Source organism: Aphis gossypii, chromosome 2, assembly GCF_020184175.1.
Source record: "Aphis gossypii isolate Hap1 chromosome 2, ASM2018417v2, whole genome shotgun sequence".
In the NCBI taxonomy this organism is placed as follows: Eukaryota; Metazoa; Arthropoda; class Insecta; order Hemiptera; family Aphididae; genus Aphis; species Aphis gossypii.
The window spans coordinates 35187739-35258286 of record NC_065531.1 but is presented as its reverse complement, the minus strand read 5'-3'; the positions used below and the strand labels follow the sequence as shown (position 1 = coordinate 35258286).

Below are 70548 nucleotides of genomic sequence, written 5' to 3'. Positions count from 1 at the left end.
TAACCCGCAATATATATTATCACGAATATTTAGTTATCCCACAATATATATTATCACGAATATTTAGTTATCCCGCAATATATATTATCCCGCAATGTATATTATCCCGCAATATATATTATCACGATAATTTAGTTATCCCGAATATTTAGTTATCCCGCAATATATATTATCACGAATATTTAGTTATCCCGCAATTTATATTATCACGAATATTTAGTTATCCCGCAATATATATTATCACGAATATTTAGTTATCCCGCAATATATATTATCCCACAATATATATTATCACGAATATTTAGTTATCCCGCAATATATATTATCCCGCAATGTATATTATCCCGCAATATATATTATCACGAATATTTAGTTATCCCGCAATATATATTATCCCACAATATATATTATCACGAATATTTAGTTATCCCGCAATGTATATTATCCCGCAATATATATTATCCCGAATATTTAGTTATCCCGCAATATATATATCACGAATATTTAGTTATCCCGCAATGTATATTATCCCGCAATATATATTATCACAATATTTAGTTAACCCGCATATATATTATCACGAATATTTAGTTATCCCGCAATATATGTTATCACGAATATTTAGTTATCCCGCAATATATATTATCACGAATATTTAGTTATCCCGCAATGTATATTATCCCGCAATATATATTATCACGAATATTTAGTTAACCCGCAATATATATTATCACGAATATTGTTATCCCCGCAATATATATTATCCCACAATATATATTATCACGAATATTTAGTTATCCCGCAATATATATTATCCCGCAATGTATATTATCCCGCAATATATTATCACGATAATTTAGTTATCCCGAATATTTAGTTATCCCGCAATATATTATCACACGAATATTTAGTTATCCCGCAATTTATATTATCACGAATATTTAGTTATCCCGCAATATATATTATCACGAATATTTAGTTATCCCGCAATATATATATCCCACAATATATATTATCACGAATATTTAGTTATCCCGCAATATATATTATCCCGCAATGTATATTATCCCGCAATATATTTATCACGAATATTTAGTTATCCCGCAATATATATTATCCCACAATATATATTATCACGAATATTTAGTTATCCCGCAATGTATATTATCCCGCAATATATATTATCCCGATATTTAGTTATCCCGCAATATATATTATCACGAATATTTAGTTATCCCGCAATGTATATTATCCCGCAATATATATTATCACGAATATTTAGTTAACCCGCAATATATATTATCACGAATATTTAGTTATCCCGCAATATATGTTATCACGAATATTTAGTTATCCCGCAATATATATTATCACGAATATTTAGTTATCCCGCAATGTATATTATCCCGCAATATATATTATCACGAATATTTAGTTAACCCGCAATATATATTATCACGAATATTTAGTTATCCCGCAATATATATTATCCCGCAATGTATATTATCCCGCAATATATATTATCACGAATATTTAGTTATCCCGAATATTTAGTTAACCCGCAATATATATTATCACGAATATTTAGTTATCCCGCAATATATATTATCACGAATATTTAGTTATCCCGCAATATATATTATCCCACAATATATATTATCACGAATATTTAGTTATCCCGCAATGTATATTATCCCGCAATATATATTATCCCGAATATTTAGTTATCCCGCAATATATATTATCACGAATATTTAGTTATCCCGCAATGTATATTATCCCGCAATATATATTATCACGAATATTTAGTTAACCCGCAATATATATTATCACGAATATTTAGTTATCCCGCAATATATGTTATCACGAATATTTAGTTATCAAGCAATATATATTATCACGAATATTTAGTTATCCCGCAATGTATATTATCCCGCAATATATATTATCACGAATATTTAGTTAACCCGCAATATATATTATCACGAATATTTAGTTATCCCGCAATATATATTATCCCGCAATGTATATTATCCCGCAATATATATTATCACGAATATTTAGTTATCCCGAATATTTAGTTAACCCGCAATATATATTATCACGAATATTTAGTTATCCCGCAATATATATTATCACGAATATTAGTTATCCCGCAATGTATATTATCCCGCAATATATATTATCACGAATATTTAGTTAACCCGCAATATATATTATCACGAATATTTAGTTATCCCGCAATATATATTATCCCGCAATGTATATTATCCCGCAATATATATTATCACGAGTATTTAGTTATCCCGAATATTAGTTAACCCGCAATATATATTATCACGAATATTTAGTTATCCCGAATATTTAGTTATCCCGCAATATATATTATCACGAATATTTAGTTATCCCGAATATTTAGTTATCCCGCAATGTATATTATATTAAAAAAAAATCATAAAGTTATTTTGAAAATAAAAAAAAAAATCATAAAATTATTTTGAAAATAAAAAAAAAATCATAAAAAAATTTTGAAAATTATTTTGAAAATAAAAAAAAAAATCATAACAATATTTTGAAAATAAAAAAAAAAAAATAATAACAATATTTTGAAATTATTTTGAAAATAAAAAAAAAATCAACAATATTTTGAAAATTATTTGAAAATATTTATAAAATAAAAAAAATTCATAAAAATATTTTGAAAATAAAAAAAAATCATAACAATATTTTGAAAATTATTTTGAAAATATTATAAAATCATAACAATATTTTGAAAATAAAAAAAAAAATCATAAAATTATTTTGAAAATTATTTATAAAATAAACAAAAAAAATCAAATATATTTTGAAAATTATTTTGAAAATAAAAAAAAAATCATAAAAAATTTTGAAATTATTTTGAAATAATTATAAAATCATAACAATATTTTGAAAATAAAAAAAAAATAAAAAATATTTTGAAAACTATTTTGAAAAAAAAAAAAAATCATAACATATTTTTGAAAAAAAAAAAAAAATCATAAAAAAATTTTGAAAATTATTTTGAAAATAAAAAAAAAAATCATAAAATTATTTTAAAAATAAAAAAAAAAATCATCAAAAATTTTGAAAATTAATTTGAAAATAAAAAAAAAAAATCAACAATATTTTGAAAATTAATTTGAAAATAAAAAAAAAAAATCAACAATATTTTGAAAATTATTTTGAAAATATTTATAAAATCATAACAATATTTTGAAAATAAAAAAAAAAAATCATAAAAAAATTTTGAAAATAAAAAAAAAATCATAACAATATTTTGAAAATTGTTATCAATAAGTAACATTATATAATGACTATTTTAAATATTTTTAGACATTTTATTTTTGTAAATTATGATAAAAAAGGCTATTAGTCAAACCTATTATGTTACATTAATAAAGATTGCACTTCATCATGGACTTGACTTATTGATTATCTAATTATTAACACACATGTCACATATATTATAAAATTGAAACAAAATTACTTGATATATTTAGTTATCCCACAATATATATTATCACGAATATTTAGTTATCCCGCAATGTATATTATCACGAATATTTAGTTATCCCGCAATATATATTATCACGAATATTTAGTTATCCCGCAATATATATTATCACGAATATTTAGTTATCCCGCAATATATATTATCACGAATATTTAGTTATCCCGAATATTTATATTATCACGAATATTTAGTTAACCCGCAATATATATTATCACGAATATTTAGTTATCCCGCAATATATATTATCACGAATATTTAGTTATCCCGCAATATATATTATCACGAATATTATATTATCCCGCAATGTATATTATCCCGCAATATATATTATCACGAATATTTAGTTATCTCGAATATTTAGTTATCCCGCAATATATATTATCACGAATATTTAGTTATCCCGCAATATATATTATCACGAATATTTAGTTATCCCGCAATATATATTATCCCACAATATATATTATCACGAATATTTAGTTATCCCGCAATATATATTATCCCGCAATGTATATTATCCCGCAATATATATTATCACGAATATTTAGTTATCCCGCAATGTATATTATCCCACAATATATATTATCACGAATATTTAGTTATCCCGCAATATATATTATCCCACAATATATATTATCACGAATATTTAGTTATCCCGCAATATATATTATCCCGCAATGTATATTATCCCGCAATATATATTATCACGAATATTTAGTTATCCCGAATATTTAGTTATCCCGCAATATATATTATCACGAATATTTAGTTATCCCGCAATTTATATTATCACGAATATTTAGTTAACCCGCAATTTATATTATCACGAATATTTAGTTATCCCGCAATATATATTATCACGAATATTTAGTTATCCCGCAATATATATTATCCCACAATATATATTATCACGAATATTTAGTTATCCCGCAATATATATTATCCCGCAATGTATATTATCCCGCAATATATATTATCACGAATATTTAGTTATCCCGCAATATATATTATCACGAATATTTAGTTATCCCGCAATATATATTATCACGAATATTTAGTTATCCCGCAATGTATATTATCCCGCAATATATTATCACGAATATTTAGTTAACCCGCAATATATATTATCACGAATATTTAGTTATCCCGCAATATATTTATCCCGCAATGTATATTATCCCGCAATATATATTATCACGAATATTTAGTTATCCCGAATATTTAGTTAACCCGCAATATATATTATCACGAATATTTAGTTATCCCGCAATATATATTATCACGAATATTTAGTTATCCCGCAATGTATATTATCCCGCAATATATATTATCACGAATATTTAGTTAACCCGCAATATATATTATCACGAATATTTAGTTATCCCGCAATATATATTATCCCGCAATGTATATTATCCCGCAATATATATTATCACGAATATTTAGTTATCCCGAATATTTAGTTAACCCGCAATATATATTATCACGAATATTTAGTTATCCCGAATATTTAGTTATCCCGCAATATATATTATCACGAATATTTAGTTATCCCGAATATTTAGTTATCCCGCAATGTATATTATATTAAAAAAAAATCATAAAGTTATTTTGAAAATAAAAAAAAAAATCAACAATATTTGAAAAAAAAAAATCAACAATATTTTGAAAAAAAAAAATCAACAATATTTTGAAAATTATTTGAAAATTATTATAAAATAAAAAAAATCATAACAAGATTTTAAAATTTTTTGAAAATAAAATATCAAAATAAAAAAAAAAATACAATAAAACAAATAATTAAATAAAAATTATTTTGAAAAAATAAAAAAATTTAATTAAAAAATCATATAATTAATAAAAAAAAAAAAAAAAATATTTATTAAATATAACAAATAATATGAAATTATAATAAAAAAATAAAATAAAAAAAAAAATGAAAAAAAAATAAAAACAAACAAAAATTATTTAAATATTAAATAATTATAATAAATAAATTAAAATAAAAAAAAATCATCAAAATTTTGAAATAAAAAAAAAAAATTATAACAATATTTTGAAAATTAATTTGAAAATAAAAAAAATCAACAATATTTTGAAAATTACAAATAAAAAAAATCACAATATTTTGAAAAATATTTTGAAAATATTTCAAAAATCATAACATATTTTGAATAAAAACAAAAAATCATAAAAAAATTTTGAAAATAAAAAAAAATCATAACAATATTTTGAAAATGTTATCAATAAGTAACATTATATATGACTATTTTAATATTTTTAGACATTTTATTTTTGTAAATTATGATAAAAAAGGCTATTAGTCAAACCTATTATGTTACATTAATAAAGATTGCACTTCATCATGGACTTGACTTATTGATTATCTAATTATTAACACACATGTCACATATATTATAAAATTGAAACAAAATTACTTGATATATTTAGTTATCCCACAATATATATTATCACGAATATTTAGTTATCCCGCAATGTATATTATCACGAATATTTAGTTATCCCGCAATATATATTATCACGAATATTTAGTTATCCCGCAATATATATTATCACGAATATTTAGTTATCCCGCAATATGTATTATCACGAATATTTAGTTATCCCGAATATTTTATTATCACGAATATTTAGTTAACCCGCAATATATATTATCACGAATATTTAGTTATCCCGCAATATATATTATCACGAATATTATGTTATCCCGCAATGTATATTACCACGAATATTATATTATCCCGCAATGTATATTATCTCGCAATATATATTATCACGAATATTTAGTTATCTCGAATATTTAGTTATCCCGCAATATATATTATCACGAATATTTAGTTATCCCGCAATATATATTATCACGAATATTTAGTTATCCCGCAATATATATTATCCCACAATATATATTATCACGAATATTTAGTTATCCCGCAATATATATTATCCCGCAATGTATATTATCCCGCAATATATATTATCACGAATATTTAGTTATCCGCAATGTATATTCCCACAATATATATTATCACGAATATTTAGTTCCCGCAATATATATTATCCCACAATATATATTATCACGAATATTTAGTTATCCCGCAATATATATTATCCCGCAATGTATATTATCCCGCAATATATATTATCACGAATATTTAGTTATCCCGAATATTTAGTTATCCCGCAATATATATATCACGAATATTTAGTTATCCCGCAATTTATATTATCACGAATATTTAGTTATCCCGCAAATATATTATCACGAATATTTAGTTTCCCGCAATATTATTATCACGAATATTTAGTTATCTCCCGCAATATATATTATCCCACAATATATATTATCACGAATATTTAGTTATCCCGCAATATATTTATCCCGCAATGTATATTATCCCGCAATATATATTATCACGAATATTTAGTTATCCCGCAATATATGTTATCACGAATATTTAGTTATCCCGCAATATATATATCACGAATATTTAGTTATCCCGCAATGTATATTATCCCGCAATATATATTATCACGAATATTTAGTTAACCCGCAATATATATTATCACGAATATTTAGTTATCCCGCAATATATATTATCCCGCAATGTATATTATCCCGCAATATATATTATCACGAATATTTAGTTATCCCGAATATTTAGTTAACCCGCAATATATATTATCACGAATATTTAGTTATCCCGCAATATATATTATCACGAATATTGTTATCCCGCAATGTATATTATCCCGCAATATATATTATCACGAATATTTAGTTAACCCGCAATATATATTATCACGAATATTTAGTTATCCCGCAATATATATTATCCCGCAATGTATATTATCCCGCAATATATATATCACGAATATTTAGTTATCCCGAATATTTAGTTAACCCGCAATATATATTATCACGAATATTTAGTTATCCCGAATATTTAGTTATCCCGCAATATATATTATCACGAATATTTAGTTATCCCGAATATTTAGTTATCCCGCAATGTATATTATATTAAAAAAAAATCATAAAGTTATTTTGAAATAAAAAAAAAAATCATAAAATTATTTTGAAAATAAAAAAAAAATCATAAAAAATTTTGAAAATTATTTTGAAAATAAAAAAAAAAAATCATAACAATATTTTGAAATAAAAAAAAAATAATAACAATATTTTGAAAATTATTTTGAAAATAAAAAAAAAAATCAACAATATTTTGAAATTATTTTGAAAATATTTATAAAATAAAAAAAATTCATAAAAATTTTGAAAAAAAAAAAAAAAAATCATAACAATATTTGAAAATTATTTTGAAAATATTTATAAAATCATAACAATATTTTGAAAATAAAAAAAAAAAATCATAAATTATTTTGAAAATTATTTAAAAATAAACAAAAAAAAAATCAAATATATTTTGAAAATTATTTTGAAAATAAAAAAAAAAAATCATAAAAATTTTGAAAATTATTTTGAAAATAATTATAAAATCATAACAATATTTTGAAAATAAAAAAAAAAAATAAAATATTTTGAAAACTATTTTGAAAAAAAAAAAATCATAACAATATTTTGAAAATAAAAAAAAAAAATAATAACAATATTTTGAAAATTATTTTGAAAATAAAAAAAAAAATCAACAATATTTTGAAAATTATTTTGAAAATATTTATAAATCATAACAATATTTTGAAAATAAAAAAAAAATCATAAAATTATTTTGAAAATTATTTATAAAATAAAAAAAAATCATAACAAGATTTTAAAAATTATTTTGAAAATAAAAAAAAAAATCATCAAAAATTTTGAAAATAAAAAAAAAAAATTATAACAATATTTTGAAAATTAATTTGAAAATAAAAAAAAAAAATCAACAATATTTTGAAAATTAATTTGAAAATAAAAAAAAAAAATCAACAATATTTTGAAAATTATTTTGAAAATATTTATAAAATCATAACAATATTTTGAAAATAAAAAAAAAAAATCATAAAAAAATTTTGAAAATAAAAAAAAAATCATAACAATATTTTGAAAATTGTTATCAATAAGTAACATTATATAATGACTATTTTAAATATTTTTAGACATTTTATTTTGTAAATTATGATAAAAAAGGCTATTAGTCAAACCTATTATGTTACATTAATAAAGATTGCACTTCATCATGGACTTGACTTATTGATTATCTAATTATTAACACACATGTCACATATATTATAAAATTGAAACAAAATTACTTGATATATTTAGTTATCCCACAATATATATTATCACGAATATTTAGTTATCCCGCAATGTATATTATCACGAATATTTAGTTATCCCGCAATATATATTATCACGAATATTTAGTTATCCCGCAATATATTATCACGAATATTTAGTTATCCCGCAATATGTATTATCACGATATTTAGTTATCCCGAATATTTTTATTATCACGAATATTTAGTTAACCCGCAATATATATTATCACGAATATTTAGTTATCCCGCAATATATATTATCACGAATATTATGTTATCCCGCAATGTATATTATCACGAATATTATATTATCCCGCAATGTATATTATCCCGCAATATATATTATCACGAATATTTAGTTATCTCGAATATTTAGTTATCCCGCAATATATATTATCACGAATATTTAGTTATCCCGCAATATATATTATCACGAATATTTAGTTATCCCGAATATTTATATTATCACGAATATTTAGTTAACCCGCAATATATATTATCACGAATATTTAGTTATCCCGCAATATATATTATCACGAATATTTAGTTATCTCGAATATTTAGTTATCCCGCAATATATATTATCACGAATATTTAGTTATCCCGCAATATATATAATCACGAATATTTAGTTATCCCGAATATTTATATTATCACGAATATTTAGTTAACCCGCAATATATATTATCACGAATATTTAGTTATCCCGCAATATATGTTATCACGAATATTATGTTATCCCGCAATGTATATTATCACGAATATTTAGTTAACCCGCAATATATATTATCACGAATATTTAGTTATCCCGAATATTTAGTTATCCCGCAATATATATTATCACGAATATTTAGTTATCCCGAATATTTAGTTATCCCGCAATGTATATTATATTAAAAAAAAATCATAAAGTTATTTTGAAAATAAAAAAAAAAAATCATAAAATTATTTTGAAAATAAAAAAAAAAATCATAAAAAAATTTTGAAAATTATTTTGAAAATAAAAAAAAAATCATAACATATTTTGAAAATAAAAAAAAAAAATATAACAATATTTTGAAAATTATTTTGAAATAAAAAAAAAAAATCAACAATATTTTGAAAATTATTTTGAAAATATTTATAAAATAAAAAAAATTCATAAAATATTTTGAAAATAAAAAAATCATAACATATTTTGAAAATTATTTTGAAAATATTTATAAAATCATAACAATATTTTGAAAATAAAAAAAAAAAATCATAAAATTATTTTGAAAATTATTTATAAATAAACAAAAAAATCAAATATATTTTGAAATTATTTTGAAAATAAAAAAAAAATCATAAAAAATTTTGAAAATTATTTTGAAATAATTATAAAATCATAACAATATTTTGAAAATAAAAAAAAAAATAAAAAATATTTTGAAAACTATTTTGAAAAAAAAAAAAAATCATAACAATATTTTGAAAATAAAAAAAAAAAATAACAATATTTTGAAAATTATTTTGAAAATAAAAAAAAAATCAACAATATTTTGAAAATTATTTTGAAAATATTTATAAAATAAAAAAATTCATAAAAATATTTTGAAAATAAAAAAAAATCATAACAATATTTTGAAATTATTTTTGAAATATTTATAAAATCATAACAATATTTTGAAAATAAAAAAAAAATCATAAAATTATTTTGAAATTATTTATAAAATAAACAAAAAAAAATCAAATATATTTTGAAAATTATTTTGAAAATAAAAAAAAAAATCATAAAAAAAATTTGAAAATTATTTTGAAATATTTTATAAAATCATAACAATATTTTGAAAATAAAAAAAAAAAATAAAAAATATTTTGAAAACTATTTTGAAAAAAAAAAAAAAATCAACAATATTTTGAAAAAAAAAAAATCAACAATATTTTGAAAATTATTTTGAAAATATTTATAAAATCATAACAATATTTTGAAAATAAAAAAAAAAAATCATAAAAAAATTTTGAAAATAAAAAAAAAAATCATAACAATATTTTGAAAATTGTTATCAATAAGTAACATTATATAATGACTATTTTAAATATTTTTAGACATTTTATTTTTGTAAATTATGATAAAAAAGGCTATTAGTCAAACCTATTATGTTACATTAATAAAGATTGCACTTCATCATGGACTTGACTTATTGATTATCTAATTATTAACACACATGTCACATATATTATAAAATTGAAACAAAATTACTTGATATATTTAGTTATCCCACAATATATATTATCACGAATTTTAGTTATCCCGCAATGTATATTATCACGAATATTTAGTTATCCCGCAATATATATTATCACGAATATTTAGTTATCCCGCAATATATATTATCACGAATATTTAGTTATCCCGCAATATATATTATCACGAATATTTAGTTATCCCGAATATTTATATTATCACGAATATTTAGTTAACCCGCAATATATATTATCACGAATATTTAGTTATCCCGCAATATATATTATCACGAATATTATGTTATCCCGCAATGTATATTACCACGATATATATTTATCCCGCAATGTATATTATCTCGCAATATATATTATCACGAAATTTAGTTATCTCGAATATTTAGTTATCCCGCAATATATATTATCACGAATATTTAGTTATCCCGCAATATATATTATCACGAATATTTAGTTATCCCGCAATATATATTATCCCACAATATATATTATCACGAATATTTAGTTATCCCGCAATATATATTATCCCGCAATGTATATTATCCCGCAATATATATTATCACGAATATTTAGTTATCCCGCAATGTATATTATCCCACAATATATATTATCACGAATATTTAGTTATCCCGCAATGTATATTATCCCACAATATATATTATCACGAATATTTAGTTATCCCGCAATGTATATTATCACGACTATTTAGTTATCCCGCAATTTATATTATCACGAATATTTAGTTAACCCGCAATTTATATTATCACGAATATTTAGTTATCCCGCAATATATATTATCACGAATATTTAGTTATCCCGCAATATATATTATCCCACAATATATATTATCACGAATATTTAGTTATCCCGCAATATATATTATCCCGCAATATATATTATCACGAATATTTAGTTATCCCGCAATATATATTATCACGAATATTTAGTTATCCCGCAATATATATTATCACGAATATTTAGTTATCCCGAATATTTATATTATCACGAATATTTAGTTATCCCGCAATATATATTATCACGAATATTATGTTATCCCGCAATGTATATTATCACGAATATTATTATCCCGCAATGTATATTATCCCGCAATATATTTATCACGAATATTAGTTATCTCGAATATTTAGTTATCCCGCAATATATATTATCACGAATATTTAGTTATCCCGCAATATATATATCACGAATATTTAGTTATCCCGAATTTATATTATCACGAATATTTAGTTAACCCGCAATATATATTATCACGAATATTTAGTTATCCCGCAATATATATTATCACGAATATTATGTTAACCCGCAATATATATTATCACGAATATTATATTATCACGAATATTTAGTTATCTCGAATATTTAGTTATCCCGCAATATATATTTTCACGAATATTTAGTTATCCCGCAATATATATTATCACGAATATTTAGTTATCCCGCAATATATATTATCACGAATATTTAGTTATCCCGAATATTTATATTATCACGAATATTTAGTTAACCCGCAATATATATTATCACGAATATTTAGTTATCCCGCAATATATATTATCACGAATATTATGTTATCCCGCAATGTATATTATCACGAATATTATATTATCCCGCAATGTATATTATCCCGCAATATATATTATCACGAATATTTAGTTATCTCGAATATTTAGTTATCCCGCAATATATATTATCACGAATATTTAGTTATCCCGCAATATAAATTATCACGAATATTTAGTTATCCCGCAATGTATATTATATTAAAAAAAAATCATAAAATTATTTTGAAAATATAAAAAAAAAATCATGAAAATATTTTGAAAATAATTTTAAAATAAAAAATATATTTTGAAAATAAAAATAAAAAAATGTATTATTATTAATATATTTTGATTATAAAAAAACTGAAAAACCTACATAACAAACTTCTCTCAAATAAAATATCATAAAAACACTCATACAAATAGATTGCCCGACGTAGGTACGATCTCTCAAAAGATGGTTGGAAGGTTTGGTTGTGTCTTGGGGTATAAATCAAAATAGGTATATTAAGTATTTTAAAGAACCATGAATGTTTTGGTTTAACAACGATGAAAATTTTATTTTATTATATGTCTGTACTCTATGTACCTAAATTGTACATAAAATGGATTAGTAGAACTAATTGATCGCCGCCATTATTCTTTTAACTGTCTTTCCAAAATATTTGTAGGGTCTCTAGTTTTCATTCCGTATTTTATTACATAAATGTGTTGCCATAATATAACTACGTTTCAATTGAGTTTGGCCAGTTAGGGCGCGGAAGTGTTAAAATTAACAAAATTACCTACCAAAGTGGACAAGTGGTTTACAGTAGGTGTGATGTATAAAATGTAGGCATTGTAATTATTTTAAATGTTATAAGCTCTCCATTATTGATTGAAATGAATTGTAGAACCTGGACACCTGGTTGCACTTAGTTTAATATTATATTGATAATAATTGTTTCACGATCTCGTTTTTTACAATGAAAAACTTAAAATATCCGTTTTAAAATATTATTGTTATTATGACAATAAGGTTGAAAACCCATGGCCTATGGAATTGTTTACTTTAATATAATACGTAAGTTATTAGCATCGTCTTCTGTTTCTTTGTCATACTGTCACCTGTATATGAATTATTATTTCCATTAAATCATCTTACTCTATTATATATTTTTCTTTTGCCTTGGAAAATGTACTCGTCTATCTGAATAATACATCCTTTGTCACCTATTTTATTACGTTTACCAAATGTACTAAATGTACTGTTATAAAATATCTCTGCAGAAGTTTTTCGAATGAAAAATTGTGTTACGGCGTTATGCAGCTTGCTTTTGTCAGTTTTTCTGTTTTTACTTATGGCATTTTTAATACTCTTTACCACACTAGCTCCATGATTGAACTAAAATTCAAACGATTACCCACTGTATATTTTGTTATTTACGACGATATATATGTATATATATATATATTAAAAAATTGATTTTCTCTGCTAGTGTAAGTATGTTTGATCACCTTTTTAACATTTATCCAAACCTTTTCTCTACATGTTTTAGAATATTTTTTTAAAACATTTCAAAATTTGATTACGTATATTAATAAGTACCTAAATTGTATAATATATTTATTTAATATTACATATATTTAAATTTAGTTATTTATTTATTTTATTATTATAAATACTAACATAGTAACCATTATACGATACAATAGGCTTAAAAATAAAGTGTCATTGCGTATAGTAAATATAATAATATAATTACTAACAAAATAATATTTTTAAGTTACATTGAAATAATAAATATCACTTTTCTTCAATTAAATAACTTATTTTATCGACGTGTGAATTTCAAATAAAAAATTTATGCACGAGTATGTACATATTATTTATTTTTCAAATAGCTTTAATAACAACTTACGAGGAATATGTTATACATTTTCAAGAACATGGACCATCTGGACAATTTTTCAACATTTTAATAAAAAAAATAAAACAATGTAGTTATCAAAAATTTTAAATATATATAAATAAGACTGCAATAGAGCAAAATGAATCAACAATCAACATATTATTTTAAAGATTAAACCATTTATAGAAAATACTAATATAGGCATTTAATTAAAATTACAAGTATCAAAGGTTATTTGTTATTAAATTACCCATTAGGTACCTAATACAAAATAAATTTGCGTAAAAAAAAATCGAATTTGAAGATCAAAGAATTTTTTTACTATAAGTCGTTTATATTTAAAAAAAAAAAACAGATTAAGTGGGTATCGCTCTGCTGTACATTAAGTGCCGTGTGGATCACTATTATATATTATAGGAGTGTTAAATCTGAATCCAATGAATAATGATAGGTATCATTGTATATTTGTATACGAAAAACGATTCTGAACGAAGATGATTTGTTAGCCTAGGATATAATTTCCAGTGATCGGTAAAAAAAGCAGTTTATGTTTTAATGGCTTGAATACACCGAAATTTAAGCTCTTTTATAATTATTGTAACCTAAACTTATGGAAAATCTTGTATTAAAATTTTAACTCTTAGCTACTTATACAAACATTTTTATGAATTATACCTACAAATTAATTTGCAAATATTCATGATTTTGACGAATTTTTGTCAACATTTGAACTTCAAATGCTAATAAAAAAAAATTGTGCCAATGTATTCTTATAATTTTTTTATCACCATAAGAATAACTACTTATGAGGAACTTTGTATTAATTTTCAAGTATTTTTACTCAGCTAAAAAAATTTTATCGACACTTCAGAAAAATTGAAAATTTCAGTTGTCTATAAATAGATCAAAAAAAGTCAAAATATTTTAAAAATCAAATCATATAAAGAAAATGCTAATCTAAATAACTGGTGAAATTTTCAAGTATCTACAACTTTTTGAACAGTAACAAACATTTAAAATTGTTTGAGCCTTGAGGATAAATCATTGTCGTTACGCTATTCAGTAAAAATTTAAAATTCTAACGCACTTAAAATTTTTTCTACAATGATGCGTCGAGTTTTCTTTATAGTTACTTGAAGGAAAACTTATGGAAAATTTAGTGTTGTATTTTCAATTCTTAGTTACAAACACAAAAAATTTTATAGTTTTTCAACAACAAAATTACTTGCAAATTTTCGTGATTTTGACATATTTTGTAACCTAACCAAATATATCCAATTTATTAATTTCCGTATTATACCTCCCTCTTATAATTTTTACTGTTCCAAAATGTGATAATAAATATAAAAAAAAGGTATCAATGAAAATTGTACATTTATCACTCCAATCAGTACCTAGCTAAAATATGTATCTCATAAAAACGAAAATGAGGAATTAAATAATAACTAATTCAATAAAGTATATAGGCATACAATTTCAAAACTATAAAAACAAAATCATTTATTATCACAGTTAATTAATTATTTATTATTTAAATTTCATTTTAAAGAACTAAACAATTATAAATTTACAATTTTTTTTTACACATTACATATATATTTAATATTTAATATTTATACATTACATAATTACATATATTCTATAGGTACTCTATTCACATCACGATCTGTACACGAGCACCAAATTATGAACAGGAAAGCTTTTCCACAACATTTCACTTAGGATAATAGTCTGCAACCTCTATGGGGGTGATGACTTTGTCATTTAGAATATTTAGATTATCTGGGAACTAAAAGTATAAACTGGTTAATGAATAGAATTGATCGTAATGTGAATAGAGTATACTATATTAATATATTATATTTACCTACTTAAATTTTTTTTAATTAAAATAAATATAAGTAAAAATAAATATAATATCTGTTTTGTATGGTTTTCAGAATTATAATAATTAAAGAGTATGACTTATCAAAAATATGTAGACCAAATCTACAATTTTAATAATGTGATTTTATTATTAAATATATTATACAATAATAAATATTAACAAGGGGTGTTCATCAATCAATTTGTTTTAGCTAACTATTGGAAAAATTTTAAATGTATAAATTGCAAGTATCATAGTTAATAATTATGAATTACTCTCAATAGTTCAAAATGTAACTGATTTCAAAATTGTTTTTTTTTAACAATATTATCAATAAGTAACATTATATAATGACTATTTTAAATATTTTTAGACATTTTATTTTTGTAAATTATGATAAAAAAGGCTATTAGTCAAACCTATTATGTTACATTAATAAAGATTGCACTTCATCATGGACTTGACTTATTGATTATCTAATTATTAACACACATGTCACATATATTATAGAATTGAAACAAAATTACTTGATTTGAAGTTAACTAAACAAGCAATGTTTTAATATAACATATTTTAAGAGTATATTATAAGTATATGACTATTAATATTTTTAATGATAGTTGTAGTTCCTAGATTTAGATTTATAATTTTCATTGCCTCTATAATCCTTGTAATCCTTATAGTTTTTATAGTCTCTGTAAGTAGGTACTAATCTGAAAAATAATTAAATGTAATACATTAGAAAAATACCTACATTTTTTTACAGAACAATGAAATATGTTTTTTTTTATCTAATATAAATATGTAATAAATAATATTTTTTATTAAACTATAATCAGGTTAAGAATACTCATTTATCAACTTAACGAACTTAAGTCCTTAATAATCACTTAAAGAATTGACAGTGTTCAGAAATTCAATCTGTATACACAAAAGTAAATTATTCTTAACCTGAATGTAGTATAGAGGCTCGTTATCTATAGTCTCAAATCTCAATTAGCATTATATTTTAATTTTTATTAAATATTTATTTATTTATAGTTTATTAAATATGCTATTTGAAATATATAAAATTGTTTATGAAATACAATAAAAAAATATACATGATAATATTAACAAAATTATAAAATAAATTAATTGATTAAACACTAAACATAAAATTATTATTTATAATATATAAATATATAATATATATATAAATTATTATATATCAAAATATGATAAAATTTTCAGTATTTGCATATTATAAAAGTAGGAAAATTAAAAATATTTTATTACCTTCTTTTTTTTGATTTCTTTAAATGTCTTGGACTTTTACTTCTAGACTTAATTTTCAAAGGTGTTCTACTTCTACTTCTACTTCTTTTTTTTATTGGTTTTCTATAAGATGAATTTAATATAATTAACATAATATATAAGTATGTGTATTTATGTATGTATACATGTAAGAAATCTGGAGAATATGCATACTTGTTTGGGGTAGTTGAACTAATATTTCTTGGGATAGCAGAAGTTATTCCATTACTGGGTTTATGTGTTATTACTTCTGTTTGTACTACTGAATGAGCAATAGCTTCTTTAGCTTTTTCCTTAGCCTGATCATACTCTTTCTTTGATTCTTCTACTCTCTTTTCTAAATCTTCTGTGATAACCTGAAAAGTAATATCAAACAAATATAGTTATACTGTAATATAAACTATAATTCACTACTCACTTTTGGCCTGAGATAAAGTTTAAGTATTTTACGACAGATGTCCTGGATGTCAGTTTCATTTGAATTAAATAAAGAATACCATGCTGGACTTTTTGGCAAAGGTATTCGTAATTTCCTAGCTGATAGATATATACAAGCACAAGCAATAGTTTCTGGATAAAATTGAACAAATACATCAGTTTGCAATGAATCATTCATATAGTTCCAGGACATCTGCATTATTGATTGATGTTTTTCAAATCCAAGTGCCTGTAGATACATTACAATGAGTTTATGTGGGTGTTTAACGTGTACACAAAAGCCAAGCTCCTTGAGCACCCGTCGTTCTGCTTTTATTACCTGCGTCTTTTTCTGTACATAATTTTGATCAAGTACCAACGGAGTAATCAATCTGCAACAATGGTGGGGTATTTTTTGTCTAGTTTTGAACTAGTGATGACAGCAATACCATAGTAAAATAATAAAAAATAGAAAGTATGATCAACCACAACTGACTAAATTTATTATTCATTTTGAAGTACTTATTGTTATAGAAAAATATATAACTATTTAAACTAATCAAAGAATAACTTTCTTACGAATAGTTTACAGCAGTTGTTAATTTAATCTTCTTATTTAAATTCTTAAATCATAAATCATAGAATAATCCATCTGCTTAACAGTACAATTATATTAAGATTAACTATTATTTTAATTTTATACATCATTGTATTTTCTTAATAGAATAATAGTTACTTAATGAACTCAAAGTTAATTGACTTATATGCCTATTTGACTCAAATAAACCAGTCATGATTTTAGTCCTGATTTATTAGACATAGAAAATCAATATTTACTCAGAATACCAAAAATCACAATAATTTAATATGATTTATTATAGGTAATATTATATTAATTTTTGGTATAATCCTAACAACAAATGTAAAAATCAAATTGTTCATTAAAAACATTTCGAATGCTTCAAATATTATGATGTATAATATAATTAAATCTAGATCTAATAATATATATAAGAGTACTAAATAATACTGAATATTACATTCATTCAAAAATAATTAAATTTCTGGTATCTAGTATGAATAAAGATTGTTTAGTATTTAAGTCATACATAGTTTAAATGTTATAAATACTTAATCCAAAATAAATTGAATATCTTTAAACATAATAATTATCAGATCCTTTGCTAATTTAACAATTTTTAAATTTGTCGTGTTATTAAGTGCTTAACCTCAGATTTTATCAAAGTACTTTTTAACAATTACAAATAAAGGAACTTATAAGATGTAGAATAATAATGTTCAAATGGTTCATAACAATATATTCAAATAAGATTTACTTTTGCTATCTTGAATCCCATTATGGAAACAATACTTACCATTAGTTTGTGAAATTCATTGTCTGTTTAGTACAAAACATTTATGATCAAGTATAATCACTAAATAGAGCACATTAAATTTGATGTACATTGGTTTTATACTGTACCTGTCTTTTTGATAAATATATTAATGTATAAACATAATATATAATATATTATATATATATTGAAAAACCCTAATAATATTTTTAAAGGGAATCTCTTAGCTTATCTTTGATTAAATCATGTTATAATATAATTTTTAAAGGGTCCAACAGTATTCTTGACATGACGATCATCAATTTCAATGTGAATCCACCACGTTCGCTTTCCTCTCCACAATTCAAACCGAGGGCAACTCACCCGGCAGTTAGCTGTGGAAAGTATCTGCGAAAACGCAAGTTATAAAATAAATTTTGTACATCATATTTGCACTTGAATTAACATTAATAACTATAGTCTTTGTTGCACAAGATAATTTACATATATAAATAAGCACAGTTGTTGCAAAACTGCAACAAAAACAAGGTATTTTTGTGCACGCTATAGTTATCACATTAAATCAGCACATTGAATTTTTTTAATAATTTGATTTTAAGTATTTATATGGATACGGACTACAGGGTGATTTTCCAAACATACTCAACTCTCTCTTTAATTTGCATTTATTCAAATTCTGAATTTTGTGATTTTTTTTATATAACACAGATTATTTTGTTGATATATTTAAACAAAATGAATTTAAAAGAATAGTTTCTAAATTCTTAAACTTAATATATTATGAAAATAAATTTAGAACAGGTTTTCCAAAGTGAGCAATAAAACTATTCAGAGGGGACAATAAAAGTTACGATATCGATTGCATTGCATTATAAAAGTGGGTAGTGGCTGTTTCTTTATGAATTTTTTAAGCCCGAATTTCGCTTCAACAGTCACATTATTGTAATATTGCACAACTAATTGTATGTTTTACACTGTTATTTTATATTTTAAGAATAATTATTGGAGAGTCATCAGAAGTATTAATCTCATTAGAACAATATCAATTTTATTTTTTATTTATATACTAATATTACACATATACAATAAATTAATTTGTCATTGCATACTTAAAATCATTATATATAATATATATATATATAAATATATTTTTTTTTTTTTGACAAATGTTGAGGAACTACTGCAACTAAAATAATGTCATATAGATAAAAAAAAATAAAATTAATCAGGTGTGGTGTAAGATTTTTGAACATAAAGGAGACATTGAGTAAAAAGTTTTAAAAACACTGATTTAGAAGATATGAGGTCCATGAAAAGTATAATTACTCATATTAACATTTTAGAATTATAAAAGAATTTTAGAATAAATATAAATCTATTATATGTGTTATGTAAAACCATTTTTAAGGACAATTATCTTCAATAGATAACTGATAAAATTTAATAACTCAAAAAATACTCATTTTTGAAAATTATTGCTTAACAGCGCACAATTAAAAATTGCCCTTAACAAATCATATATAAAATTTAAGTATTTAAATGAAATCTAAAAAATTTCAAAAATGAGGGTAAGAGTGACCTGTATAAATACACACACACACAACATAATAATAATAATTATAGTTACAAACTAATAAATGAATAAAAAATATAGATTATAAATATTAGAACTTAGAAGTACAAGTAATAAATTATTTTATCTTTTTTTTATATACATGATGATTAACATCTAGTTTTTGAACTTTATAAAAATCGTATGGTTTTAAACTTGTTTGGTTTTTTTAACTAATAATCTATACTCTATAGCAGTGTTTCTTTAACTGTATTTTTACATAATCTGATATTAATTCAAATATTTTTGAGAAAAAAAAGTTTTATAATAATAATTTTTCCAGCCTTTTGCTTTTTAGAATAATGGCATACATTTTTAATTTCATATTCCAAAGCAATACATTTTTTTCAAAGCATTAACACGTAAAAAATTAATTTTAATTAACAAACTACTCGTCCAAAATTTGATTTTTATAAATTTAAATGCTCCAAACAATACTCTGTTTAGCTACTTAAATTAAACATGTATGTCATTCAAAAAATTAAAAAATAAATATGATAAAAATAATAATTTTTTTTTAAATGAAATGACATTGTGTAAAAAAATATTTTTAAAGACTTTACTTTTCAAAATAATGAGTTTAGACACTTAATGAATCACATGGTGCACCTTACAGAATAGACAGAATAATTAATTGAAGAATATTAATTATTAAACCAATCAAAATAATTTTGTCACAGTTACATCTAGTCAGGGCCGTATTGAGGTTTGGTGGCATCCCTGGTGAATCACAGCATTTTCACCCTACCCCCGCCACCCCAAATAGAAATTTGCATATTTTTACAAAAAAACCATTAGAAATATATGAAACCTGTATAAATACATAGTAAACTATGTATTCACTACATCTTTTTCAATTAATAATATAGCCAAACTGATGAGACAACTTTGACTTATTGTAGATCAAAGAATTTTTTTTTTAATTTTCAACTTGCTGATGATTCTTTCACAAGTAGCTTTACTACTTAAGATACATTTAGTTGGTACATGGCTTTTTATTAGAATACGGCCCTGCATCTAGTTTGAGTAATTTAACCCCTAGGAAATACACACTAATTTATACATTAGAATACACAAACATATTTTAAACTGTGTGTTGAAATATTTTAACTAAAACTCAATATATTTATACAGTTATTTGTGTATTACTCTTAAAATTAAAATCATCTAATAAATATTTTATTGATTGGAAACAAATTAAATTTTAATAAAAATTAAATTAAATATTACTAATTATTTTATAACGTACACCTACCATACCTATATAAACATATTTAGATACCAATAATATTATTTATCAATCAGTAATTGAGAAACTAAGTTTAAAAATAACTTATAACTTATTTATTGTATAATAAATATTATTTATACATATTAAAGTACAGCACAGTTAATGGCCAAGAGTTCTATTTAAATAGTTATTATAATTAATCATACTTTAATTAGAAGGCATTAATTTATTAAAGTTAATATAAATAAAAAATATATTAAAAGCCCAACTTTTAGATAGTGAAGCATATACTACAACTCCGAGGTTAAATAAGTACTTTTGTAAAATAAAAGATATTTAGATATTTATTATTTGAGGTTCAAGTCAAAAATTTTAAATGTCAAAACCTTGAAGATTAGATATCTCTAAAATTTGTGATGAAAACATATGTTAACAGATTAGTCAGTTGTGATTAAAAATCTTCAAACATAATTCAATAATGCAAATAAAATATATAATAATAATATAAAAATAAAATCCCTTAAACTTACTTTTGATTTATAACTTGACGGATATGATGATAAACATTAATAACATCACGGATACGTCGTGGTGATTCCTCAACTTTAGAGGCCAAACATGTGCATGCCATTGCAGTTATTTCCATTGGGTGGCGAACAAATGATTTAGTATAGTAAAATCGTTGAAACAACACTTGTCCAGTTGCCATTGCAACCTGAAAAATAAAAATCATATTACAAATAATATAAATAAAAATGTAATAATTAAGTTCAGACATAGGAAAAATTATAAATATTTAAAAAATAATTAAATTTTTAAAAAGTTGCGAACAAAAATCAATAAAATAAAAGGTATATTTATTATTGTCCTACCTACATGTAAACCATGTAAAATGTGTAATTCCTCCTTTCCACCGGGTGACCATTTGTTATAATAAGATATATTTTATATACTGTTACAAAACTTTCAAATAAAAGTTAATAATAATAATAATAATATATTTTATATTACAATAGCATTTTTAATCATTAAAATTTCATAATTAAACATAAACACAACAAATTAAAATAATTTTCTAAAGATTTTTAAATTCCATGCTATTTATTTGTTTTAAATGTTTTTGTAATACAATTTTAATGATATTATTAAATATTGAACAAAATAGGTCAATTATTCAAATAAATTTTTAACAATGTTTCAAAATAAGTGCACACTTGAAATTACAAAATACAGTATAGCAACAAACCAATAGCTTACTTACATGATTATAATATAATAAAATACAATTTCAAATATTATAAGAAGTATATGTAGGTATATCATTTTTTTCAGAAATAGATCACATACTATTAGACTAACTTACATTATTACTCTGTGCTTACATATAGTATACTAAGATACAGAGAAATATCGATCACAACATTTTTGATTTAAAACAACTGACATAAAGTTAGAACTGATGGCAGAATTATATTATAAAATAATAAAGCTTGATTAGGTGATAACAAACAAGTAGGTATTAAATAAAAACTTAGTAGAAAATCAAAAGAAAATTAAATTAAGGTATGTAAATAAAACACATTTTAGGTAATCATTGAATTTTTCATAGATCATTGAAAAGAATTTAAAGATGGGTAAGGGCTGTAGATGCCAAAGGTTAAACTATGAATAATTGTCATACACTAAACAGATTCATTTTGGCATTACTGGTTATAGTAACTTAAGTAATTTAAAACAATTAATTAGTTGGTAGGTTTATCAATATCAAATAATATTTTTTATAGGATTATTAAAATAATTTTATATGCTGTTTTCATACAGATACAAAATCAAAACACAACTAATGGGTCAATTGTGTTGATAAGTTATTCTATTATATTTTGTCACAGAAAGAGCATCTAAAGTTAGATATTTAGTTCCAATAACAATTAGTTATTATGTTATTATTGGGAATTTACTATAGTCCCAAGGTGAAATATATACAAATATTGTTATGATTGATAGTGATTTTTCTTATTAACTTTTAAATTCATTGCTAAATAACAGTAGGCAACATAAAGTACAGTAGTACTTACACAAAAGTGCAATATTCATTGAAAATGTTGTCACAATTCAAAGATAATGTGGAATTTATTTTTACTGTCAACATATTTATTATTTAGTACTTTAACCAAAAATATACTCTAAGTAACTTATAAAATGGACAATATTCATAAATTGCAAGGTAAAATTATATATTTAATAGTTTATAAGATTTCTTGGAACACCTACTTCTAGGAGGGGTCTAAAGAATGAGCTCTCAGTTAATTTTGAAAATATATATCTTAGATATGTACATATTTGTGTTATGTAAATAGATGAGGAGTTAAGCACATGTCATACATTAAACTACACCAGCTGCAATGCACTTTTACAAGGAGGTATATAAGATATATATTATATACTATGTTTATTATTTGGGCACAATGATAAAATAATAACAAACTAAAAGTTTTACCTGGGGAAGTTTGAGCAGTATGCCAGCGGTCTGAATCCACTCGCAGCCAACGATCCTTAAGTCGACTTCGGTCTCGAAATCTAACCCGTCGATCATCGATGGTGTGGACGTAAGTTTTTCCTTAGGTAAAAGTACGTTACTTAATGTCAACAGTACTTTAGTCGGTTGCTTCGATATACGGCGTTCATGTGTCACGTCCGTGCATGTCATTGTCATTGTTTCCATTTTGCACATCACCCACGAACCAGCCGAAGTTGTAATTTCGTCGTTAATGATCTATACACTATTAAGAAAAGTAAGCAACCTTATCTATAATTTTTATACACGAATTACATCTAGGATGACAATTATTGCGTACAGTTATACTTTGGTTATACCATAGTTATATAACAATCAGGCATAAGATCGGTCTATAAGTTAATAAAAATAAAATACAGCTTAACTTAAGTATATTATTTTAATTCGTTGGTTTAAGAAGTAATAAGAACTAAGATAAAATATTAAAATAATAAAGTATGATAAGTTGATATTTGATAAAGTCGTTTATTTACATAGATTATCTGTGTTTATTTATCTGAGAACGTGTTATCTTTGGTGTTATCAAGCTCTAGTCAGGGTTTCCCAAATGTAAAATGCCATGGACGTAAAATTATCATAGACATATTATTTTTTTTTTTAACATGTCTATCACGGACACGGTCTTAGAAGATCTTCTAAGACCGTGATCACGGACCACGATTTAAGATAGTATCTTAAATCGTGTCACGGACTAAGATATACAGATATATCATATTATATAGTATATCTTTGTCCGTGATGTCTATCAACGTGAATATAATATACCTACTATATAGGTAGTATATTATATCCACCTCGATGTCTATGAAAATAATTATAGATTAAATATTTTATTAACCAAAAAACGTACCCTATCGAAGAGTGCCAGTGAAAAATGGTCGACCACTGAAGGCTATACAAATACAAATTACAAATATATGGATGCATAACATCTCAAACAAACAAATGTGTGAACAAAATGTAATGGCATTATAACAATATAGTCTTATGAGTTATGACACATGACAGAGGTAAAAAGTTAAAAAATGATATTATTAATTGGTCAAAAAGTTCAAGTACAAAAACTCCCGTTTCAGTTTTTATTGTCGGTCAAGAGATCCCAAAATACGAAATATTCTATTCAATTTTCATTTATAATTATATAATTTATTATACAGCCATACAGGTATTAGCATATTATAGGGATGTTCTGAGTACCAGGCAATTACTCGATAGCCTGGTCGAGTACTCGATACAGGAGTAGAACAGAATATGTTAGGGGGAGGCGCCCCCCCTAAATCCCTATGAATTTCTCATAGTTCTATATTTTTTGTCTCATACATATAATAATAGATTAATTGGTATACATATAGGTAGGTACCTACATTATATAATATATTATATCCACATCCATTTTCTATCTGTAGTGCTGTATAATAAATAAATAAATAATGCATAGATAAGAATATAAGATATTTAATTAATATAAATAATTTTATATCAGATAAATATTTGAATATAACTATTATAATATTTGTTAATAGGTACCTATTGTTAATTTTTTGTTTGATTAAAATAACAATATATTATTATGTATAACATTAAAATATGCAATACCTATTACACAATATTCACAAAATAAAAAGATAATAATATTCGTATATTTTTTTAATATGAATGTTTAAAAGATATGTTATAAAAAATATCATTATGATATTTGGTGTTGTTTATCTTATTAATAAGAAAAATTGGTTCATAACTTCATAAGACATCTATAAAATATCCTTAGAATATTAAAAAATACTCCAGAGCCACTTTAAAGATACTTTAGATATTAATAGGTAATTAATAGTCACAATAAATTGGCAGATATTTTTTAATTTTATGATATGATTCTGCTGTAAGTGATATTTATTATGTGACTTAGGTAGGAACTGTATGTAAATGTGTTATTGTATTCCATTTTTTTCTTTTATAAATTCTTGAAGGCCAAAGACCAACATACTTTTTGTTGCTTGTAAATATTATAAGTTATAATTCAGGAAACTAACATTTCTGGATCCACCTCTATCTCAATATCATACTTAAGATTCGGCCGTTACCCGGTGTTGGTCGTGAATCGTGATTTGTGATATTAAATTTTTACCCGGCCCTTATACTCAATACTTAACACTCAGATTATATTATTATTTCATTAAATATGATTACTTATCAGTGGCAGATACGAGGGGGGCGATCGCCCCCTCCTTGGGCTGTATTTTTAATTTTTATATTATAAATTATAATATTGAGCTTGAACTCGCTGAAAGCCGATATTTCATTTTTGAAAATCCCCCCCCCCTCTTGGGTGACTTCTGGATCCACTACTGTTACCTGCGTCCATGTCTTAGAATTAAGAATGTTTAGATAATGAAATACAATAAAAGCAATTTATTTAGGCTTTATATATGGTTAATGAAGTACCTAAATAGCATTTTAGCAACTACCTATAGTTAACTTATAGTTAAAATGTTTATAGCTTTAATTTTAGTTTAAACCATGACTAAATAGGAATAAGTAAAACTATTAACTCATACATCATAGAATTTAAAAACGAAACTTTTATTTTGCATTTTTTCAACTTTTTTTGTTTTTAAAGTATTTTTTGACATTTTTCCATTATTAGGTCTTTTTTATGTATATATCATATATGTTGCTTGGAATTATAAAAATTTTAAAAATATATAAAATGTAAATTGTTTTAAATGTTTCGTTTAGTCTCGTAAATTATTAGTTATTTTTACGAAGACCGGCTGGTTCAACCTGGTTCAGCCTTGTTGTATGTATCTATACGGCTATACGTAACTCCCATCAAATAATCTCGCTAACGTTACGATATGTGATATAAAACTAATTGCAATTTTTATCATGGTAGGTACCTACTTATAGAGTTGTTAGTTGAATGTTAGTGTCGCTTAATTCGAATAGTGTCGTGAAAAATGCCGAAATTTACACCGTCCAACCGTTGTCGATTACGTGCGTATGTACAATTTTTATGTTTTAACTTTTAAGTTATAATAATATTATACATACACAAAGCTATTAAAATTTGTGTTTTTTATCGAATTTAATAACATTTTTAAAGTTTTTTAGCGCATTTTTTTTAGGACATTTTTCTTTTTTTTAAGACATTAAAATAAATGCCGTTACCTACTTACATATTATAAATTAATAATATATTGGCATCGGACGTTACTTGCTCTCAGTCATGTTACCAACTTAATATGCAAATATTATTTTAGCTAGTAGGTGCTTTTATTATTAGCAAGTGGTAATTTATTTAATTACGATAAGTCTATAATACAGTATAATATTAAATGTAAGAAAATATAAATCAATACAAAATTACTTATAATAATAATTTATTTTTTGTGTTTAGCCGTTTAGGTAACAAGTGATTTGGTTTTGGTTATAATGTATCTACTGCAGTGCTAACAACAGTCAATAAAATATATAAAATAAATTAATACATGCAAATGGAAATTACTACTATAATTAGTAGGTACAATAATAATAAATCATTTACATTTTACAATAATATATAATATTTTTAATTTTACATTACTCAATTTAATATTGATAGAATATATCAATAAATTTGTCAATCTATTCTGTACTTTTTAGTTTTTGTACATTATTAAAACTGTAAAAGTGTAAGATCTTGGTCCTAATAGTATTTATATTCATGGTCTAATACTTATATAGTCTTACCATAGAAATACGGAGTATCACAGTAATATCATAGTTATATAATCTTCATATTATTGTTCTTTTTTTTTTTACTCGTGTCAAAAGTGAATTAATTTAATAAGTTTTGCGCGTTTTCTGTTCTTGTGTAAATTGTCATTTATTTTGCGTATTTCATGAAATATACGTATATCTATATATTTTAAAATAATTAAGTTTATTAGTTGTGATGAATGACGATGTAAAAATGCCAAAAATGGTATTTGATTTCCACTGTCCGAAAATATTCGGTTATTTAATTTGTATACATTGGACTTGATTTCATTTACTAAATACGTTTTATTTTTAGTTGTGGTTAAGTACGTTGAGTGGTAACAACTTATTACTTTTTCAGCTTCGTGGCAGACTCTTTGTACATCTTTAGATGGGGAAGTTAATTTTTCTCTAATTTTTATGGAAATCAAAGACGTTCTATTGCCAGTCGATTGTGTAAGAGCATCACAACAGCTAGTACAATTAATTAGTTTTATTACTTTCTTTACGACAAATCCGGCTATATAACTTGTGATGGTGTCTTCAACTAGTTGACTTAAATTGATCAATCTATTGTCATAATCATGATCAAATGTAGCTGGAGGTCACCAAGGTAGATCAGTCATTGATTTTTAACTATTATTTTCTTTATTTTGTGTTATTGGTAGATTCTTAGCACCATTTAATATTGAACAATTTCCAAAAGTAGATACTACAAAATTTCATTGTGTACCTACCAATATATACGTTTGTAAGCAGCTCTAAATTGTCGACAAGTAGGATTATCATTATATCCTAACCGACTTCGTATTACACTGAATGTGGTCTTGACTTAGTTTATAGGTAAGTAAATAAGACATATTATGCCCTTTGTTCAATAGTATTTTATGTAGATTAATGCTATTATTTTTAAACAATAAATAAAACCAACAAAGCTAGTTTTTCTTCCTGATTCAAATACTTTTGCCCCATCAATAAATGTTAATTTTTTATGTATTCAATAGTGTTCAATAAAAGCTTCATATTCCTTAATTGTTTAATTTGATATAGAACAGTTATAAATGGTTTTTTTTTGAAAATTTATTTCAACTATTTAGAATATCAAAAGCATTATTTATTAAACTGATAAACTCTGATGTGGCTTCTGAATCGTTAAATTCTTCATTTGTCTGTCTTAAATAACTTAAAGCATCAGCAACACTTTGACTTAAAGTTTGTGCAGCTAAACGAACATTCATTATCTCACTTTTAAAATTGATATGTCTGCTTGTCAATTTGGTTCCTAGTCTCAGTCAGGGCCGTATTGCTGTTTGGAGACGCCCCTGGCGAATCACTGTACTTGCGCCCCCCTCCCCATCAAAAAAAAAATTAAAATTTTTTATTAGTTTAAAAAAACTATTTTAAATATATAAAACATGTAACAATACATAGTATATTTCAAGTAATAACTAATAACCTTTAATAATTTATATTTATGTATTTATATTACTTAAATAAGTACATAACCAATTACTACATTATAAAAACAATAGAAATCTTTTTCAAAAAATTTGTGTCCCTCCTAGAACTCTCAAGAATTGCGCCCCTGGCCCATATCCTCTTGCCCTGCTCTGAATACGGCCCTGGTCTCAGTCCTTCGTTGTTTTCAATATTATATAATTTCCATACATATGTCCATTTAATTTGTTGTCTTTTAGAAATAATTATAACACTTTTTTTTTCCCAGGCATTTCTTACTAATTTCAACATGTGCTGAGTCATAGAAAATAAACATTTCTTCACCATTTGGCATTTTTAAATGAGGTTGATTATCTTCTAGATCAAAATTAGCACCTAATTCCATACACATTTTAGCATTAACTTTTGATATATTTTCTATGCATTCAAATAATTTGCCACTCCTGCCCTAGTATATGATCTAAGTTTTATGGTATTATACATGGTTAATTAAATATTTCAACCATGGTAATATGGTATTAACTCTAGTTTTATAGTTTGTAGGTATATCATTTAGCACAAAACAATTTGTAAATATGTAAATTTGTAAATTTAGTAATGTTAGCGACACTGTCAAATGACGCGTTCAATATTTACAGTTCCACGAGAGTTGTATACAGTTTAATTTGTTCCATGAGCCGTGTGCCCGTGTCGCTATGATTCACGCTATCCCGGCTGCGTAACGACTAACGACTAACGAGTGTCGACGACCGTAAAGGATAACGTCCGCCATTTTCACGGTCGTCTCACCCGTGCGGTCACCTATTCCTAGTTTTTATTTTTTATTCTATTTGTCGCACGCGTTATCGTCGTCATGCTATAAATACTGTTGCTTGGTATTTTGTGCGTTTTAGAGTGTATTTCGATACTTTAGTGTACAGTAAGGACCAGTTACCGCGAACACAAGATTCACGATGAGTTACAGCAGACCGCCGCCACGGATTGAAGGCATGGTATCGTTGAAAGTTGACAACCTCACCTACAGAACGACGCCCGAGGACCTGAGGAGGGTGTTCGAGAGGTGTGGAGAAGTCGGAGACATCTACATTCCCCGTGATCGGTTTACTCGAGAGAGCAGAGGGTTTGCTTTTGTCAGGTATTTATAGTACTTGTTCGCAATAAAATATTAGTAAATTATTTTATCGAATAAGGGCGTGTGACCATAACCATTCAGTTTTGCAAAAATGATTATAAAACTAAGCATTGAGCTCGATACACATTAATATTTGCCACCACAGGTAGAGCTTCCCTGCTGGTTGGGTTGATGTTCCCTTTGGTGGCAATATATTTAAACGCTGTGATCCGTAACTTTGATCTTATCTGATTTGCACAATCTTGCTGATATTATTACTTATTGAGTACATAGTTCTAATAAATAATTTGTTGGCTAATAATAATCATATTTTTTTCTTTCAGATTTTATGATAAACGTGATGCAGAAGATGCATTAGATGCGATGGATGGTCGCATGTTAGATGGTAGAGAATTACGTGTTCAGATGGCTCGCTATGGACGTCCAACTTCACCATATAGACGAAGACGCAGGAGGTATATTATCCTATTAATAAAAAATACGTTGTTAAATTTCACAGCTTTATGTTCGGCTTCTTCAAAACCATATGTGCAGTAAATCAAAACATATTAACTAACATTAATTCAACAACATATCAACCCTTTTATCATTGCTTGGCTTAAAATAATATATAATATACAGTTTCAATGATTTGGTTGATTCTTAAAATTAATTAAGTATCCATCAAATACATTTATGTAATTGTTTATTTTATATTATGAAGTAAAATTAATTTTTATGTCAAGCAATATTATAACATAATATGATGGTGAAAAATACTGTTTAGGTATTTTCAATCAAGACTTAAACTTATATTGTTATTTTTTTTATTATTATATAATTTTTTTATAGTATTTGATTTTTATTGATTTTGTTTGTTAATAATTTTTTATTTTAAGTATTCATTATCTGAATTAATTACGTTTAATTTTTACTTAATATATTACTTCAACTTAACATAAAAAAAAAAATTACTTTATTTTGTTAAAAGACTGAGCATTGTTGAAACCCATTGATAGCAGCGACAATATTTTCAGGTGTGGGGTGTAATTGGGGAGTGGCGGCTGAGTGCTGTGGCTGAGGCTGAGGCTGAGCTAAGGTGTAATAATCGTGCTGACCGCAGTAGAAGGCGAGGGCGTTGTTCCTGCCCATAGCTGATGCATGCTGAGTGCTGACTAGCTGCTGATCAGCCGAGTGCCAGTTGCAGATTTCAGTTTGCTGAATTAAAAAATTAAATAAAACTAAACAAAGCAATCCTGAGTCATCCTGGCAACTCTGTTTAGGGTTAGGAAATAGCTGATTTTTAATTTTTACAATGCCCACATTTTTCTTTTTATTGCGCTTAAATAGTTTAATCCTTATTAATATTAAATGAAAAATAAATTAACCCCAACTGGATGGAATTAATTTTAATGTCTATTTAAACATAAACTTGTTGTATGTTATTTGATTTTAATTGTAATTATTAAAAGTCCAATCATGTTAATGCTATTGATTTAGGTCTCGTTCGCCTAGACGTCGTTCATACTCAAGGTCCAGGTCTCGTGGTCGTCGTTCACGTTCTTATTCTAGATCACGTTCACGTTCACGCTCTGGTAGTAAAAGTTCAAGAGGACATTCAAAGTCAGCCAGTCGTTCAAGATCATAGGTAAATATTTGTAATTACTTTAGTATTATTTTATTTTATTTGTATTTTGAAACCATTTTTCTTTACCTATACTACCTATTGATTTTTAAATTCTTTTATAAACCTGTTGAAAATAAATACAGTGGCACCTCGATAACTTGAATCGATTGGGGGCGAAGAAAAAATTCAAGTTATCAAAAATTTGAGTTATCGAGGTTCCACTGTACTTTATTATAAATTGCTTTTTACTTATACCATAAATTAAATATTCAGAAAAATAAGATTTAATAAGATTATAAGTAGAATATAGTATAAGAAATAAGATAGGTTATCTATAGTTAAATAAAATATTAAGTATAAAATATGTTCATATTTAAAAACTACAATTTTGATTTGATTTTTTACAGATGTGAATTTTTCAAAAATTATATGGAAAAATCAGATGAAACAACAACAGTTGCATAATTTGTTTACATTATCATAACGATTAAAATATTTTATGCCATTTATAAACCTGAATTATTTAAGTTCTTTGATAAATAAACAATCGTCATTTTGTAGCCTAAATCTTAGTTTTTAAAAGAAAGAAATATCTTAGTTTTTTTTTTTAATTTTAACCTAAATTTTAAAGTGTCATCCATATAATCGTTACTATACCAGTTACATAATTGTAATTACAGTTAATTTTAATTAACAGATTACACGTATACATTTTGTCTTAGGTTAAAATTAATATAACTTTAAGTATATTCTGGTTTGCAATAAACTAGCTTTTGCTGTAATACGTCGATATTAAAGAATAAAGCCTCTATTTTATTATAACTTGCTTAAATTTTATCAATTGAATGCTATATTTTTGATCTATCCAAAAATTATAAGCACTCTTTTTTTATTTTGAATACTCATGAAATCTTAAAAAACTTTAAATTTTACATTAATTGTAGCTAGTGTTCCTATTAATGTAGAATTTATAACAATCATAACATTTTCAGTTATCCAATTGATAAAATATAAAATATTTCATAATTAAAACTATGTAAAATAATATTTTAAAAAACGTCCAAAACTTTTTTAAAAAAAGAAGCTTGTATTGTATAATATGTTAATTAATGAGTTTTGAATACTAGTACTTGATGTTTGATCAAAAATTAGATGACTTATCAATGATGTATTTTAAATCCAAATTTTATACTTTATATGTTTGACTACTATAATGTTGTAGTTTATAGTAAGTTTAGTACATCTGAATCCTATTTATGTATCTATAAATTAATTCATATATGATTTGCTATTAAACTTAAATTTTTTACAACCAAATATATTGTGTATTTTAATTTTGACATGATTTCAATATTGTTTTCCTTGTATCTATTAAATTAAATTGAGTTTATGCAAATAAAATGTTAAAGAGTATTCTTAATTCAATTAAAATGTGTTATGTTGATGTTTAATATTTTTCTAAACAAGCAATAGGGGTTGGTATTCGGTATTTAATTACTGCTTTTATTATAGTACCATTTATTATATTCTATAATGATTTATTTTATCTATTCTGTGATAGTACTGTCCAAATAATTGCTAAATCCAAGTGTTACTAAATATTGTATACACCATATATTATTGGAGCTAAAATTAACCTAGCTACCTCATATTTATGGTAATTGGTGGTGAATATACTGATAATAAATCTATCATTAAAGCTCGAAATAATTGTTTAAACTTTAAAAAATCACTTACATTTTGTGGGGTACCTAATGGTAGGTACATCAACTTGAGATTCAAGGTTAAAAGTTAACCAAGATAAATTCTGTTACACTAAAAATAGTTTCATGTCTAAACATCACTTAAGTTTTTACTTAATCCAAATTTCTTTTTCTCAAACTGTTGACTGTAAAGTTCCTAGGACTTAAATTTCAATAGATTATTTCTTAACCTAGGTCCAATATAAAGAAAAACTATTCCACTAAACTTTAAACTTCAAGTCCGAATGTAAGTTCTCACACGAGATACGACAGGTAAAAATTACTCCTAACGCAGTATATACGCAGTTAAGTTTCTACACGAAAAAAATGTATCAATAATAAATAATAATATGTTGATTCCTTTACATACAAAATGCTTATTTTAATAATAATTCAAATTCAATTTTATGTGGCTTATTCCGAAAGCTCTAACCCTTTACATAAATAGCCACACTGTGTTATTTTTAAGTTGTACAAAAAAAAATTATTTTGACTATTTTGTTGATATAATTTTGGTTTTCTACTTTTTTTTTATGGTAGGTACCTATAACGCAATTTGATGATTTTATTTTTGTATTTTATCTATCTCTAGCTCCTAGGGCTTAAGCTATAAACAATACGAACATTGTCTTTTGATGTAAAATGTACATTGTACATAATGTTTGTATGACAATATAAGACAATGTATGCTATTATTGTCTTTTATTATATAAATTGGACAGATGGCGCCACTATTACGTATATGGGTCACTGTAAATTGCATCCCATTTCGTGTGCATAATGTGTGCAATCGTGCAAATTTCTACTCGATAGCAAAAAGATACGTCGTGTGTATGTATGTATGTATGTAAGTTCATTAATCATTTATTTGTAATATAATAATTAGTAATAATCTATATTTATGAAGTGAAAACTCGAATGATAAAATATAATATGTATAATAATTTAATATAATATTATAATAAAACAATAAATATATAGGTAATTAAATACTCATGTTATATAAAAATAATAATGTGTATGATAATAATCAACAACAATTGGGTCAAACACCAACAAAAACTTTATTCTAAACCAAAAGCTGATTTTGTGTAATTTTTTTTTAGTTCTAGGTATATTTTACCTAATTATTAAGAAAACTGAAAAGTAGGTACTGGTAATTTTTACTTTTGACCTCTCGAGGTAGCAACAATTAGATTTAATTTGGTACTTGAAACTTGCCTAAAAGTTTACCTATAAGAGAAAAACACTTACCATTTATTGTTGTAAAATTAATAGGTACATCATCCGCTCAGAAACTATTATGAGATTGTAATACTTCGCCGTTTTGTAAATACCTAATAGCAAAATACACTATACGTCTTATACCTAATATTTCTCTTCATATAATTGAATTATTTTATTACAATTTATTATAATTTTAATATTCGCGTACTAGTTAATTCAACTAGACATGGGTGTAGGTGGTAATTTTTTTGAAGGGGGTTTTTGTCTAGATATACATTAAGTTTAATTCACAATATTTATTTTAACATTGTTTTATCTTTTATTTCGGGGTGTGTTTGAACACCCCCCTTATCTACCCCCATGCAACTAGAGAACAAGCACTTCTATTGCTCTTTTCTTTTTTACAAATTACATTACTCTATTAATTAACAATAATATTATTGCTTTAGGTCTATATGTACCTAATCTACTAAATTTATTAATCATCGATATACTTAAGGGAAATAGCAACGAACAATTATACTTACATTATTACTCAATGACTGTAGCCATTTTAATGTAAACTGTAGTCATCAATAAATTGACAGTAAAACACGTAATATGTTAATTGTACTAACTATTATATTTTTCATATTATTTAATTTTCTCTGTTCTATCAGGTAAAATGGTACTTTTTAAATTTTTAATAAAAAATTAATTTGCTAATAAGAATGTCATAAATTATTGTAATAACGGTCAACGGATATATTATATATTTTGTATTATAACGACGACTAATAATTTATAATATTTTGTTACTTAATACCTACCTACAATGTCCTACATATTATATTAAAATTTATGTAGAATAATTATGAAAAAAATTTGGATGACTATCGATTATAATAGGTGTTTGACGTTTGTATTTTATTAACACCTAGTTTTCAATATATAATATCGAACAAATACTAACAAATATAAATCAAAGATTTTGTATAATTTTCTCATAATATCAATGTTTGTATTTATTTATTTATTTATTTTTTTGTATTTTATTTCGTTTGAAAATTGTTTAATAATATATCTAATATAGGTATTTATCCTATTGAACTAATAATATATAAAGTATTTTAAAATCGATTATACGCCATACAACAACCTGCCACCTGGGTAGTGGGTATAATCTGTCGTTACAGACGAGTTTATAAGTATTGTTATTTACCGAACGTGCTTTTCTCCCTCGAGCATTTTCTCTCCCTCCTTATATCCACGGGTATTTAAAACTCAATAGGTAGGTACTGAGCTTAGGATTAGATTTTCGCTTAATATCGTACAATAAATGGGAGGAACATAGTATGTTGGATGTAATAAAAGAGATAATAAGCAATAAGGTCTTCAAAATGATTTTTGAGATTTCTTTGAATCTCCAAAGAGGGTACCTATAAACATGTCGCTTAACCAACTACAATATTATGCACCCCTATTAGTGTACCTTACACATGTCACATAAAAATATAATACAGTACCAACGATACTAACAATACATCAAATATTATTTTTATTATTGATATTTTAAACCAGGTCAATATATAGTATATAGTATATAATGTATATACTACCTATATTTATCAAATGCAGATGTAATGAAAATATTTTTTATTATTCTTTATTCGTAAGTTTGTGACTTCCAATATTATACAAAGTACATATATTATAATATTGATATATTTTGTTTTTGTACCTACTTAGTGAAATATATAATATGAACTGTTTTATATGTGAACTAGCCATTTAAAAAAGTATTTTGTTCAAGTAAATTATTACTTAAAGGTTTGAAAATGTTTTGATATATTAATATTGTAAAAACGTGCTATTATGAAGCCATATTATATTATAATGGAGTTATTATAGATCTGAGATCAGGTAGGTAGTTAGGTACCTATAATATTTTATCATAAGTCATGTCAGTGCTGGAAATCACACATTTCTTAGATAGATATTCGGTAGTATTGTTCAACACATTAAACTGAAGAAATTTTCACATTTTATAAGCTATCATAGGACATAACCATAATAGTATGCATACTGTAATAATATTACTATGTATAATTAATGATAATAAATAACAAGTAAAGCATGCCATGGTTATTGCGGACAAAAGTGGTGGTTAGTTATCTAAATGAGCGGATGATGGTGATTATTGTATAATAATTGATACACGACAACATAGTATGTAAAATAATATATAAATATATAGTACTAAGTACATATATATTGGTACAAAACGAATAAATTCAACTTCTACACTGTACGTTATTAATAGGTACTTATTTATCAAAAGTATTACAAAGTTTCTAGAATTAATAATATTACATTATTACTCAAATAATCGCAAAGGATCCACTCGCATGATTTTGTTTCGTGTTGATTTCAGTGTTAGCTGATTATTATTACAGACATTTTAAAATTAAATTTGGGAATTCTGATCAAGATTTTTTGTATAGAAATTAAAATCGAACGTTCAAATAAACAACTCTGGGATGCATAGTATTCTTTATGCTCAACGCTCATTCCAGGCTTTTGAAACTATTGTGCATCGCTCGACGAAGCATAAAATACTCCATGCTAGCGGATTTTAGCAAATCAAACCATTTACCAATACCTCGCTCCAAAGAAACGTTTGTTATATTATAGTGTCATTCAAGTTCATATCTCAAAATTATTATGATGGAATATTTAATTACTTATTAGTTATTATAAATAAAAATAAATATATATGTGATGGTTTTATGTAATATCCAATTAACATATAAAATACTAATAAAATAAAATAAATTATTAACTTTACACAAAAAAATATTTTTTTCTTGTAGACCAAAATATTTTTTTAATGGGGGAGATATCACGAATTTGTTTATTATTATTATACTATTTGTTAAAAGTATAAAACTAGGGATAATGGGATAATTTAAACATAATAATAAAAGACTGCGGCAATCGTTCAAAATATTCAAACCAAAATATATCCCAAGAAAAAATATCTATGGATAAAATATCAAAATTTGTAGACATTTTAATTTCAATTAAAATTAGCTCAATTGTAAAATTAGTTCGTAAAATCAATTCAACCTAGATACGCTAATACGCTATATAGTATATTACCAATAAAAAAATAAATTACTTTAGTAGGTAGAGAGTTGTGAGTAATAATATCACAACTTATAATTATTAAACTTCCTAAACTCACAGCGTATATTGGTACAATATAACAAAATCAAATAAATAATAATCAGTTAGAATCGTTTTAGTCTCTCACTCACTCGACATTTGTCGAAAATATAAACGAAAAGATAGGTATCTTATGGCGTTGCGTCTCGTTAAATTGTCATGTATAGAAATAAAATCAACTCGTGAAATTTGTGTATATATTTTTATTTTTTTTAACAAATGTATTTATGCATGCAATTATTGCAATTTTATAATTTAATATTTGAGCTAATTTTTATTAGGAAATATAGTACAATCTACTAATCTATGTACCTAATTTAATTATTTAACATTTTAACTTAAATTTTATTTTATATTATTTGAGTAGGTATATCGATTATCGATATTTTAAAATATTTGTTAATTTAAAATAAAAATACGTTTTATTAAATTGTTTAATTTGTCTGTAGATATTTTGACTTTGATTCGTCCTTTGCAGTCCTAATTGCTAAACATCTAAAAGGAGGATCTAGGTTTTCATGTGTTTTTAATTAGTAATGAATTTATAATTAATTAGTAATTTATTAAATAAACAAGCCAATTATTATCAATAGGTACTTATATCAATTAATATTTTAGTTATTAATAATACGTCATAAAAATACGACTTAATATTATAAGCATATTATAGTGCCATTACATTCATTATAATCCACCAATGTCGCATTAATATAATAGTAGAAATAGTAGAATTAAAGGATAGTATCAAAAAAATAACTTTTTTCAATATAAAATATGTGAATGGTTATGTACTTATGTATTAAAGAATTTAAAAGAATTGTGTATAAATCCTAACTCTACATTAATAAGTGTTATATGATAAACTTTATAAATATTTAATATAATAAAAGGTGTTGATTTGTTCATTGTAAGTACCTTGCCTGCTACTGATAATAATAGGAAAAAAAGGCAATTGAAAAAAAGTAACGTAAAAAATCAATTGACAAATTTTTGTTTTATTTTTTCAAATACTTTTAGTAATTTGATATTAAATTAAATACCATGCCAATAATATTTTACTTTATCAGAGAATAGGTACGTAAAATATACGTGGTTATTTTGTAGCCCTTTTTCCCTTTCCTCTCCTATTATAAGGTTTTATTTAATTATAATTTATTTATTTTTTTTAACTTTTACCCATTTAATATGTTATATAGGTAATATATCCAATTATTTTAGCGATAAAAGCAAAAAATGTTTTAGAAAACATAACAATTTAACATTTTTTATTAATTATGCCATAAGGTTTACATTATAAGTTGTATGATAAATGTATGTTTTATATTGACGCAGTATTGATGCTGAGTAAAATGTAATATGCATTTAATTTTATATTTTAAAATGTGTTCTAAATTATTTGAAATCTATTATTTTAAGTTTACGGTGTTAGAAAAAAATTAACTATACTGCATATTGCCTTTTGCTACACCTATAATTATATGCTTTTTTTCAATTGCCTTTTTTTTCCTAGATTCCCTGCTACTACTACAACACCTAGTAACTAACTACTTACTAGTAACTACAATATAATATATCATTATGCTTTACCCCTATTATAATTGCTGTTAAACTAGAAAACAAGTACTTAATATTATGGTTAGGGGTTTTTAAAAATGTAACGGACTGATGGCTAATCACAATTAATTTATGTTTTGGACTAGTCACTAAGTAATCAAAATAAAACGTTTATATTTATTATATTTGGAGGGTGAGGTTGGGAACACATCAGTCATCACTCATCAATAGCTCCCATTTACACCACTGGAATTATAGATGAATAGCAGCTATACAAACCGGTAAATAAAATCATTAACTTTTTCAAGAAACTAATTTAGACATTTTAAAACTTGTATTATAACTCTTTGTGTTTTTTTATTAAAATAAACTATTAATTCCCTATTTTAATAATAAACTGAGTTTAAAAAGAATGAGAATGCATCGATGTAGTAGATACTAATTTTTTTCAATAACTTGATTAGGTACATCTTTAAATCCATTTAATATTTTATTCTCATTCCTGTAACCTAACCTGTTATCACCAAATAGTATATTTTACTCTTGGTATTCATTGTTTTTAAAATGTTACAAATTGTAATGCATTCATTGTGTATTGTAGTCGATTGACCGTAAATAGGTATAGATTTTATAACATTATGACGCAATGTTAGGTACAGAGATATTTTTAGAAATCAGTAGTTTTGTAACTACATCTGTGAGATGGTCGCATAGGATATTGTATACAATGTGAATAATAATGATAAAAAAATCGTTTGTACAAATTTCGTTCTTATATTTACTATACGATTAATAATATACTATATATACTATATGTTAACTATAGGATCAAAGCGCAAATTTCGCGGTCGGATTCAGGAAATTCGTCGGCGTTTGATGGAGGACGGCTTCTGTATATTATTATAAATTATAATATACCATCAATTCGGCAACAAATAATAATATAATGCACGCGCGTTTACTGTCCGTGTGAAGGAATTCGCGAAAAAATGTATATACACAGTTGCATTATACAGGTATAAAATTTAAGCATTATATTATTTAGGTATATCACACGCACTGTACACGAAACCACTTACGTCCTATACCTTTATGGTTTATAGGAATAAGTTATAATACATTCGTTTACGGCAAAGGCGCGCCGGTTCGTCTGAAATAACACGCGTATAATAATATAGGTGGTAGGTAGATGTATATCAACAGAATAATATAATATTTAAGTATGTGTGTGTGGTGTATACAGAAGGTTAATAAATTTGAAAAAAAATTGTATTGTGTAGGTACACGCACACATACACTCACAAATAATAGAATATATAATAAATCGATAAAGATTTGCGGCTACGAATCCAATCGAGTGGCAACGCCGTGATGATCCGGGGCTAATTGTTTGAAAAAGCGGCGGCGGATAGGTTGGGTCATCGACACACACACACACACACACTTTATATATATATATATATACAATAATTACACAAGACCGACTCCAAATAAACACACACTCACATAGGTAACGATAATATAATATAGTCGTATGTGTGTACCCGCCGCCGAGGCCACCCCACGACAACGGATTTTATACATACATAATACTGGTTCACAAGGCGGAGCCTAAAACTCGCATATTATAATATGTGCGTATGAATGTTGTGTACTCACACTCACACACACACACACACACACACACACACACACATATATATAAATATGAGAATTTATAGTAATGCGCACATATTATACACACACACAATAAATGATATCTATAGGTAGACGTGCGCGTGTGTGAGTGTGTACAAATCCGGGGGGCCACCGGGGCGCAAATCCAAACTCCAATTTCACACTGGAGCGGACACACCGGATCATTGGATGAAACCGGCCGCCGCGGCAGACAATATTATATGTATTATACGCACACGAAAATGCACCGTGTGCGTATTATAGTGTATAATATATATCGGTTACACAAAAGGCCGAACAATGCGCACCGCGGATTAACTTATTTATACAACATGTGTTCTGTCGGCTTTAAACGGTTCAGATGGGTGGTCCCAAGCCCGGTGGCCGTACACAAACACACACACACACAAAAGTGTTCACGTCTATAGATGGTATACCCCAAACGGCTAGCCACAGTGGCGGCACAATATATAAAATATTATATATACCTGGCGTGCGCGAGTGATGTTTGCTGTGTGCGGTGTGTTATTTAAAATGTAATCGCGGAAATCGTCGAGTGAGAATAGCAATAATAAAGGCCTATTATACATTACTGTTGTACGTATTGGACGTGGGCATTAGATATATAGGCATATCGTATATTATAATGTATTAATAGTATATTATTATGTGATCGTATATAATGTGTACATAATAGCCGCGTACGCAGTTACCGCTGCGAGCGCGTCCTCCTACTCCTGCAGTAACGCGCGCGCACCCTCTCTGAACACAACTGTAGTCGTAGTCGCTTGTCATCTTTTTTCCTGCAGGATTATCGCGAATCCGCCTCTTTTTACTCGCATTATGATAATATAGTATAGTACAGGTATTATAAATATCATCATTTACCTATAATACACGTATCACGTAGTGTTAATATGTTATACTGTATTTAATATAATATATAGGTAAGTATATAAATAAGTATATAAAATAAGACCCTATATTGTACACCATTGGAAAACTTCCGTGGGAAAAATATCAATGGTTTTATATTTATTTATTATTATTATTATATGAGTATATTTTCACCCGAGTGTTTATCGTATAAATACATACCAATACCTATTTTGGAGATTGTTTAATATTATATGAGTGTACGTATAATATTCATTAAGAAAACTAAAATAAATTTTAATCTAAAGACTAGCAGAAAATGTTTTTGAAATGTTGTATGTAGGTAGACCGATTTTAAAATTTCACTTGATCAATTAATGCAATATTTATTGTATATAATATGATTTATCATTTTCTATCATTTCATAATTCTACATGTATAGTTATGGTTCTCAATCACTAGCTACAGTGGCGGCCAAACATAAAATACGTTATTTAACTGTCCATACATTTACAAACTATGTTTAATACAATTACAAAAGTGGTTAAATGTAAAACAATAAATAGTATAATATACTATATATAATTATAGAAATATTATATATTGTATTTTAGTTACCACCTTTATTATAACACTTTTCCACTAATTTACTACCCGATATCTATTTAAGGGGGTTGATAGGGTGTATTATATCGAAAAAAATGACTTCATGGGAATAATTCTCAGACCTTGTAGAATTTTCAGATATTGGTATTTGGTAACTATATTTTTATTTGAAAGAAGAAAACTTCCTATAGGCCGCATCGAACTCCGATTTTTATTTTATTCAAAATAATAGTAAAATAAAATGTATAGAAAATTGCTTAAAATTGTATTATTTTTGAAGACAGATTATAAAGTTTGAGATTAAAATATTGAAAAACGGAAATTGATACAGCCTGTAGAATATTACCCTCTATTAGTTAAAAAAAAAATTATAAAATTTGGTTGATTACAGTTCTACAGAACAAGATCCCTATTCCCGTATTCGAGCGTATTTTTGTGTACAAAATCGCATTAGTACCGGGTGCTGTGCGAATTATAATATAGGTATTGGATAAACATAAATATTTGTATGTTATTTTAATAATTTTATTTATTTTTTGAATAATTACTTTGAGAACTAGATATTAGGTCATTATACTATTGACTACATTTAAATTGTTAGATTTAGTTTCATATATTGTTTTATTATTGTATTATTAGTATAATATGTAATGATTAACTAAGTACAGTATTATAAGACATTATACCAAATAGCAGTAAAAGCATAAGTAAGTAGCATAAGTAAATTTCTTGTAGAGGATGCGCGTTAATGCGTTATTTTATCCATGCAGCAAGATACGTAATAAATAATTTGATATCATGATTACATATTTATATATTATATTCATTTTTAAATAAAAAAAAGAAAAAGCTATTAATATTTTAATAAAATTATTATTCTTTAATTAATTATAATATTGCGGTTAAAGTGAATATTTGTAGATCATGGAATTTTTAAATGTAAGTATACATTTTTCATTTTTTTTTAAGAAATTTTGTAGTGATAAAAATATTATAAATGTAATATGGAGTGATTTTAAAGAAATATTTATTACCTATTTATACAATAAAAATAAATATGAAAAAATTATAGTCGAAATAAAGTTGAATAGGTATTGATTTAGTACCATAATTATACAAAAAGATTACATGGAAGTAATATAGAATAATATCTACTATATAGGACTAGTTATCGACATAATCGGACTGGAAAATTGTCATGTACTAGTTAATGACTAGTAGTTATGTTTCTTGGAGAAGTACCTATATTGGTTACTGAATTTAACTAAAAATAATAATAATGGTTTTGATGATAAAAAAAAATCACGAATATTATCTTTTTAATTTATTGTTATCTAGTGTAGTACAATATGGGGAAAAATCAATTTGTATGAAAAAACAACAATTCAAACGTCTTGAAAATATTGAGCCATTGTTTAGCAATTGCTGAATTTTTTCTCTTTTGATTAAGCTTAAAGGTAAAAATCGTCGATGAAAAAAACCATTGAACAGTCTGCTTTAAAAGAGTAAACTAGGTACTTAGCATCGATACGGTGATACACAGTAAAATAAACTAAAAATAACCAACCATTATCAATTGAAAAAAAAATAAGTATACCAAATCATTATAAGACAAGGACTTTAAAATATCGTAGAAAAAGAACTGGCTGTCATTGTAAGACTAATGAATAGGTATAGCCGTATAGGTACTTGAAAAGTTAATAAAACTTACTACCTATTACAATAATTAATTTAAAGTGCATTATAATATTGATACGTTAAAAATAAAATTAAAATAATATTAATTTTAAGAATATTTTTATTTAAATATATAATACATATTATTATACATTATTGTTAAATTATAATGAACAAATCTAAAAAAATATCTCTTTATTCATTATATTTTGATTTATTTATATTAGAAAGTTTGAAATTTTTTAGCATACTATCAATACTGCAATACATCAATTTAGTATTATTAGTAATTTTTTATTGTTCCTAAATGTCTTTTTTACTAAGAAATTATTTTCAATTACCAAAATTAACACTCTTTGCGTTTAACATGCAATTTATTTTCCGAAAGAAAAAAACCTTGTTCAATTTAATATTTTGTCGTACCATTGGTATACAAATCGAGGAGAATTCTACATTTTTATCTAATCTTAGCAACGCCATGCATGAAATTAAATTTTTTACACTAATGAAATACATTCTTGTATAACGATAAGATTTTGCTTTTCTCGTGACTATTTTAAGTCATGGTTATTGGTTGCTCATGTGCGTATTTTAAGTATATTATAGTTAGGTAAATATTATAAGTCACGCATTTGAGGCGGTGCTTTCACGGAGGGTGGTGCTTTTTCGAGTTCTCAGTATCGGATTTTGATTTTCACCATTTCAATCACGCCGTTCTTGTCAATTTTTTATTTGTATCGGTTGTCAAGGAGGAAATGCGTGCTCGGGAAAATCTAATACGAGGAATTCAAGAGTGCCATGACGATGTGCGTACTGCTCGCACATTATATTTTTCTTTTACAAACGATCGTCATAGAATCATTGGTTTTTAGCTTTTAAGACAATAATTGAGTGTTTATAAAAAATAATATACTTTATAAATCCACAATGGACAATAGTCAATGAAATTTTTTGAGAAAATTACTGAAGTACAATTCTAGTTCTACACCCAAAATACATTTTTATCTTTCAAGTTAGCGTGTAAATATTAAGCTAGCTAGTTGCCTTTACAAATTGTACAATAGGAGGGCTGTTATTGTGAGATTAGTAGTATGTAGATTGTAGGTACAATAGGTACATGTGTGTGGTGGTTTGAAGAAATTAATACTTCGAATCGTCATTTAGTTACTGGTCAGGTACCTATGAGTTGTGTAGATTTTATCTTGAACGATTTTAATAACTTAGAATATATTATATATCTAACATATTGGAATGATTAATTTTTAATATAAAAATACGACGTGGTTTAATGAGTTTATATATTGAACTAACTAAAACAATGTACAAAACCATAATAATGCACATTAAGCCATATTACATTTGGTATATTTTATAATATTATAATAATACTAAAATACTTATTTGATAATATTATTGTATGAATATATTATATATTAGTGACTAGAAATCGAATTAAATAATATTATTATACCTATTTATGTATAATATATATTATTTAAGCATCGATATGAATATAAATTATAAATTATTTTTTAAGTACATTTAAATCTGTTACGAAATAGCAAGTACAACGAAAAGCTTACATAATTGTATAACATTTTGCTAACTTTCATGTCCTATAGTTATTAATAATCGTACCTATATAATGTGTCTGTGAAATATTTGCTATAATACTTATATTTGATTTAAATGTTCAGAATTTGCCAATAAATTCCGTAAAATGCATAGATACCTGATACATACATTCATACATACAGTTTTACAGCTATATATAATTAAAAACATGGACAATATACATTAACAATTTAAGTTCAATAATAATGAACATAATAAGAATATATACACTATACTTAAAATCCTTGCTGCCTAATGCTGCGGACATTTTTATTTAAAATTAAGTAATAATTATTATGTAAAATTAACATGTTATGTAAAATAATTTAATTTAACGATTATTACAATATACATAAATAATTAAATGCAAACAATTTAAACATAAATAAATAATTCATAAGAATATACACGCAGTGTTATTGTGTTGTAAAATAAGTAATAACATAATATGTGAGATATATGTATGTTTATATAGCTTATATCAATTACACTATTAGTATAATACATAGCATGAGGTTTTTGACTTTTTAAAATATTTTTAGGAGCATATAACTTTGTGAGTAAAAAAGCTCAGTGAATATATTTAATACGAAACCAATATTTATTAGTTAAGTACAAATATATTTCGTTACCTATTAACGATTTTATTCTTTTACTGCACAAACTTATAAGGCGTGATAAAATATTTTTATTTTTAAATAATTTTTCAAATTTTTAGTTAAAATATTTAATTTAAGTAGGTACTATACATAATATTGTATTATACTGTTATATGTGTAATATATATAACCTATGTTGTTGCGTTAGATTTTCATAACGCATTAGGTATAATAAATGTAAAAAAGCATATAGGTAACAAATGATGATATTTTTTTAGCTATTCAGGTGCTTAATATTATCAATAAAAAAGACAGATTTTAATAATTATAATAATTATTGATTTAAAGAAACGCTTTTAAAGTAATATCAAAACACATCTTAAAAATATATACGCATCGTTTTGGGTTAAAAATAAACCATCTCTTCAAGAAATGTACAAAAAATTAAAACAATTATTTATTCAGTCAATAGAATTTACTCAAGCAACTTCTAAGTCTGAAGAATCAGGGTCTTCTTCGAGTTCTTCTTCGTCCACGTGCAGATGAACTAACCGCATGGGATCACCCCCCCTAGCCGCGGCTGCCGCTACTGCAGCTGCTAGTCCATTAGACACTCCAGGCTGTTCCACTAGATGATGTTGCATTTTCCTCAGTCTATCTTGTTCTTCACGTCTTTGTTTTCTCCACTTTGCTCGACGATTTTTAAACCATACCTAAGGACACAAGACATAACAAATTCATTGTAATATAAATGCAAAGAAGATTTTATTTAAAATAAAAATAATGAATTCTAAAATACCATAAGTATTAATATTTGAATTAACACGGGATATCGTTTATATTAATTGATTAATATAGAGTAATTGTTGACATTTAAATAAGACAATGTTATTTTTATTTTGTATTTCTTAGACAATTTCCCAAAACTTTGGGATTTTAATAAGTTTTGATACTTTTCAATTGTGATTAATACACACTTCGGTATTTATTTATAGGTTCATGACTTTGGAGTCACTATGTTTCTACGAGTATCGATGATTAAAATAATAATGCATAAAGAACAGAATTTAAAATTTAGTTAGAAACTATTATATCAACATCAACAACAAAATATTTTAAAACTCTGTTACATTATTTTTGAAATCTAAAATTACAATTTACTCAGTAATTGATTGTAATTCAAATATAAATATATATATATATTAATTTAATTTATTATAAGTATTAAGTATTCTAAATACAAAACGTGTACACACCTACACGTTATAGATTTACATATAAAATGTATGTATTATTGTTATTTGTTTCATTGTAATCTAATATTTTAATAATACCTGGCATCTGAGGGTTTTTGATTTAATTTATTTATATGGGTAGATCCTTCAATTCTAAAATATTAATTTGATAGGTAATAATTATTATGAACATTACATAGCGTAATGTGGAATATGTATTTTAATAGAAAATAATGTTGTTTATGAATAGGTTAAAATATTTATAAATAGGCATAATAGAACTATTGAGTGTTTTATATAAAAAAAATCAGTATAACAATAAAAAAGGCTTCGTAATTGAATTAAAATGTTTTATTTCTATTACGTAAAAATATTTCTTCTTTGTTTTTTGTTTAAATTAATAATTAATAATAGTTTTTAATAAATTGTGATAAAATAAAGATATCATTACATAGTTGGCACATATAGCTATACTAATGGAAGACTTAGATGTTGCGTAAACATTCACATTCACACATATATTATATTATACAAATATAAAAATTAATTTTATATATTTAATATAAATAAAGTTATTGTTTTTTTTAACTATTAAGCAATAGAATAAAAATAAATAAATGTTTGTCGTTCACAAACTTAGAAAAATACATTTAATAATCTTAGAAATACGCTTTTCCATAACTCAATGTTATTACCTACAATCTACATATATTTTATTTTATTTCGAAGCAAATAAGGAGTATTATTTTTATTATGTTTTGCTTTTATTTTACATTTTTATAAAATATTCTTTTATAGATACAAAGAATTCTGATTATTACCATTGAAAAAATGTCACCATCTCCCCTATTGCATGCACGATGAAAACGTCAAAATACGCTACACGTAGCAATAAGATAATAAATTGTAATATTATCATGTATTGGGGAACATCAGTCAAAGACGGCCTTTGTACCAATTATTTCGGTCTCATAAACACACCAACGTTTTCACGGATCAGTTGAATTTTCCCGTGAAACACAGGTAGATACTCGTAGGCTATATATATCGCATAATGGGGTGGTAATGTGCTATAGTGTTCGATGGTGTGAGATTTGTCAAATTTTATATAGACATGATATTTAGTATTTATGTACAAAATATTATATTTTATAGAATTATTTTTAGTTAATCGTTGTTTTGTGTTTATGAAACAATCCAATGAGGAAGATATTTAGTTTTAATGGAAATAATAAAAAAAAAACAATTTAATGACAATTTAAATTTGTTTACAACGCAACATGACATTATATTATACACCTATAAATTACAATGTATGACATTGATAAAATGTACCTACCTATATATATATATATATGATATAATATAATAAAAATGTTATCAATTTTTTACGAGGAACGCTTCACAATAAAAAAAAAAAAATAGTTTATATAGTTCTTGTATAAAATAAAATAATAATTTTAAAATGTTACGATAACAACGATATAAATAATGACTTAAGTTGACTAATATAATACATAATATACATTATATTTTTTTAGGAAGTGGTGCTGAAGAATGTTATTATGTGAAATATATGCAGAAATAATTCAAATTTTTCTATTGGTTCCAAGTGTCCCTATTTCCCACGTCCGGATTTGGATGATGACCAGGGATGGCGGCGGCCCTCAGGGAGCTTATTGTATTTTCCGCGTTACAGTTGAATAGCCTTATGATAATAATAAAAAAAAATACTTCAGCCAACCATATTCTTATAAATATATGGTATAAAAAGGAATATTTATTATGTATATAGTATTATAAAATAATAATATTTTATGAAAAAATAACACACAGCTCGCCTTAGTGCCCTTAGTAGTTGTTTATGTTTCGTTAAAAGGATTCTTGATCAAATTGACGTATTGTTTTTGCGTAATTCCTTCCCTTTTCCTTGCGGGTATCAGGATACATTTTATAAAAAGTTTAGGGTTCTTCTGGATTTTGTATTATTTTTAATTTTTCGTCTGCTTTTTTAAACTTATGTAAGGATGAAGTATACTTATTAAGTCAATGAAAGTCGACACACAGATGCGCACTTTACACAATCAAAATAAACGAATGAGAGCGGTTTTGTTTTTAAATATTACGATAAAGTATAAGTATTGATAAATGTTTTAAATTTTAATATTAAGGCTAAAATAACAATAATATTTCTTTTAAGGAATAAAAAAAATTCTAACACAATATTTTTGTATTATATTATTATAATGTTTTTGATGTACATTTTGAATAAATCTAGAGAAAATTATTAACTGTATAATTTAGTAATAATTATCATTAAAGTTGGACAATTTTTTTTCCATTTCTATATGAAATATTATAAACCTGTATAGATTTTATTTATAAGTATTTACTAAACAATTAATAACCATAATCTATTTTAGTTAAAAATAGTACGAACAAAAATGAAATTTAAAATTTTTATTGGCTAGAAATAAATTATTATTTTTAAATGTTTTTTCAAATAAATTTCAATATTAATTATAACAAATATAAGTGTGTTTTGTAAATTGAAGATACTGCAGTTTATGTAAAAAAAAAAAATAATAATAATTTTAACACATTTTAGTTTTGTAATGATGGTTAAATTAATATATTTTGATGAAAATCCATTATTCTCTTTTATGGGTTTATGAATTCTAATGGCAAAACAGCTAATAATAATAAAAAGCTTTTGACACAATTGGAGATTTTCATTTATAAGGGTTCGAAGATCAACAAAAGCACAGAGTGCCCTAAGTTGGTTAATCATCGCTGAGGAAACTGTATAAAAGCCATTTCCCATTAATTCGTCTTGTAAACATGCGAATATTGTTACGGAAATAGAGAAAACGAAACCATATCATGAAATTTAATTAAAATAAATCCAGAAGGTTCATTGTTACCCTAAAGCCATTCGACCGAACCCAATCAAAACACTTCAGAACGTGATTCCTCGCCCCTAAAATGAGCAGCTAAAGAGAGAGAAAAAACCTCTTAACCCCGACAACTACATTATATTATATAGATTTCCTATCAATTACACCCCTGAAATAATAAACATGTGCGATTTTTCACAATCGTTTATGGCAGGCTTTAATAATAACCGCATTAGAATATGAGAGAAAAGAAAATATTGTACCACAAGGATACTTACCTACTGTACATTTATATCGTTATATTATTAGATTATGAGTTCTTTTTTTTATGAATTTTTGTCAAAGTAGTCTCGTAAATGATAATTAATTTTTCCAAAACGTATTAGTTGTTTATTATTATAGTTAAACTTAAAATTAATTACATTTACAACAATACAATACATACGTAAATATTATATATTGTGAATATACGTGAATATATAATCAAATTGAATATTAAAACGATTTAAATCTATAATCTTGCGTTATACTTTTATAATAAATGTTTTAACATACTCATATTAATAGGTTTTTACTTTACATCGATTTTATTAAATACGTTGCTTTATTCTTAGCTAAATTTGATTTTGAAATAATTATAGGTACATAAATTATATAAAAATGACATTTTAAATGATAATATTGTTCATGGTGAGAGGATTGACTATTGAAAGGTATAAAACAAAGAAACTAATTGTATATTAGTTGATATTATTTTAAGAGAGCTACACTATAGATTTTGTTTATAGTTAATTAATTAATTAATAAATATTCATAGAAAAATGAACCTGAACACAATTATTTTGTATTATTTTATTATTATTTGAAGTTTAAAATTGAGATTGTCATTTTGAAAATAAATAAATTGAAAAGTCGAGGATAATAAAGAAATCTCAATATTTATACTCACCTTGACGCAGGATAAAAGCATAATATAGAGTCATTTTGTAACATTCAATCGTGTAAAAACAATGCTAATTGGAATTGGAGTTTACATCATAATCGTACTTTATAAAATTAGTATTTAATATTTTCTCTCATTCTGTTTAGATAAAATTATTGTACCTAAACTATTTATGTTTGGTTGGTATTTTTATGAGTTAAATTATTTTAGATTTTTCTAGTAGTTTCTCTAAAGAAAAATTATAGTGAATAAAAATGAACAAACACTGATTTAACTTGGCTCAGCTCAAACCTATTTTACGAATTGAATCATATTTACAGCCATCAAATTCACTAATCATAACACACCACTATTCCATATCGAAGTGATTGATAAGTGTATCTAAGTATAAAGTACCCGGTTTTTTCGTATCTTATTTTAAATCGTAGAATATGTACTTAAAAGATAGATTTATGACTTATAAATTATAATTGTATATTATATAACCGTGTGGATACTGGATACACAATAGTTTTGAATCGCTTTCAAAACATATATATTTAAAAAATCTAAATTTAAGTGTTTTTAAAAGGTACTTATCTATTTATCAACTTTTTTTTTAACTATAAGTGACGTATGGCCTCTAGTGAAAATAAATGTATGCTAATATAATACACAATACCTATATATGTGTACAGCCCAGCGCCCCAGGCAATAGTAGCCTACACTAAGTTTAAATTACAAAGTTTAAAGACTAAGTTCTAACCTCAACTCGTTCTTCTTTTAAATCCACTTTCAGTGCCAACTGCTCCCTGAGCACCACGTCTGGGTAATGTGTCTTCTCGAAAGTCGCTTCTAACTGTTCGAGTTGTTCTTCGGTGAATATAGTCCGGTGCCTTCTCTTTCTTTTGGCCGGTGGGCCGGCGAACATTGACGCGGGACCGTGATGATGACCGCCGGCAGTCCCGTGGCCACCCGTTACTGCCATGGCCATCATGTAACTAGGATAGATGCTTTGGTAACCAGCCGCGGCAACTGTAACGACCGAGAAAAAAATTGCAAATTAAATGATCACAACAGCATTTTTATCGAAATGATAAAACCGAATACCGCGGACCACTGCAGCAGCGGTCGTATAACGTTAATTTTTTTTTTCTTCGGTTTATTTAAAGCAATAAGTATACATTTTATACTGTGCGTATAGGTACACTGTACCGATGTATGATGCCCGCAGTGTTTTGGTTTCCGAAACAATATTAAGTATGTAATATAATAATATGGTTATTATACTTATTGTACTTTCGGTGACCGTAGAAACTATTCGGCGGAGGAGAACTTTAAAGAACAAATACGCGTCTTATAAATATTATTTGGCGTGATATGGGGGTATGGGAGGGGAAAGCAATTCGATGAAAAACCCGCGATCAGTGAACGACACAACACGGGCGGCGGGTTGGTTCGATATAATACGTATATATACATTATTATATCACGTACGCGCGTGTATACATATGCATACATAACACAATACCGCCGGGCCCGGGGCACCGTTGATCTGATTTGAACCGCAGACGGGGAACAATACAAACACGCACGGCCGTCGTTGTGCATTACTTATTCATGGTTGATTAAAGTTCGATCCGCGTGCGCGGGCATTGGCGTGGTCTCCTCGACCTGAGTACAGAGGTGAGTATGTATACGAGGGGGCGAAACAAAGCTCTTAGGATTTGCTAGATTTAAGCATCGCGTATGTACACACACACACACGCGCGCATATGTATATGTATATAGATAGATTTGCTCACCGCGAGCCCGGGGAGTCGAAACAAAACGTTGAAAATAGCAAAAAAAAAACCCGAAAATTTTGCCCGGAAGCTTTGAATATTACAAATTAAAAAATCGTACCCGCCACGGTCCTAAGTGATTTATAATAAACGTATGCGCCCACTTACTGCGCACTGCAGTGTTATACTAAAACAATACAATACGAAAAATGCATATACGGATAGATCGACTTCACGTAGTTCTATACTGGATGTCGTCGACATTTGATTTTGTGTTTACGATGCGCACATTGTTAATATTAATCAGGACACTTGCCTATAATATACAATGCTCTTATTTTTAATATTATTTTATTCTTTTGAATTATTGTCTTTAGATTATAATAATTTATAATATTTTGCTTTTCAAAAAAAAAAAACGCATTATTGTTGTTTTGATAAACGGCTGTAGGAATTAGGAAAATGCTATATTTTCATACAGCACGAGATATAACCCATACATTTATCTAAAAAAATTATACCAAGTGTGTATAGTTGTATTATTTTCTTGACGACTTCAATGCACAAGTAATTTTTCAACCATTTAAATAATAATTGAACGAGTACAAGGCGTAGTATTATTCAATATTGCAGTTTATACTATATATTATTATGTATTATTATATAGCGTATAATGTACATGTTTATATAAAAATACTAACGTCAGACCATATTTTTATTTATCTAGGGATTTGAAAAAATCACTGTTTCGTATTTTTCCCTAATCTATGTTGATGTGTTTACTTTAAACCAACGCGTTTATTTAATACGTGTATCATGGCAGTCAGTGGTTTTTTAAATGATAAAGTACGAGTATCAACAAGCGATTTTTGTCAGTGTGTGCAGGTTTAAGCATCTTCGTCTACCCTGCGAATATATACCTTCGATCCGCGAAAACCTCTTTATGCTCGATCAGGTGTATTTGCATTACATTATTATTATACTTGAAAATATCAGAAATTGAATGTCACACTGTGCACAAAGCATTGCACGGCCGCGCGGCTTCACACGGTTCATAGGATCTTTTTGAATGCGTGAAGCAATTATTCGCGAAGCCTTTGCATATTGCAAATGGATTTAAAATACCACACAAAACACAGATGTTTACTGGGTGGCAAAGGGGAGATTTGTGTGTAATACTATCGGCTGTCCACGTGTCGAAAAAACACAGTGCTTGGAAATAAAATATGCAATATGTTATGTACAAAAGCATTTATATTATATTATGTGAGCCGAGTATATATTTTACACCATGACGACATCGAGCATATTATATTATTCAAATTTAATACCTCATATTATATATTGTATTATATCATTTGAAAATACATTAACATTTTTTACGCGAGGTAATAATGAATAAGATGAAGCCAAACCGAGTAATATTATTGTACTTTTATTTAAATACCTATATTTGTTTTAGTCACTATTATATTGTGTAATTCGTTTTTTTTATTATCATTATTATTAAAATAAACCATGGCAAATGGCCCATAGATTTTACATTTTATTGAAGTTTCTTATCGATAGACTATTTTTTTTAAAAACTTTATTGTTCAATATTTCACAGAGTCTTGTACATTATGCATTGTCTGTCGTATGTTTTCAGTCATAACTATAATAAGTTATCACTTTTATTTTGTTGTAAAAATAATTCAACTGAAGTCTCCAAAATATTTGATCTGAATCGATTATATATTTAAAATTACCATTTAGAAATAATTTTACTAAAATACATTAAAATATATGGTTAATTTTTAAAAGTTTCAGTCATGAGACTTTAAATAAATAAATTAATAAATAATGTTACTTCTACAAAAATATAGAAAATGTAAGTTATTTGGGACATGGTTAAAATTTTTAAAAGTAAAACACATTCGTATAATTAATTATTTTAATCATTAAAATTATCTATGAAACACAGTTTAACGATAAGTCAAGTTAAAAATTGAAATGGATGTAGACAAATAGTCAATTTATTTTTTATTCAACATAATTTGCAAGACAAAATAATGAAAAGAACAAATTATGAAGAATCTTCTATTAAATTGTTAAGCTTTTTGACAGACCAATAGCTCAAAAATTTTAAATGTCAATTAAAAGTCAATTTAAAAAGCTCAAAAAAGTCGAAATATTTAAAATATGTAAGTATTAGGTGAACATTTCAAAGTCAATTTCATCAAAAATAATTGATGTTGCAATATTTCTGGTTTTTTTTTTTTAGTTATTCCTAATTATTAAATAATTGATGATAATTTTTCTCCCTTTAATATTCCAGTTTAAATTTGATATCAGAAATCTACTACTAACTTGAAGATTAAAGCATTTTGACTTCTATAAAATGTGTTTTATAAATAAATAAATTTATTTCTCCACTAGGATTTAAAAAAAATTAAATGATGATAATATGCACAAATATTACATAAATATAATATTGTACCCTATTACCTATTTCATCGGCATATACAAATCAAACTAATATTCAATATGTTATGTTTTCATTATACACTTTTCACAATTAAACATACAAGGTAATAATATAAATAAATGAATGATGTTTAATATTCTGAGTTTGAGTTGAACTTTCTCAGTATTCTTGTATAAAATAAGGCGTTCGTCTTATTTCGCTGATACTGGCTTTTATGATTAACGTTTTTACTTTTTAGGTTCTTAACACATGTGCTATGTTTGGAAAATAATGTAATAAACAGTTTTGTTTTTTATTTCTGGATGATTTAGTAAATGAAACTATATTAATAATATTACTTATTAGGTACCCGTTTTCATCATTCATTATTCCACCAAATAAATATTAAGTTATATTTAAAAACCGTTTAAAAAAGTTATTCATTAAAAAAAACTATAAATACTTTGTAATTTAAACCAATATTGAATTTTAATATGTAGCTATGTGGTATGAACATGCTATAAGGAATACAATTTTATCTCAAATTGTATACCTTTTATTTAATAATTTCAGTGATCATTTTTAAAGGCATTGTTAAAAAATAAAATAGATGTCATGGAAATATGAAATTAAATTCAGAAATGATCGAATATATATTATAGATACATACTATTTGGATGGACTTCATCGAGGTGGGTGGATGTCCTAGCTTCTAATTTTTAGGATTAGTACCTAAGAATTTTTTTTTTAAAGCCAATTTTTAAATTATTTTTTATTAAAAATGTAATCTAGATCCTGGGCTACCAACTCTGGCTATCATTTAGGATTTATTGATTCATAATTTATTTTATTAACGCTATCATACATATTTGATGTTTCTCACAATTATAATATCCTCAATGCCAGTTCATAAAAATATATGTATAATCGTGTGGTAAACTGAAATATAGAATTTGTCTTTGAGTAATCACATGTAAAACTGTAAAATTGATATGTATAATTCTAATAGTGTTTGTCTAGTGTTTATGAATAAACTATATTATATAGTCTTAGATCTATACTATACGGCAGATTCTACTTATCTTCTTAAGCAAAATGCTAATAAGCGTTTTTATATTTTAAAATAATTACTGAGATATCTTTTGTATTAATATGTCCTTTAGCTTACATTACCAAAACACTGAATTATGATGATATAAAATATAAATGTGCTAAGTATCTTCAATGTTCGCAATAAAATGTAAAAAGTTAAATAATTTTATATAATCATAAAAATAGGTAATATATAGTATTATAAAATGAGAAAAAAATTATTTATAATCAACCATTGATAAGAGTGAATTAGAGTGAGGTAAATAGTACTGGAACAAACTGGTTGTAACCATTTCCCACAACCTTAATTCTTAGTGTAGCTTATACAATACCAAGTAAAATTAATTTGAAATAACCAATTATTTTTTAAGAAATCTTATTAACGCATGACAAAAAAGGGATAAAAGAGTAGTCGAAAAAACGGTGGAAAATGGTTTAGCCTGTTTAAAATTCAAACACGAACAATGCTCATGGACTTGTGGTAAACGAATATTCCAGCTAAACAAGAATATTTTAAAGGTATCGCACGCGAGTATTCGACGCGAAAACTTACCTAGAAAATTTGCGGCAGTGGAGTGCGCGTATCCGGACGCTGCTGCTGCGGCTGCCAAGTGTCCGAAGCTCAACGGCTGTTTGAAGAACCCGGTGGCCGCTGCCGTGGCCGCGGTCACGCTGTTGCGGCCCGAGGCTGCCGCGACGGCCGAGTCGTCGGACGATCTGGACGGGGCAAGTATACTGTCGATGGTGAACAGCGACGAACCGACAGCAGACGTCTTCGGCACGGCCGCGGAACCGGCCGCCGTGCAGGTGGCCATCGCCTGTCTCCGGACGTCGGTGTCGCAATCGCACTGGTCCCGCGGCGGCGGCGGCGACGACGACGACGGCGACAATCCGTGCTCGTCCACCGCGGTCGTGGCCACGCCGGAAGTCGGTGGCCGTTCGGGGCGATCGCCGTTGTCGCCCAGACCCGCAGACGATCCGTAAACAGCGCCTCCGCCGTCGCACGCCGTCCCGCCGAGTCGTCCGTCCAATTTCATCGGTTTTTCGCGGACGTGGACGTACTACCGTATAATGGACGTAGTAATCGTGTACTGTTCGCGGAGATCGGTTGCAGGAGATCGGCTTCGGCGACGTGTTCACCGTACGGCCGCAATCGTCATCGCCGGTTTCGTGTCGCTTTTGAATGTTATTAATATAATCTCTAACGCGGCGAACACTGCTCGCCACAATATATAATTATATATTTTTATGACATTAGACGCGAACGATTATTAAAAAATAAACTGAAAATCGATTTATCCTATGTATCTTTGCCTCTTAAGTAGTGGCACGTCGTACACGTACACACGCGCGTATATACTGTTAATATGTATTATACCTACTCAGTGTTTTTCAGTATTACGCGCCAACGATAAACGTTTAATAGAGTCGTCAATCGTTTAAGTGCCGCGCGTTACGTTTGATTACCGCCGTCGCGGACTAGTGTGCGGGCTACAGCGGGGTGTCGGCTACACCGCGTCGGGTTCGGGTGTCGCGCGCGATTGGTCCACTGCCCGTGGGGCTGGTACACCCCGGCTCGTTCTGCAGTCCCGAGGGGCGTGTTCGGCGGCGCTCGCATAATCGGCGCCGTTCGGCATTTATTCGCCACCCTCCTCCCTTCCGATCGCCCACCGATCCGCGGATCACCCCGCGCAACGTTTTACCACCGCCGCCGACAGCACGCCACCGGTCCCCGTCGTATTTACACTGACACATGGGTCGCGCGCGCTCAGTTTCCTGAACAGCCACCGCCGCCGCCCCTGATGCTATTTTGTGATTTGTCAACATAATCCATCGCCAATGGCACCCTACCCCGGAGACAAAATTCTTCCGAACGCTCGCCGAATACCGTCGTAATGATGATATCACGTTTTCCAAACATTTTAATTCAAGTATGCACACGTACCGTAAAGTTTACTGCCCGCTCTATAGCAGTAAGTGCCCAGGGTAATGATATATAATATATAACAATAATGTATTATATACGCTACAATAGTACGTGCAACAGAACAAATAAAGCTTATAATAATTATTGTGCGTCGACGTATACAGAGCACGCTAACGCGCCGAAGTTTGTTATCGGTTAGTACTACGTTACGATTGTTTCCCATAAGCACAAAATATGAGACTCGAGTGCAAAAAAAAAAATCACTTTTTAAAAAACCGCATAAGCCCAAATATTTCGGTTTTCATTTAGTTGATCATTGTTTTAAATAAACTTTCATTTGGCATTTTTCTAGTATGTACTTTTACGTGACCGGTTGTGATTCTGAACTATATCGGTATAATCTTTGTTTTGTTCAAAGGCACTCGGTACAGAAGTGAGGTGAATAACTGTCGTAATTTTCAATAAAGCTATTTAAGTAATATGTAGTTATCAAAAAATCCATTAGATGTAAGTTTATACTGCTTATACTAAATATCTAACAATATATTGTTTAATTATCTTAAACGATTATCAACTTTCCTATCTTCATAAGATGTTACCATAATGTACGATGCAATAAAACTAAATCTTAACTAAGCTCGATCATTGATGTTTTTGAACTCTATACACTATAATTCAATATTAATCGTGAATGAAATATAATGAGTATTATATTTTAAACTTAAATTTATACAGTGAAATAGGTACCTACGATTTTATATTAGAAAGTAAAATTTATTTTTGCGCTTTTGACCCACAACTAAAGTACTCAATTTTGAGCTTTTGGGTTATCGAATGAAATAACGATTAGGGTTTTTGTGAGTATCACTGATACATTGTATTTTCTTGGCCCCAAATTCATTTGGAACTTGAATATAGTAGATCCTGATACACTAATATTTTTATATAAGTATAAAATGTATTGAGTAAAATTAAAAAATAGACTTTTATGAAAGAACCTTGATCACGGATCCCTACAGTTTACATGACTAAAGCAAGACTTATATATATAAATTAAATAGCAGATAGCCTTAAAAAAGTTTAACTATTAATATATTATGTAATTATGTATTTTGGTGTTGTGAGAAGCTAGTAGTGTTAATACTACACCTTATTGTATTTTAATTTTTTTAATCGAAGGAAATACACAATTTATACATAAAGAAAAATGAGTAGGTATATGAGATATAAGTTAGATTTGACATGGATATTTTGCATGCGAAGCCAACCATTATAAATAACATTAATTGATTATCAATTTGTGTTCGTTACCAGTTTAACATACATATTATTGTCAAAATGATTGTTGTACAATATTACAATATTGTTATGTATTCAATTACTGATTAATATAAACAAAAAGTAATCTTTGAAATAGTACCTAAAGAGAATCAACCATAGCTCCTCCTCCCTTTTAATACAAGCACACCCCTCTGTGATATAAAATACGATATGAATATTGAGTACATAGCATACCTACAGTTCTTAGCTTTTATGTGTTTACGACGCCCAACAACGATTGGATTTCATTTTTCAATGACTGGGATAAATTGTGTGTAAATCGGAATCAAACGTTTCATAAGTTACAATCAATTTACTAAAATAAGATTACATACGTCATATATGTATATATTACATAATAAATATTTATACCCGATTTAATATGTTGTTAAATATTGTATAATGGTTCATGGAAAAAGTTGGAACTTTATAAAATAACAAACACATTTAATTTAACGTTTTTTAAATCACAAGTTTTCATGTTTAATTTTATTGCTTTCTAAGAGCTTCTCAGAAATTATTCTTGGAAATTCATAAACCACAAAACATTCTTGTACGTACGTATTACATATATACTATAATGGAAAAGGTATATTCGTAAATTATAAAGAATATTATTCTTAGTTATATTATTGTTTTATTTTTATTTTCTGACAATTTTTAATATTTAAACTCTGTTATAATAAAATAATGTTGCATTTGGCAATTTGAAACTCGCAGAAAAAAATACGGGGGACTAAAATAGTATTTTGTATATATAGGTTATATATATATATGTATATGTAAATATAGGTATGTATAAGTACCTACTGATATTGTTTGATATAATGACGAAAAACAAAAACCGTATAGATAAATATCTATTAACAGATTGGATATATTGATGAATTCTTAAAGGCATTCTTAAACGAATTTTTAAGCACCCATTATTAAATAACTTTCAGTTTTCAGAGTATGAGAAGTATTTATGAAAAATTCTTAAATTTTAGATCCTCAGTACAATGATAAATGTATTTATTTTTAAATAGTGCATGTTCTATTATTATTTTGATTTACGATTGCCACCATTTTTTAGAGAAATAAAAATGCTTTGATTTTCAATATCGAAGGTGGTTTCTAGTAACAAATTGGATTTATTTAGGTAGGTATCTGGTATACATTATTTCGGAGTTGAACATTCATATAATTTTTAATTTTAACATCTTAGGTTTGACAATTTATTACATGATTTCTTATAAGTTTTCTTATACGATTTAATGATGATTTTTATTATTTTATTGTTATTCAAAAAAATTTAACCGTAGAAACTTAAATGATTATTTTTTATACATTATACATGTATTAAAATATTCAGATTAATTTTAAACTATTTTATAATTTAGGCTTTTGAATTTTTTAATTATTTATTATTTTTTTTAATGTAGAAAAAAAGTTCTATACTTGGTAAAAAGAATAGGCAATTTTAATTTTAATTCCTCACAAGTTATTATTTCAGAAATCTAAAATATTGGAAATTCATAGGTAATATGAATATTTATTCTAATAGACATTTCATATTTCAATTTTTAAAAGGCACCCATTAGTTGAGGTGCAAAGCTAAAGGGGAAACGTCCCAAAATTCACAAAATAATAATTCTTGATTCGCTTATATTTAATACATTATATACAGTTTACATAGTGTATTATACAATATACATACTGTAACTTATAAAATATAGATGAATTACACTGCAGTACTCTATTTCTGTACCTACTCAACTACCCATTTTACAGGGCAATTAAATTGAACTATCTTAAAGTACAAGTTTGGCGATGCTATCAATGACTTTAAAAAAACACATAGTCTATAGTTGTATCAGACTAGGGATGTTGTTCTGTTCAAAATAAAATTCTTTTACGCATATGTAACAAAATGGTGGTAGGTACCTGGGTATATATTATAATATATGGTCAAACAGCAGCTGCTGTAGTCGCGTACAGAACTCTGCCTAAACACAAATCGATTTGATCACAGTTGGAAAGATACACCAAAATACATACACCATAATACCCATAATAATAAAATATTATAATATGCCACTGCAATATTATATTTTAAAACGGTTTAGGACTTTGGAAATGATCGTTTTATTGGTACTTATATTTTCGCGCGCACGCACACAAACACAATATGCTGTCCACATTTTTTGTATTATACACACTGCAACGATGTCACGAGGGCCGAAAGCAAATAAACATTAATCATCGGAGTAAACAAATAAAATAATATATATAGCGGCGAACGCGACCATCGTCATTGCTGTTAACGTGAACAAAATGTCAGAATACGTGTTTTGTATAAACTATAATAATATAATATAATGCAGTATACTACGTATTGTGTCATTCTATATTATAATATGTATATGAATAGGTATATTATTATTATTGTGTACGAAGAGTGGCTGAGCGGTTCGCGTCGGTCAAAGGTGTATTATTCAATCGACCGATTTGTATCCCGGTGCGAGAATGCCGCCAGTCGCGGACGCGCAAAATCACCGCGGCACTGGCCAACCGACCCCAAACGAGCAGCGCCTCCCTTATGTGAACTACGACTGCGTCAGTCATCGTAACGTTTCTCGTGACTTATCATCCTTTTCTTCTACTACTTGCTTATTCTTATCCTTCTCATCTTTCTCTTGTCTTCTTCCTCGATAACCCTTAATTCTAACCATCACATTGTGTCCTTCTCGTTGCGTAGAAAACGTAAGGATAAGTATCACTGCAGATATACTCCCACGCAATAATATATATCAGTCATCTAGTGACTGAAAAATTATATAAATATTACGATGGTTTTAAAAAAGTTGTAATTAAAATATGATGGTTTGTGATCGCCTCGTCAAGCAGTTAGTGAACATATTTCCTATGTTATATAAGTCGCGTTTTTAAGCCCGATTTTCTAACATTTAAAAAACGATTATGTAAATAAAACTTTGTGAACAAGTTATTTTTTACTTTTTAGTTATTTATTGATTCTAATTACTAAAAGATTTTAGTATGTTTGTAGGTAGTTTAAAATTTATAAGATTTTTAATTTTAATACTTTTCTAGGTTTGAAAATTTAGTGGAAGATGTATTATCAAACATTTTTTTTAAAGAATTTAATAAAATAAAGTGAGAAAAAGGACACATTAACTATAATAAATGCTTGATGTTTGTTACTTCATAACATTTTTGTATTAATTGTAGTTAAACAATTCAGAATTTTTGTTTTATTACAAATTTAAACTAAATACTGCGTGTCTGCGTAACAAATATTTTTTAATAACAATAATAAAGAATTCACAAATAACTGAGTATTAGAAATTTAGAAATATAATTATATATTTATATTTATCTTGTTTAGTAATCAGTCTAAACGAGTTAAAATATTTTCACACTGATCAAAATAAGCTTTGTCCATTATTTAGTTTACTAATATTGGAACGGATGACATAGAGGGTTAACTAGTAACTACTCATGATGAGTATTCTTCTAGAAAATATTGGAACTAAACATAGACTTCTCAGCGACTTGCAATTTCTGTTGTGAAGTAATCGAACTATGATGTAAAAATTAGAAATATTTTGCCAAAAGATGTTTTTTATAGTTGTATAATCAGTAGGAGATTTAACTGATTACAACAATTTGTTTTCCAATCTTTGATGAGGTAAAGTTAGCTATCCACTTTACTCTATCTACCTTAAACCTACATAAATATTTTGAAATTTTTGGAACTAAGTTTTTTGAATTTGGAACTTTATACTTTTCTCGGAAAATAAGTATTCCAGCTGTGGGAGAAGCAGTCTCTCAATTTAATCCAATTCACTTCAAACCTTCATCAATATTTTTTTTTATTTTGGAATTAAATTTTCCTAAAAAATATACAAATTTTAAATTAAAAAAAATATATATAAATAATCAATATCAATGTGAGTTATGAGTTTTAGTTATGAGTTATATGGGTTTTTAATAGCTAAAATATGATTTTTACTTAGGTACCAACTATTGCTTCAGGAGCTACTCAACGAATTTCTTACTTCTTATGATGAAAATGTTGCTGTTTTTGAAATTTTTAAAATATCAATATATGCAATCATTTAATATGAACTTGCATAATTATTGTTGAAATTCATACAATGATATTTCATTTTTTTTAATAATTTCTCAAAAACAATATTTTATTATACACCAATTTCTCATCGATAATATTTTAACAACAATGTTTCAAAAAATATATTTCTCAACAACAGTTTTTCATTTCTTATGTGCATCAAAAATAAAAAAAGAAGTATTTTTTCAGTTTATAGAAGTTAATTATATAAGTGGTTAAGCATGCATTAGTCAATACTACTCTTCAAATTTCAAGATATTAAGTACATGGGACTGAACTACATGACTACTTAATAATTGGACAACGTCATATTAGCACAAGTGCAGTCTATTTCTATTATCTAATTTTGGAATTAATATTTGTCTACAAAGAACAACTTTCTGAAACACAAATCGAAGCAATAATATATTATTGCAAACAATTCAGAAGAATATTACAGTCTACAGACTTTCGACGCTTGTTTAATTTCTTGATAACTTTATAGAACAATACTAAATGAATGATTTTTGAACATAGGACCAAACTAAAAAGTTTTAATTGTCTATTACAAAAAGTAGAAAATAAATATCTAAAGAAACCTTTTAAGACTCAAAAATTATTTACAATTTTTACAATAATACTAAATAACAATAATAATTGTATTAAAAGCTTAAAAATATATTATAGATGAACTTAATTTATGATGATATTAGTTATGTATTTACCAAAAACAAATGAAACAGAAAAATATCACTCCTGAATACTTACTGTTTTAACATAATAACAGAGATTAAAATATATTATGTAGTCTTGTACTACCCATTAAAACTTTATATTTCCTTGGGAGCTTCCCCCCCTATCCCCCAAAGTGTATTTAACCCATACATTCATATGCGCTTATTAGTACGTTATTATTTTTATTTACAAACTTTAAAAACATTACCTATAGATAATGTTTGATTTATTTATAAATTATAATTTACTAGGTATATATATTATGAATAATATAATACATTATTAATTATATAGAATATAGATATATAGTTAAAAATAAATATAATAATATATACATGCAAAAAGAAAATTTTTGATATTCTTACATAAAGTATTAATATAATATAATTAAGTATGGATGAATCAATCAAAAATAAAATAAATAAAATACTCTAAAGTAAATAGTTGAGCCATTACACACTTTTTAATTTCGTATCACACAAAATGTTCCATACTACACAGTTTTAGTCCCTTACATAATAGTCACACATAAATACATAATAATATACCTACTTATATTATTATTTTAATATAATATATTACAATTACAGACTTAGACCTCTATTGTTTAGATAACCACGAGGATGATTGGCTGTTTTGTGAGTTTAGTGATTCAGCGTTATATTTTTATATTTTTATTATGTGTGACGAAGACCCACCGTAACAGTAACCCAAACACTAACCCTGACCCTAGTTGACTATTCAGTTCAAGTTAAATACTTCTGAATACCCATATATATATATATATATATATATGTATATATAATATAGTATCTATAAATATTTTATTGTATATTATTGTCTCCACAGACTCTTGAACGTTTTCTGGAATAGGTGTGGGTAGACTTTATAAGATTCTTACGATACAAAACGGTATACAACATACAGTACATTATTGTACAATAATAAATTAATAACTTGGGCCAGATCTAATAAATTTTTTACTTGGAACAAAGTATAAAATTAGCACTTTCTCATAATTGAGCCTCCCTCTATTATGCCACTGTTGTTTGGTAATTTTTCACCCTCCAACCAAGACTTCTGGGTTCTGAGGCATATGCCCTAGTTCGCCTCCCTAGATTTAGCCCTATTAATTACTCCTATCTAAGATTGAGATGAAACGAAATATTTTATTGGGCTTTGGGAAATTTGATAATATAATACGTATATCTTCTGGTATGATTAAAAATAATTAAATACATAATGATGATAGTAATAATAATAATGTAATTACCCATATGTTTATATATTTGTGTTGATATTTGGAGAACCAACAGCATCTGAACATTTGAAGTGAACAAACAATAAATGTACCTATATAGTACCTATATATATTTAAATGATGTGATTATAATCATTAATTTCAGCATTAAAACTGAAATCTAAATACATTAACTAAGTAAACATCAATCGACGAGTCAAAATTATAAATGAAAACTATTTATTCATATTTCTAAGTAGTTTGGAGTTGAGGACTAATCTATATACACTGTTTCAATATAAATAAAATAAATCTGCTCTGTGTTTGATTATTGGTTATTATTATTTTTATTTTTTTTTTGATAATTTTCGGTCAAAAGTTTTATTTTTAAATTCGGTTCTCAGTTGAATTGTTATTAAATACCAAGGAACAGTAATATAGTAGTATTGTAGTAAGGTGAAAAATTCTTTATGAAATTTCATACCATTTTAAGAAAACCATCTTACTTACCCTCATTGTGTTTGTAAAATAACCAAATGTTTTACTTACTTCGTATACTCCCCATAGTTTATATTCAACCCAAAATAAAAGAAAAATTTAATAATTAATAAAATATCATATAGATAAATAATTATCATATCCAAATGTATATTGTACTTAAGTAAGATACAATGATACAATTTTGAAATAATACACCAATAAATATATTATTTTATCATATTACTATACTATGTGTACTTATAATTGAGAAATTATAATGTAAAAAAATGTAAATACGACAAAGTTTTAGGTTTTTAGATTGACTTTATCAACGTTTTATTTGCTAAAGCAGAATTATATATTCCTATACCTAATACTATATTACATATTATAGCGTATAATTTGTTAAATTTGTTTAACGATAAAAATACATATTGTAACATTTTTTTGTTTTAAATATAGAATTTTTGGATATATAAAATAATATTTAGTAATATTAACATATAACCTAATATTAATTAGTTTTGTGTTCAATGTGTTGGTTAACTTTCCATAAAGTACAAAAATATCGTATATAATAGTAGGTACCTATATGAAATTAAAAACCTATAATGATATACAATTACTTATATATATTATACTGTTAGCGAATGATTTGAATTATTTTGTTGTATAATAGGTAATGTTTACTGATTGGTAATAGCTGAAATGCTGAATGATAATTCTATTGTAGTTGTTCGTTTATGCGTATCCCACTATATTGATAAAATATGTAGTTCTTGTTCTTATATTATTTTGAATGATGAAGTAGAATTTAGATATAGATTATGTTCAGAAAACGCATTTAGTGACTCAGACATTGTTTTGACACAAAATTAATTTTATATTTGTATAATATAGAAACATCATATTGTAAGACACTAAAAGTTTTAAGTTTTTTTAAAAAAATAAAATTTAGTAGGTACATAAATAATTTTAAAAAACATTTATTTTTCTAAAAATGTATAAGGTATATTTTAAATCTGTTAATAAACAACTCGTATGGTTGCAGACATTGTAGTATTAAAATATTAAATCGAATTAATTTTGTTTACATTGAAGTAGAGTCAAGAACATCAAAGAAGTTGTCTTGTGTCTAAAGTCTAGACGACGACAAAATCATTCTCATATATGTGTACGCTCGTAGGATTACCACTTATATGAGTCATCCTTTTAACGTTGAGTGCCCACGCACAATCACGCGTACCACACAAACATCACCACATACATACACAGTATGCACACGGGGTAATAAAATAGTCATTGTTGTCGAATTGTTGAGTTTTTATTTCGCTTTCCGATCTCGAGCTGTTTGTCTTCGAAATCCGCTGAGTGCTGCAGGTTAAAAAGTTTTCGTTTGTAACGGGTAAACACACAGCGGCGTGTGTACGCCCCCGGGAGTGATAGACAGATAGGGGGGTGAGAGAGAGTAAAAGATGTATATATATATTTAGATATAGATATAGAGCGAGAGATAGAGTGAGAGAGAAAGACTAGTGAAGTAGGTAAATACACCGGACTGAACACTGCAGCGTTCGAAGTGAAAACTGAGCAGAAGACGTGAAATTCGAATAGCTCTAAAGATTGGGTGTTTTGGTATATATGATGAAATAAGAAAAAGAAGTATAAGAATAGAGCAAAAGAGACGAAAGAAGCTTGCGATAAAAGACGAATGTACAAGACGAGGATAGAGAGAGTGGAAAAAAGGAAAAAAGGAATACTAGCAGGAGTCTATACTATATATATATATATGTACACTGTACGGTGTGCGTATGTGTGGTTTTTGTTGACACGGGAACCCGGTAGTCAAGTGGCCGATGCCTTTTATTTGTTTTTCGAGAATCACTGACATTATCAGCTGCCATAAGCCAGGCGTGTAAAACAATTAGTGCGCGCGTATACAGTTCGGGGGTGGTGTGGGGTGGCAGTGGCGGTAGCAGAGTTGAAACAGACGGGGATCGCCGCAGCTTGTATTTCCATTAAAAGGGACGCGCAACTCAAGACCCTCCTCTACGACGCCACCCCTGTTGCCACGGCGCTGCTATTATATTATTGTATTTATTCGCCGACCTAACGCTCAAAGTCCACGATATTATCTGGCTGAGCAGCAGCAATCGTCGTCGCCACCGCCTCTAACCGTCAATACTATGTACATACACACCATAATATACTCGCGTGTAATCGGACACCGATTGCCGGAGTCTCGATTTATACAATTGTCGTATACACACACACACACACACACACACACCCTATGATATCTTTTATTGCCGTCGTAATGGGTTACAAATGTATAATAAAATATATATAGGCCACCCCTACCGCAACAAATGGTTATATATAGTGAATAATAGAGGCGCAGTGTCGAACTGAGAGGAATATAGGAAAGTAAAAAAAGAAAATACAATAAAACCAACAATAGTACTAAATGCTTTTCGGGGTGATTTTTGTGATGGTTGTGGTAACATTTGACGAAGGGGAGGTATATATGCGATAAGCAGAAAGTGACGAACCGTGTTCCTCGGGTGATTTAATAATACTAGATGCTTATAAATGTGTACATATCATTATACTTATATAATATTATATACTCGTGTATATATATACATACACCAAACACGCCACTGTTAAGTATCAATTATATGCGAGCACGTCGTAGTTATTTTAATGGCTAATGGGCAACATGTTACGACAACGATGCTACACTCCATATTATTATACGGTAAATACTCGATTATTATTTATTATTATTGTATCACCGCAC

The 70548-nt window shown here is 26.3% G+C and overlaps 3 protein-coding genes across 5 annotated transcripts; 1 reads left to right on the top strand and 2 right to left on the bottom strand.

Annotated features, from left to right (window-relative positions):
* Nucleotides 1-15960: 15960 nt before the first annotated feature.
* LOC114126458 (cyclin-L1-like) lies at nucleotides 15961-25285 on the bottom strand. Of its 3 annotated transcripts, none has more exons than XM_027990412.2 (7): nucleotides 25120-25285; nucleotides 24762-25044; nucleotides 22795-22979; nucleotides 18068-18458; nucleotides 17824-18005; nucleotides 17632-17733; nucleotides 15961-17066 (listed from the first exon to the last, which is right to left on the bottom strand). In XM_027990412.2, the coding sequence occupies exons 2-7, from the start codon at nucleotides 24993-24995 to the stop codon at nucleotides 16964-16966; spliced, it is 1197 nt and encodes a 398-aa protein (XP_027846213.1). In that variant the 5' UTR covers nucleotides 24996-25044; nucleotides 25120-25285; the 3' UTR covers nucleotides 15961-16963. The 3 variants fall into 3 exon arrangements, 2 of the variants coding, with proteins under 2 accessions (XP_027846213.1, XP_027846214.1); XM_027990413.2 differs by having other exon boundaries at nucleotides 25095-25270; XR_007604064.1 differs by having other exon boundaries at nucleotides 17796-18005; nucleotides 24762-25273.
* Nucleotides 25286-30723: 5438 nt separating this feature from the next.
* Nucleotides 30724-33340, top strand: LOC114126459 (serine/arginine-rich splicing factor 2). The gene is made up of 4 exons (XM_027990414.2): nucleotides 30724-31170; nucleotides 31491-31622; nucleotides 32647-32794; nucleotides 33181-33340. Exons 1-3 carry the CDS (start codon nucleotides 30989-30991, stop codon nucleotides 32792-32794), a joined length of 462 nt encoding a protein of 153 aa, XP_027846215.1. The 5' UTR covers nucleotides 30724-30988; the 3' UTR covers nucleotides 33181-33340.
* Nucleotides 33341-46702: 13362 nt separating this feature from the next.
* LOC114126465 (homeobox protein goosecoid) lies at nucleotides 46703-59893 on the bottom strand. The gene is made up of 3 exons (XM_027990419.2): nucleotides 58483-59893; nucleotides 53374-53642; nucleotides 46703-48266 (listed from the first exon to the last, which is right to left on the bottom strand). Exons 1-3 carry the CDS (start codon nucleotides 58964-58966, stop codon nucleotides 48033-48035), a joined length of 987 nt encoding a protein of 328 aa, XP_027846220.2. The 5' UTR covers nucleotides 58967-59893; the 3' UTR covers nucleotides 46703-48032.
* Between the last annotated feature and the right edge of the window lie 10655 nt (nucleotides 59894-70548).

Bases quoted from the DNA above. Each gene is read 5' to 3' on its own strand.
- LOC114126465 (XM_027990419.2), bottom strand. From the start codon at position 58,966: ATGAAATTGGACGGACGACTCGGCGGGACGGCGTGCGACGGCGGAGGC. The intron at 53,643-58,482 runs GTAAGTTTTCGC...CGGTCGTTACAG, and splicing joins CACTGCCGCAAATTTTCTAG to TTGCCGCGGCTGGTTACCAA. The intron at 48,267-53,373 runs GTTAGAACTTAG...TTGTGTCCTTAG, and splicing joins TAAAAGAAGAACGAGTTGAG to GTATGGTTTAAAAATCGTCG.
- LOC114126459 (XM_027990414.2), top strand. From the start codon at position 30,989: ATGAGTTACAGCAGACCGCCGCCACGGATTGAAGGCATGGTATCGTTG. The intron at 31,171-31,490 runs GTATTTATAGTA...TTTTTCTTTCAG, and splicing joins AGAGGGTTTGCTTTTGTCAG to ATTTTATGATAAACGTGATG. The intron at 31,623-32,646 runs GTATATTATCCT...CTATTGATTTAG, and splicing joins TATAGACGAAGACGCAGGAG to GTCTCGTTCGCCTAGACGTC.
- LOC114126458 (XM_027990412.2), bottom strand. From the start codon at position 24,995: ATGTGCAAAATGGAAACAATGACAATGACATGCACGGACGTGACACAT. The intron at 18,006-18,067 runs GTGAGTAGTGAA...ATTACTTTTCAG, and splicing joins AACTTTATCTCAGGCCAAAA to GTTATCACAGAAGATTTAGA. The intron at 17,067-17,631 runs GTAATAAAATAT...ATTATTTTTCAG, and splicing joins AAGAAATCAAAAAAAAGAAG to ATTAGTACCTACTTACAGAG.